General features: G+C 48.8%; 2 protein-coding genes, 1 long non-coding RNA gene and 2 other non-coding genes across 10 annotated transcripts in view; 4 read left to right on the top strand and 1 right to left on the bottom strand.

Annotated features, from left to right (window-relative positions):
* The window catches only part of LOC135819054 (uncharacterized), a 48128-nt gene extending 26755 nt beyond the window's left edge, over positions 1-21373 (top strand). For 5 of the 6 annotated variants that reach the window (XM_065332213.1, XM_065332219.1, XM_065332205.1 and 2 more), the window contains 3 exons: positions 6272-7430; positions 8168-19133; positions 20327-21373. In XM_065332213.1, coding sequence (XP_065188285.1) covers positions 6272-7430; positions 8168-19133; positions 20327-20369 — 12168 coding nt within the window. In that variant the 3' untranslated portion in view covers positions 20370-21373. The remainder of the gene's footprint in view (positions 1-6271; positions 7431-8167; positions 19134-20326) is intronic. The other variant, XM_065332230.1, reaches the window with a different exon arrangement.
* On the top strand, positions 3944-4083 carry LOC135807800 (U4 spliceosomal RNA). The gene has a single exon (XR_010552055.1). It is a non-coding gene; the product is annotated as a U4 spliceosomal RNA (small nuclear RNA).
* Positions 4984-5106, top strand: LOC135807228 (U5 spliceosomal RNA). The gene has a single exon (XR_010551519.1). It is a non-coding gene; the product is annotated as a U5 spliceosomal RNA (small nuclear RNA).
* A 3509-nt stretch (positions 21374-24882) lies between the features above and the next one.
* Positions 24883-31323, top strand: LOC135819046 (uncharacterized). The gene is made up of 3 exons (XR_010553861.1): positions 24883-25208; positions 29482-29556; positions 30372-31323. It is a non-coding gene; the product is annotated as an uncharacterized LOC135819046 (long non-coding RNA).
* Positions 31324-32007: 684 nt separating this feature from the next.
* LOC135819039 (cGMP-dependent 3',5'-cyclic phosphodiesterase-like) lies at positions 32008-69318 on the bottom strand. The gene is made up of 27 exons (XM_065332189.1): positions 68731-69318; positions 65987-66105; positions 64188-64294; positions 63487-63548; positions 62690-62885; positions 62185-62345; positions 61009-61211; positions 59972-60089; positions 59043-59082; positions 58808-58871; positions 57536-57620; positions 51337-51391; positions 50148-50229; positions 49296-49372; positions 48123-48196; positions 47136-47213; positions 46360-46482; positions 45612-45682; positions 44248-44370; positions 43879-43966; positions 42755-42802; positions 41793-41867; positions 41268-41367; positions 35435-35547; positions 35010-35048; positions 34147-34253; positions 32008-34038 (listed from the first exon to the last, which is right to left on the bottom strand). Exons 1-27 carry the CDS (start codon positions 68830-68832, stop codon positions 32820-32822), a joined length of 3729 nt encoding a protein of 1242 aa, XP_065188261.1. The 5' UTR covers positions 68833-69318; the 3' UTR covers positions 32008-32819.
* Positions 69319-72089: the final 2771 nt, after the last annotated feature.

Here is a 72089-nt window from a genome sequence, read left to right as displayed (position 1 = left end):
GAAGCAGATGTTGATGTACGCTACAGCGCGCAGAATGTTCGTGCGCGGGTCATCGTAGTACGTGAAGGCAGCCATCCGCTGCTGGGACGCGACTGGCTATCACAGTTGAGACTTGACTGGCAGAGTATGTTCAACCGGGTGAACGCCACTGCAGCGAGTGAGCCAGCAGCAGAGGATGCGTACCCTGAAGTATTTCGTGATGGTCTGGGCAAAGTGAGTGATCGTGAAGCTGAGATCTACCTGAACGACGGTGCCACTCCCAAGTGCTGCAACCCCAGACCCGTGCCATTTGCTTTGCGTCCTGCTGTCAATAAGGAACTTGACAGGCTGGAGCAAGAAGGCATTATCAAGCCCGTCAAGTCAGCAGAGTGGGCCTCACCTATTGTGATTGTCAGGAAGCAGAATCGGGACATTCGCATGTGCGCGGACTTCAAGGTCACGATCAACCCGCACATCAACTCCAAGCTTCACCCGATTCCAAATCCGAACGACCTGTTGTCGCAGATAGCTGGAGGATCAGTGTTTACGAAGCTGGATCTTAGCCAAGCTTATGCGCAACTACCGCTGTCGGAACGCAGTCAGAAGTATTGCGTCATCACAACACATCGAGGTCTCTACGCATTCCAGCGCCTTCCGTTTGGCGTGTCCAGTGCCCCAGCAATTTGGCAGAAGACAATGGATGAGATTCTGCACGACATTCCTGGTGTCGTCTGCTTCTATGATGATATTCTCATCACTGGGTGCGATGTCGAAGAGCACGACCGGCGACTCAAGTTGGTGCTAGCGCGGCTAGCAGAGCGTGGTGTGCGTCTTCGCAAGCAGAAGTGTGCTATCCGTGTGGATCGTGTACGCTACTTGGGCTACAGCATCAGCCGGAACGGTCTCGAGCCCAATCAGGACAAGGTCGAGGCTATCCTGAAGGCGTCAGCACCGAAGAATGTTCAAGCGTTGCAGTCATTCCTAGGCTGTGTCAACTTCTACAACCGCTTTCTACCCGACATGTCCAGTGTTCTGAAGCCGCTCAACAACTTGCTCCGCAAAGGTGTTCCGTGGAACTGGACAGATGAGTGTGAGAAGGTGTTCGCTCAGGTAAAGCGTATGCTCACCAGTGCCCCAGTGCTAGCTCATTTTGATGTGAATGAGAAAGTGGTCGTTGAGTGCGATGCTTCGCCTTACGGCATTGGCGCGTGTCTCATGCATGAGTATGCTGATGGCAGCCGTAGGCCTGTATGCTATGTTTCCCGTTCGCTTGCTAAGGCAGAGGCTCACTATTCGCAGATAGAGCGTGAAGCTTTAGCCATTGTGTTTGCAGTTAAGCGTTTACACATTTATTTGTTTGGTCGCTCTTTTGTTCTATGCTCTGATCATAAGCCATTGCTGCACATTTTTGGTGAGAAGTATGGTTTATCTGCCACTGCTGTTTCCCGTTTACAGCGTTGGGCTGTCATTCTTAGCGAGTATGATTATGTGTTTGAGCACATTTCTGGTAGTAGCAATGCTGTCGCAGATTGCTTGTCACGCCTGCCTATGGAGCTGACAGCCGCACAAGAGAGTGCAATTGTCAGTGCTGTCAACGAGCATGCCCATGATCCTACTGAGGATTTGCCAATTGATGCTAGTGATGTTGCAGATGCTAGCAAGCAGGACAGTGAGATTGCTCCAGTACTGCAGTACCTACAGTTCGGATGGCCAGCTGAGATCAGCGAGGCTACGCGACCATACTACAAGATTCGTCATGAGCTGACCATAGAGTCGGGCTGTGTAGTTCGTGGTGGCCGTACCGTTATCCCAGTAGTGTTTCGCCGTTTGCTGCTAAATGAGATGCATTCTGTCCATATTGGCATTGTCAGAATGAAGGCAGTAGCACGCAGCTTTGTTTGGTGGCCTGGCCTTGATCGCGATATTGAGCTTCTAGTGTCATCATGCAGTCACTGCCAAGCTCTAGCTAAAGCACCTAGCAAGGATGCCAGCCACCCATGGGTGTACCCCACAGAAGCTTTTGAGCGTGTTCATGTGGATTTTGCAGAATTCAACAACCAGCAGTATCTCGTCATCGTGGATGCATACTCTAAGTGGATCGACGCATACAAGCTTGGATCCACTGCCACTACTCAGCAGACGATTGACAGTTTGGTAACATTTATCGCAACGTTTGGTATACCCAAGACCCTCGTGAGTGACAATGGTCCTCAATTTACATCACACCAGTTCCAGCGTTTCTGCCGTGAGAGTGGTATTGTTCACAAGTGTACACCGCCGTACCACCCAGCTAGTAACGGACAAGTCGAACGCATTGTCCAGGAGTTGAAGCGTGCTCTGAAGTCCCGTCCTTCGGATGTGTCTGAGAAGACCCAGATGCACCGTTTCTTGTTTATGTATCGTAACACGCCCCATTCATCAACGAATGTGTCCCCAGCTAGTCTGCTCTTCAGGAAATTACCGAGCACCAAGTTGGCACGCTTAAAGCCCAACTTTGCAGCTGCACAGCGTGAACGTCAAGCACGGCCACAGCCAGGTCAAGGTCGTCATTTCGTGGTGGAGGACACTGTACTTGTATTGAACACTCGCAACGGCAGCGGGCCTAAGTGGCTACCTGGCGTTATTGTACAGAAGCTAGGTCCGGTCTCGTACATTGTTCGCATTGGTCAGCAGGAAAGACATGTCCATGTAGATCATCTCCGTCATCGTTCTACAGCGCCACCTGATGCTGTTCTTCCTCGCAGTGATGTTGACACACCGGTTTTGATTCAACCCGATAGTGCATTGCAGCCGTCAGTACCAGACGCTGCCAACGAGTCCGAACCGTCTGCACTTCCCAGTCCGTCTGCAGACCCTGTTGCACCGCGCCGATCAGCCCGTGCACCGAAGTCACCATCTAGGCTTATTAATGAGATGTGACTGCTTTACTGCTACCTTTACGCTATGGCTGTTATTTGAATATTGATCATAATTATCTCCGCTTTACTATTGCTTCTCTTAAGGGGGAGGATTGTTATGTTTGTATGTGCGCGTAAGCACGCTAGGCTCTGCGCATGTTTGCTTGCACGCTATGCTCTGCGCATGCGCACTCCAGTTCAGACTTCCTGTGTCTGAGTTTGTTCTTCTTTCTATCTTGTTACTTTGCACGTCCATTATTCTCTTTGTAAATAATCCTAATACATTCCACAACTGTGTGTTCTTGTGAGTGGGAATGTAACAAGAGTGCAAATCTACTATGGGTGCTGTCCAGACAGAATTTCAAGTTGACCCCACTTTTATGATGCAATGCGCTTTCTACACATTTGGTCAGATGTATCCTGAACCTGTGGTGGATAGATTTCCATGTGACCCTGTACAAACGATCGCAAGGAAACACATGCGTTGTGTTGACACCCCATACAAACGTCGTAAAGCACTTGTGGCGAGGAGCATTGCGTAATGAAAATGACGTCGACTTGAAATGCTGGCATGACAGCACTGTGGGCGTGAGTTGCATGCTATTGGGTGTTATCTACTGTTGTCACCATTACGTGGGTAGTTGAAAGACGAGATCAGAGCACCGTTATATCAGTCCACGCCATATGCTCAATCACGACTCGGATCAAGCACCGCCTTGATCAGAATCTTAACGTATCAAAAACCTGCCAGATGACAAATGCCTTGTCCATAACTACTTCAAAGTATTACAGTCCAGTTCTCACATGCAAGCCCTTGGTCAAGGCGGTGGGGGGATAAGAGAGGTCGATGAGACGGTTGCCACGGTAATATATTGCGGCAACTGACAATTGAGAAGTGGCACTTAGTTCCTTCAAACGGTAGCCTGTGATGGAGGAATCTCCAAGGGCTCAGGGGAAGGAGTATTGAAGAAGTTTTGGAAGCCATGCAGTAAGTAAGAAGACTTTTGCAATGACTGGCACTGGATACTGGTGAAGAATATGCGTTTGAAGGTGAGGGGTGGGAAATTAGCTTTGCGCAGTGGTAGTACCATAGCCAATGAGGTCCAACCGAGGCGTGGTTATTGCTAGTTGAAAACTTTTCCCAATATCCCGCATTGACGACTTGAAACATAGTCGGCTTTGCAATTTTTGAAGGCTCATCTGTGAGCCAACTGCTAAATGAACTCAAAGAAAGAATAGATAGATATGTCAGTTTTCCTTGATCTTACTGTATTCCAGACTTGCCATATTAATCCAGTGGATACGTGAAAATGCGGTGCTGAACCGATAATGCACTGCAGTGCGCAATCTAGTAGCAAGTCCGCCCTTGCACTGTGTGAATCATACTTTCTTTGACAAAATTGCTCTGAGTCCTGCCGCTTCTGTGAAACCAGCTGGGAAGCAACACAACATTGGCGGGTTGGGATCGGTGGTACCGTATTCTCCGGAGTATAGTGCGCACTTTAGATGTGCTATTTTAGGCCCTAAATCGCAGGTGCGCACTATGCTCCGAATGTGAAATGCATGTACTTCAATGAAGATTGAAGTGCGCACCCCCAATGAAGATTGGGGATGTGCGTTATACAAAGGTGCGCACTATACTCCGAAAAATACGGTACTTAACAGCAGCATAAAACACTTTTTTGGTTTGAAGAACACGTCACGACTGCAATGTATTATTGAAAGTGAAATTTCCGTTCAAGGATCCTATCTCAGGCAAAAACTGATCTTCGAGGACGTACATGTATATTTGAAAAGTCGTTTATGGTTAGGTTCCTTTCTCCTGTCATTTGGGTCAATAAGAATTGGACTTTCTTCAAGTCAAGACTGAACACGCACATGTCTTATCTTGACACGGTCATTGGCTGTTGCCATGGGAATAGGACTAGCCGCGAGTTAATGCTTTCTGATTATGTCAGAAAGATGGCTGTCACTGCAGCGAGATTAGTATGTGGTCGTTATGTTTGGGTTGGAAGTGGTGGGCTATGTGGTGTGACATGTATTCTGTGACTACTTCCCCTAAAGTGCAGGAAGTAAGAAGTGGCTTGGCTTGGGTGGTGGCTAGGTCATACTCTGGTTTACCTTCAGCCACGAATAAATCTTTCGCCTTTTACTAAAGATTTCCGTGGAGGTGGACATTGAAGGAGTCTTCGAATGAATTTTTCTTTAGCCCTTGCTCATTGAGCAGGGCTCAATAAACTTCAAAAGAAAGAAGGGAAATTGTGTTGAGTCCTTGTGAGCGGATAGCGTTGTCTTCACTGAAAGTGCTGAAGATACAGTGTAGATGGTAACGTTTCACTGTGTGCAACTTGACATGATTATCATCAAAGCTGACTGGATGAGAAGCCAGGAATGGAGTAGGAGGGAGGATCTGAAAAGTATTGGTACAGTGCCTGGTGGATTGTTTTGAAAGTGCTTTCAAACAGTAGACAAGAACACTGCCATGGCAAGTCTCCGAATGGTTTTGTGGTGTGCACATTGTTGTATGTTATGTGAGCAATACATACAGACTCCCATGATGACCTCCAATAAGTTTGTACTGGGCGTAGAAGACGCCGGTGAGGTGCTTGATGTCAAATCGCTCCACAGGGGGTTAACCCTCCAGGTCCATTGGCAATGAAGATGGCGCTGTTGATGCTTTCAGGATTTGAAGGACGTGCAGCGCTGCATGCACATGACATGCCCGGCATGTGTAGGAGTTGTATTGCCATGGAGATGCCGTAAGCTGAAATAATCCTATTCTGTTGAAGAAGAAGAAAGGATGGCGGGATATACGCGAATAGTACTGTTATTGCCAGCTAAGCATGACCTGAGTGTGGGTCACGGATAAGCAGAAAAGGAGAATGCGGCTGCGAGGAAGGTGTTGCGACGAGTGTCACTGTGACGCGAAACGTAGAAATTACTTGAAGTACTTGGTGTGGCCTTAAAAGCAAGTCTCAATGCAGCTGACTGAGTCAAATCCCTGACCTACAACCAACCGTGACAACCACTTGAACTACATGTACATGAATTTGATCAAGAGTACATGAAACATGTTGTCTTTATCAAGTTCATGCACATCGCGTGCATACCTTTTCGAATCATTGGCAAGAAACAAAAGTACCCAGACGATGGCTGATGTGGCTGTTGTGGCGAACATTCTCTAGCCAGTATGGCAGAGGTTATCAGCTTCTCGATAATTTTGTATTTCAGGTAATGCCTGGAATGGTGCGTAGAAAGTGTGAGCGATGAAATGTCTTTCCAAGCCGTGTGTGTGTGTGTGTGTGTGTGTGTGTGTGTGTGTGTGTGTGTGTGTGTGTGTGTGTGTGTGTGTTTGTCACGTGTGTGTGTGTGTGTGTGTGTGTGTGTGTGTACAGCAGGACAGCGATTCAGATGTAATTGCAATGTCCAACAATTCAGACTCAGTGGAAGGCACTAACTCCTTGACCAGCTCTGACCCTCGTGACATCCTATCACAAATGGCTCGGAAACGCGGGGTTCCCGGAAGGAAGCAGGCAGTCCGGTGTGGCTTGTTCTTGGAGTCTGTCACGCAGGATGATACGTATCCTCTCATGGACTCACAACTGATCGAATTGCCCGAAAGCGAGCGGAGCGCTGGTGTGACGGATGATGGAACTCAAGCAGCCCGTGGCAGCTGCCACCTGTTTTGCAAATGCACTAGCAACCGGCATGCTGAGTTTGATAAGCCCAGCAGCCTTCTGTCATTGCTAGAGTCACTGAATACGTCTAGTCCACTCTGTGACATTCTCAGGTCATGGGACAAGCCTCTACAGGTTATTGCTGTGATGGATGATACACAGCAGAACGAGAAAACCGTCGCAGACGAGGATGGACAGAACACCACCGAGGAAAGAGCAGACTCAAAACCGGGACTTTGCTCCCTGAATGTGTCGTTCTCGCTGGGAGAAGACAGCCTGCAGGTGGTTCTTACACTCAGTGGCTACACGTCAGACATGCTTGGGCACTTCACGTGTTTAGGGCTCATTGCTGCGACTGCTCTGTGTGATGGTTTTGTGCTGCGGACTGCAGTGGCCTTGCCAGAACTAATGATGAGGTTGCTGGGGTCCCTGAATTCGGCATGGAACTTGCTGGCAAGGGGAGAGCAGGAGCTGGTCAGTGCGGACCCATTGTTTTTCAAAGGTGTTCTGTGGATACAAGCTGACCAGTGTTCAGACGTTGCTCAAGCACTGCTGGATCCCACGGACAACACTGACCAGCTTGCGTACTTCTCGAACAGCCATGTGGACACTGGACGCGGCGAAACCGAGATCTGCACGTCACAATACTTTGGCAGTTATCACAATCAGAGGTACTTCCAGGAGAGCCTGCATCGTGTGCTGGCCTCATTGGTGTTTGAGACTGCCGAGCTCTTTCAATATCAGTACAGTGGGATGGCCGCTAAAGAGCATGCGAACAGATCCGACACCACATCCAACCCGATGACGAGAGAAAGCGGAGAATCTGGCTACAGCTCACTGGAACATGACGCCGAGCAGCTGGTTCCAGTTGGCATAGGTAAGTGACAGGGATAGCAATCTGACAACCACACGCACTGCTGCATGTACGCTGACAGGGATAGCAATCTGACAACCATGCTCACTGCTGCATGTACGCTGGCAATTATTGCATTGGGAAAGTTCATTCTGTTTGCTGTTCGATTGTAGAGAGGGCGGTGGGTACCATTTTGGCCTTCTCAATCAGCCAATACTGCATATGAGTCATTATTGTCTGACTAGTGGAGCGATATTAGCTGAAGAACAGCTAAATAAGACCGAACTCTTGGTAGGTAATGAACACGAACGATAAACAAAAAGAAGGATGCAAGACTTACATACCTGAAGTACTTTTGCGGAGATCCCAAGCTGAAAAGCAATACTGTGAACTGTGTACTCTGCATCCAGCTGCTTCACTTCAATGCAAACATGTTAAGTGGACAGCCATGGACCCTGTATTGTTTTCCCGCGTGGTGCCGTTCCCCAAACTGTCTCCTGTCTTGTGTGCATGTTTGACCTGAGCACGGGTGATTTGTGCTTGTAGTCTTCAGTCGCTCTTGCCTGAGTTTGATCTCGGAAAATTGATTGGCAAGTCCAAACTAGTCAACCTCCAAATAGCCGTAATTTGTATTGTATTGAGTATATACGTATATTACTCATATGTCGTGTTGAAAAGGTGGAATAATGGAGCCTGTAACAGTACTCGTAACTTGTGACTGTTGTCCTGTTTTCCTCTTCCCATTACCGTTGTTACCTCAGACTTGAAAGAATGGAGTGTCGTTGCACTACCCTCTGCTGGCATACTCATGGATCAACAAAGAGCAAGTGTGCAGTCAAATTCTCTCACGGAGCCGTACGCCGTTCTGGAAGACTATCTGAATGCGGCAAGTCGAATGTCATTAACCACGCGCAGTGTCGGAGAGGATGCCCGTGACGGGTGCAGTTTCCTACTGGAGGCCGCTGCATTTGTTGGTAGTCCTAGGATCACACTGGACTACTGGAAGCGCCATTTCCCTGGTGTCCTTGATGCACAGCAGCTCAGGATGATCTGGGAGACAAACAGCAGCAACCGGCGGGACTCCATAACGCCCGGCTCCGTTCATGCTGTTCTGCAGAAGGCCAGAGTGGGTCGAAAATGCCGCTGCTACGTGATTGCTCAACTCCCGGCTGACACGGACGATGATGCGGCGCAGCGTATCATGCGACGCGTCATTCAAGTGGCGCCCGTCGTTCATGTCCTGCAGTCTGCTTGTGCCACGGAAGCTCTGAAGAGGTTACAGCAGAATAGCTGTGCGTGTGGCGCGCTGACCGAAAGCAGTGCACCGGTGAAAGCTCACATTTGGCTTTCTACGCAGGGTAGGTCTTTGGAGAAACCTACTGACTCCCAAGTGTGGTGTGATGATGATGATGGCAACGGTGAGGATGGTGATGGTGATGATGGTAATATTGATGATGGCGGCAATGCTGATGATGGCGGCAATGCTGATGATGGTGACGGTGGTAGTGTTGGTAGCGGAGGCAGTGATGAGTGCATAGCTCTAGGCAAGCCGTCAGCTTCCCATCATCCTAAGGCGAATGATAGTCGGAGCACAGGTCGGAGCAGCACAGGTCGGACGCCGATTGTATTTACTGTGCACAGTGATGTTGTGGGGGGTATGCTGGCCACTCATCCCTCCAACCTTCTCCAACAAGTCAACAAAACACCAGAGGAGTTGCTCCATGATATGATACTGGCCGGTTCTTTGACAGAGCTGAGACTGATGACAAACAGCGTACCTGCAGCTCCAGTGATCGCTGACTGCCCTGGCATGAAGGGTCAGCACGCGAGTGACACCAGTCCTACCACTGAAGACAGCCAAGCCGAAGTGCTTCATGCTTGGCAATCCATGTGTGACTTGAGCCCATTGGAGAAGCTCCTTGCAGCATGGAACGGGCCAGTGCGTGTCGTACTGATCCAGCCTGCCCCTGGTGCTACTGAACAGAGTTTCACAAACCAATTGCTTTCGGGTGTGTTTTGTTCCCAGTGTGAGCAGCCGGAGCACCACCAACATACGCCTGCCAAGCCCACGGTACAGAGCCCGGTAGGTGATTGTGATAAGGATGATCCAGCTGCACAGTTCTTGGTTTCAACAGCAGTTTACAAAGGATTGCTGCACATTCTACTTGAGATGAGGCCACTGGAATGGGTACAGCTGGACAACTGCCGGCTTTCACCAGCATGCACAAGACTTCTGCTTGCTGCCATATCTCTTGGCAATGTGCTGCAACTTACAACCCCATCATCTGATATTGCACTGGCGCTCGACTCGTTTGGAAAATCTCTATTCTCTAGCTTGGAACACCTGCCCATCTTATCCAATGCCAAGCAGCTGTTCCAGGCAAGGCTGTTGGTGATGGCAGAGACGCAAGATGGTATGCAGACTGATTTAGATGAGACACTGAGTTCTCCGGCACGCGCAGCACTGAACACCCTCTTTTCTGAGGTGGTGGTGAGCTATTCAACCGACACATGCTGCGTGTGGCCCTCGCTCCTGGGCGCAACAGGTACAGATACCGCCGTCCTGTTTAGGCCTGATGCGGGCACAGCTGCGGGAAAGGATAGCTCTCCTTTCACTGCCAGAGCATTGCTGCAAACATCTGCCTCGGAGCATGGATGTTACTTGAATGGCCGCGCGTTTCTAGATCACCTGAACTTGGCTCTGGCGACGGACTTTTCTTCTATGCCAGTGATGTCTTGTGTAGATGGGTTGAGATTACTGAGTCAACACCAGCAGCTTGCACTGGCATTCCTACAACACTTCCTCATCAATGGCATGGAGAAGGAATATGATGGAGACTGGTCAGTGGCAAAAGTCGACTCTCACCAATGGAATCATGATCTACCCACAAAACTCTCCCTGAGCGTGGTCGAGTCAAACTCTCTCCTGAAATCAGTACGTGCCTGCATTGCCGAAGCATCCAGAAAAGAAGGCAAGACCGCCTCTGAACTGGAGCTGTTTAATGCGGCTCGGAAGATGCTGGATGAGATTGTAAATCGACGCTGCAGTGCTGCTCAGAGGCTGCTCACAATGCCGCAATCAGTAGCATACGCCAGCAGTGATGGCGACCGGCTCCTGTTTCAAACTGCAATTGACGACTTCCGTGCCAAGTGGGAATCCTGCGGTGAAGACTGTGCACAGTGCGCCCATCCTTGCCTGCAGTTACGTGAACACCATGGTCCCTGTGACTGCCTGAAAGGAGTCCATCGCTGCAAGGCTGAGTGTTCGCTAGTGCTATATCACGGCGATGGTGATGATGGAGCGGGATACAAACCATGCAGGCTTGCGTGCATCATGAAACATGATGCACAGGATGAGCAGTGCGAGCATCATGCTGGTGTGGCCCACGCATGCGAGGACACGGCGAGACCGCTGCGCCACCGCTGTCCAGAACGCTGTTCTGAATGGCCGGCACGCAACTGCCATGGCCATTGCGCACTGGTGTGCCGGCATGAGGGCAGTCATCAATGCGAGATCCCGGCTGCTAATCATCTGTGCAATAAGCGCTGTGAACTGTATCATGTTTCTGCTACAACTACCAGTGGAGACCATCATCCAGCCGAAGGCCCGGTAATGTGTGCCAAGCAGTTCAACCATGATGGCGGCCACCACTCTTGTGGTGAGGCACACAAATGCAGCCATATGTGCAGCCAGGATGGGGTATGCTTGGTTGCGGATAGTCCTGCAGAGATCCAGGATGCTGCTGTTCAGATACCAGCTAGAAAGGACGGTTACAGACTGTCTTGTAATCGGATGCTACCAGCTGGAACGACGAATCATGTTGGCAGTCATTCATGTGGTGGCATCCACCAATGCCCGGTTACTTGCCCGCTTTGCCAGCATTTCTGCTGCAGACCTGTTGGACATGCTGGTCTTCACGCTGTCAGCAAGCATGGTCGAGTCGTCCAGTCCGGATCGGTAGTGCTAAACGGCTCAGGGCAGATTTGTCTGCAAGCCGACGAGCAGCATCTCAATTGTAGTGAGCTCTGCCAGGTTGCTGGCCGCGGGCACGTGCACAGCCTCCCAGATCTTGCTGAGTTACATTTAGTCGATGCGGACGTGCCCACAATCAATCCCGTTTCTCACAGCGACTTCTGGAAACATCTCAGCTTTGAGGATCCATGCTCTGAAGCTGAGTGTCAGGACTTCGACTGCTGTCCTGCCATTTGCCCTGCATGCAAACAGGCCAATGGCAGGGACACGTTTTGCCAGCTGCAGCTGTTTCATGCACCCTTTGCTGGCCAGCTTGCCGCTGATCAATTTGGCTATGTCAGCCATGCCCGTGACTCACCAACTCCATCGAGCGCTGGGCATGTCTTCATGTGTTCGGAACACGAGTGTGCTACTAGGTGTGCCTTCTTGGACAACAACCATCCCTGCGAGAGAAAGTGCAGACAGCATCTGGGTCACGAGGAGAGCTGCTCCTGTGGCCAATACCACCAGTGCGGCTCGCAGTGCATGGCTGCTGGTTGCAGCCAACCATGTGCCGAGTCGAGTGAATCGCGGCACACGTGCCTCTGCTCTGAAGCCACCTGCCAGCACGCGTGCAGTGCGAGTATGTGTATGTCCGTGTGCAGTTTACCACATGGGCACTCTACTGGACAGCCACATCAGTGTGCAGAAGAGCACGCATGCGAGGCGATGTGCTCGCAGCAAGGACGGTGTGCAATGGGTGACAATGCCGGGTGGACTGGTAGCGGCACGCTGAAAGCAGAAAGGCAAGGGACTCGAAGTCAACCGCAGCCCCGCCAGAAGTGCAAGAAGCGCAGTCACACTGCAGATAGTTCTGCACATGATGAACACGACTGCGGCAGTCAGCATTTGTGCAACGAGTCGTGTCCACTTTGCGACTGCGTTTGTTCATTGCCCTCTGGGCACAGCTCATCGCACAGGACTGCTCACGGCGACATCACAGACTACAGAGCAATTCTCGGCATTGATGCGGATGGCAAGCGCTTCACCCTGAGCAGATCACTGCCCTGCCCTGAACTACACACCATCCTGAACCTAGTTCAGGTTTGCAGCATTCTGGTACACAATGAGAAGCCATCACTGTGGTGGCTGGGAAAGTATAACATCACGCCACTGTCCTATGCAAACATAATGGAGCTTGTCAGTGGCCACTCACACAAACTGCCGCCGATAGTTGATGATGGAGCACCTGGCAGCTGTAAAATGTTCTGTGGCATTGATGACGAGGAAGATGGTCGAGTGTCATGGCACCTTCGAGAAACTGGTAACACATTGTCAGACGACGATGGAGCAACACACTGTAGAATCTCTTACAGTGAAATTGCCGACTCAGTGCTGCAGCTACAAGAAGAGGACGATTTCCGTGGGTCGTGCACGAGTCCGCTGCTGCAGTTCTACTTTGAGCACTTTGACAAGTTGGGTCTGGTGAAGCAGCAGCCATTGCGCGTCCGCATGGACCAGCGCATGCGAGAGCGGTATCAGCACAGGCGCCTGGACATTGGCGAGCGCGACGGTCTGTACAACGAGGTAGCATGCAAGCAGCTCGAGGCCAGGGGCCTCATGGTGGATGTGTCTGACTATCAGCTTAAGAGCAGACACTGGTTGAGGAGAAACGCGAGATCTGTGCGTGCTGGCACCTACTATACATCGTCGGCCATTGTCAGCTCCATCACGGGTGGCCCTGTTGCCAGCACAAGTGCTCTCCTGGGATCGACTTACACAGGGCACAAGTGCTCTGGATTGCTGTCCGCAACGCACCAGCCCACCGCACCGGGTGTCGATCAACACAACGTCCCTGTCATTCCTACTGGCGAGAACAATTGCAATTGCTCTGATGCCAATCAACACAATTGCTCTGCCATTCTTTCCGAGGAGCACCATTGCTCAAACTCAGACGAGCGCCATCAAGAAGATGGTTCTGGGAAGAGCAATCGCCTCACCAAGCTGTCCCGCGCAATCTCTCAAGAATATCTATCTAAAACTCTCAAACCTAGCCTGGAAGATGCAACATGTTCTGGGCTGGACTTGAGTTGTCCACCATGGAATAGCTCACAGTCTCCAACAACCTATGCCAATGTGCAGGATGGCAGTCCGAGTGAGGAGCATTTGTGCCGGGCAAGTTGCCCACTTTGTCTCGAGAAATGTCATCTTGAATTCGGCCATGCCTCGTCACACCAGACCGTCCACGCGCATGCACAGCCCAGCGAGCTGGTATCAATAATGAGTGCTGAGGGGAAGCAGTTGGACTTTGACGACAGGCACTCGTCATCGTGTGACGAGATCTGTAATCGTGCCGGTCCTGGCCATGTTCACGTCTTCGGTCAGTGCCCTGGTGACGCACTGTGTACTGTGGACCAATGGCGAGTTAGACATGCCAAGCCTGGATGCACTGCTGTCAGCTCTGCCGTATCGCAGAGAGACCTGCATGTCATGTCGCACGAAACCTACTGGAGCATGGCGTGCTTCAAAGATCCCTACACACCCGAGCAAGTCCAGCGTTTCCAGTCATGTAGTGTTGTGTGCCCTGAAAAACATCATCATCAGGTGGACAGTGTGCCCAGGTGTGCTGGGGAAATGTGGCACGAGTCGTTCACAAAAGCAGCTGGTCTTGGCCATCTTGTGTGCAAGAAGGATAAGTGGGCCACGGGAAAGACAGACTTGGTGTTCCACTTCTTCAAGGACGACCATCACCCGTGTTCGAAAACGTGCACCGTGACGTCCGGATGCAACGGACCGTGCAGCAAGCAACTGGGCCACAGCTGTTCCCGGCAGTGTGCTGAGGACTGTGCTGGCGCGGGAGATAGCAACCATGTGCAGGGTGCAATCATCCACGATTGTGGGAGAAAACATAAATGTGAGATGCTGTGTCAGATGGCAGGCAAATGTTCAGTTGAAGAACCGACTGATCTATACCGGTCTGGATCTAAATGGGAACGGCAGCGTTGTGGCATAGTAATCCCGGTTGGTAAGCTGTGTCACTGTGAGCACCAACACCACTGTAGTTCAGAACATACATGCACGGCAACGTGTGGTCTGTGCAAACACGCCTGCCAGAAGCCCTACTCTCACGCAGGTCTCTGTCGAGTCAAGCATGGCCGCATCAAACAGAGCCAGAGCGCGACGGTCAGAACTTTGCGAGGCGCCTTGGTGTCGGCTGAGCACGCTCGGGACCTGACCTGTGACATGCTCTGTGATCACGCCGGCCCCTCTCATGTTCACCTTGTCCCCACTGAAGATGCAAAGCATGCGCAACGCCATCAGTGCCGGGAGCATGATTCGCAGAGATTCGAGCCAATGCAGGAGGTCTCTCACTCAGTGTTCTGGCAATCAATCATGAAGGTGGAAGATCCATACGATGGAACAGATGTCCAAGCCGAGTTCTCAAGGTGTCCAGTCCAGTGTAGCAGTGAGTGTCATGACGTGGACGATGATCCAGTTTACTGTGATGCTGGCCTTTTCCACGACTGTTTGCACCCAGAGGATTTCACTGGCCAGCGTGGATACGTGTCAACAGAGAGACATGGTAATGGTATTGCAGGACACCACTTCCCGTGTGTTCATCGCTGTGGCTTGAGTTGCCAAGCCAGGATTGACAAGGCAGAGTGCACCCGACCTTGCAGTTTGTCAGCTGGTCATGATACTGCCAAGCAGTGCGTGTGCGATGAAGGGAGACATCGCTGCGGCCAGCCTTGCGAGAACATCACCTGCGCATTGCCTTGTGAGCTGGACTCAACCACACCTCACCTGCGCCACTGGTGCAAGGAAGACATTTGTCCTGGGAGTTGCGGTGGATGTGCCAAGCCATGCTCTCTGGGGCACTTCCACCCTGGCCGCGATTGTGTGTGCAACGGCCAGGACCACTGCCTGCAGCAGCAGCTTCACTATGACCTTCACCGCCCAGAGTCTGAGAGTAGTAAATTGATGAGGAATGATGACCCTGTGCCGGCAAAGACCAGTCAGCTAACACCACTGATGCTGAGTGGCTTGTATGCAAGCGACAACGACTCCCATCATCCTGTTCGCTGTACATTCACATGCAGGCATTCTAGCCATGCAGGTAGTGGCACAGATCAGCAGTGTTGGCGTGACTGGCTACATCCCAAGGAGCTAGATTTCCCCGTGCCAGATGGCTACAGGCAGAGCAAACGAGGCTGCTTGTTCCGTTGCGAGCACCGCTGCGAGAGGCGATGCGCGTTTGAGAGTGCAAGCCGGGACTGCGCGCAGTACTGCGCATCGGCATACGACCATCGCGGACAATGCCAGTGCGAGACAGTGGAGCACCGTTGCAAGGAGACGTGTTCTGCGTGCACCTCACTCTGCGCGGTTCTGCTGGAATCGCGCATGCCACTGCACACGCACAGCTGCATGGAGAACAAGCAGTGCCAATGGCAGTGCGAGTTTACACACGATGCAGCTGACCAGTGCGTGACGTGCACCAAACGTTGTGCAAAAGAGCACCACCATGTGGCAGCTGCAGATGATGCTACACACAGCTGTGAACAGCATCAGTGTGAAAAAGGAGCAGCAGCCGTCTCATTAACCGCGTCAAGCCGAGAGAACGTCTTTGATGAATACTTCAATGGCGAAAAAGCTCATTCTAGAGAGGGCTTGGGAAGGCAACTGCGTCTGGTACTGGCAGAGCTGAAAGATGACCTCTGTCAAGCATTGGGCAAGGATGTGGATAATATTGTTGACCATCTTGTTGTGTATGGAGTCCTGGACTGCACGAGTGATTTCCATGCTCGCATTCGTCACAGCAGGCTGCCAAGCAAAGAACGTGTGAGCGAGCTACTGCGACAGTTAGCATACTTGTCAATGGACAATGACACCACAAAACTCAATGGATTTGTTCGTGCACTGAACAGCCTGGGCTTTCCGGAAGTTGCCAAGCAGATTAAAACCAGAATGAAGGAGCTTGAAATAGAAGATGATGTGCAGCTACGCGAGACCCTGGACTGGAGATCACCTTCAGCTGTGGAGAGAGTCACAAGCGATGTGAAGGAATGCTCTGTCATGAAATGTGTGGACAGGTACAAGCGTCACTTGTTGAGTCTGTGCAAGAAGGAGAGGTTGAAACCTGCCGTGCCATGGATCGACAGTTCTGACACAGAATGCACATCGACGTGCAATTTCCGTATCCGTGCACTGCCTCATGCACATCATATTGACAGAGGTCTAGACTGCACCGGAGTGAGTGACACAAGCTGCAAACCATTGGCAGCATTCCCGCTGATAGAACCCCTGCAGCTTCTTCTGAACGAGCCACAGTCGTACAATCCAAAACTTGAAGTAGCACCACTGCGCTCTGCGTTTGTGAGTAGCTGTATGGTGATGTCAGAGGCAGGCACTGGCATAACTACCCTATGCCAACATCTACTCGCCAGCTACACGACACAGCCACCGGGACACATAACAAAACACTTTCCGATGCCCGTTTACATTCCGTGTCGCAATGTGGACCGCTTCAACTCCAAGGACTGGTCAGAATTTCTTGGTGTCAACTCAATGACGTTGTCCGGTCCAGAACAGCAGTCAGTGGTAGACTACCTGTTGCATAACTCTGATCAGGTGCTGTTGATCATTGATGGCTTGGATGAAGCTGGGAGCATGCCATCAGAAGACAGTGCATTGAGCGCTGTGCTAAGGAAGACAGCATTGGAGGAGGCCGCTGTAGTGATAACAAGTCGCCCGTACCAAGCCGCATCAGACCTTGCAACCCAGTGCTCCAATCGGTATAGCTTGGCTGGATTCACGGGCAAGCAGCTTCAGCAGTTCGTCCTGAAACAGTTGGGATGTGAAATTGGTGCAAAGTGTGTTGGTGCACTTTCAGCTCGGCCGCTTGGTTACCTAAAAGAGGCAATCTGCAAAAACCCATTGTTTGCCGCGATGTTATGTGAGATGTACGAGTGGACGGATGACATTCCCAGCAGTGTGACAACTTTGTATACGCAGTATATACAGCATGCAGTGCAGACCTTCAAGCAAAAGGAAAGACTACAACATGGGTATGCTGGCAAAGGCCAAGACAAACGATGCAGTGAAGATGCACCGGAATCGCAGAAAACTGCCGACAAGGATTACCTGCTTTCGCCGCAGTCCGAATTCTCTACCACCAAGGACGAACCCCCAGCCAATTTGCTTGCAGAACTGGGAGCGCTTGCATTCGAGCTGTTATGCCATCGCAGGCCCGTGTTCCCCATTGACTTCTCAGCACAAACACTCAGGATTGCACAGCGTATGGGCATATTGGTTACCTGCGACATGGAAACATGCAACAGTGCACCTTTATGGTGGTTCAGTCATCTGACGGTACAGGAGTATCTAGCTGCACGCTTCGTCTGTAGTGCGGCAGCACCACCCAATGCAATGGAACAGTGTACAGACGTGATTGGCACCGATGAGAATACCTGGAGTTTCTGGACGTTTGTCTGTGCCATGGTGAACACCAACCAACTGCTAGAAGTCGTATCGCTACTCAGCACACGGGAAAAGTGTAAATTCAAATCAAATCGGTCTGCTGAGAAGACGTTTAGACGGTTTCTAGCAACATCCCTGCAGGAACATCAGTTTTATCATGCCATCCGAGACCCGGCTCAGCTCCAAAGAATCTTGACAAGGACCGAACGGATGCATACAATGCAAGTCTTTCACCGGGACACCGACATCGTGAAAGTGAGCCATCTGGCAAACTCTCCGGGACAGGTAGACTGTAGAGTTGGTGAACGACTGTGTCTGGCTGAATCTCCACAGTGCATAACAGTGCCATCACTCCTTCACACTAACAGGACAGGCAGCAGTTCACCTGTCCGAATTGACATGATGGGTGACGAATCACTCCTTCACATTAACATTGCTGGTGACAAGTCGATCCTTTACCTAAACATCACTGGTGACAAGTCCATCGTTCACATTAACACTGCTGGTGACAAGTCAATCGTTTACCTTAACATCACTGGTGACAAGTCAATCGTTCACATTAACGTTGCTGGTGACAAGTCACTCGCCCACGTTAACATTACTGGTGACAAGTCACTTCTTCATATTAACATAAAGGACAGCAAGTCACTCGCCCATGTCAACATGACGAGCAGCAAGTCACGTATGGATATCAATATGATGGGCAACAACCTCCATATGAGCCCAATAAGTCATCTTGCCATGCTACGTCAGCAGGCGATGGATGTGAAGCTACTCCAATGCAGCCGCTACTTGTCAATGTGTCAATGTGATGGATTAACGGCCGGGCTGGTCGGTGATGAAATCAATGCTGGTTTTGCTACCATCGGTTGTTATCGCACCAGCATGTCTGACAGGTATGCTGGATCTCTGTACCACGCACTTCAGAGTTGCTGTCATATCAAGGTCCTGGTATTGAATGATAACAAGATTTCATCTGATGGCATTGAACAGGTTTTACTTGAAGTACAAGCAGGCGCTTTGCCGCACACTTGGCTTTCAACACCTACGTGTCGCCAGGACTTTGTTAGATCCGCGCACAGCGGCGCACACAGATGCCAACCCTGCACGTACAGCTTGGACAACAGGAGCGCTCCGATGGCACAGAGTTCAAAGGACCACACGGCCATTTATCGGCAGGGCCAATCAAAGCTCGCTGCAGGGCTACGCATGGTGAACATGGATACGTTGCTCAGTGTCCGGTCTGCGCTGGGCTGCACGGATGACGGGCCGGCTGACAAGACAGGAGCAAACACAAGGTATGGTGTGCATAGTAAAGTAGATGAGGATGGGAAAGATGCCAGTCGGAGCTTCTCCCATCACATTCATGTGTGTATGTGCGACTGCATCGCTGAAAGGGTTAGCCCTGGAACTACAGTACTGATCAATAAAATCCGATCTAGTCACTCAAGTACGTGCCAGGCCGCAGTTGCGCAGCCCTAGACCTGCGAACTGTCGGCTGCAAAAATGGTGCGAGGCGCTGACTTGACTCATGAGATCGGATTTCACTGAGCAGCACTATACAAATGGTGCACACCAAGCAGTCATGTTTCTTGTTGCCGTGGCTTCAAGCTTGAACAGTATAGATATATTTTGCGCCTACTGTAAAATACTTCCGGAGCTCTCCATCTCGCGAGAGTACCTCGCCTTGATCCACGGCCAGGGAAATGAAAATCGTATGGCCGAGTGCAACTAAGTTTGTACGTTGTAAGAACCTGAGAGCACTAGGGTCGCACATGCATGGCCCTGAACCAACTCACTGTTTATGTGGACCTCACTGTCGCTCGAAAAGGGTGAGTTGAGTACGGGTTTAGTGTACGGTGAGTGCACAGCCTCGTGCAATGTGTGTACAGTGCATGTGCAGTATGACCTGCAGACAGGATTCATTCATCCCACCTCCAAAACACGGCCACGAAGGGATCCAGGGATCCAGGGTGGTGGGGCTCTCATGTGCTACTTTACAGTACTTCTCACTTTTTTCCCCGAGTGAATCCAAAAATGAAGTGAAAAGTTACAATTTAGCATCCCATTATATGATTGTGTGCAGCCAGTTAGCCCAATGAGGTGCACAGCAGTGCATGTGTCGGTTCAACACCGTATTTTGTCGTGTCCACTGAAGTCGCTTCACAGGTAGAATTTCGACAGAGGGTGGAAATTAGAGAGGGGTTGTCCGTGATGACAAAGGACCTCTGGAAAAGTTGATGTCACCAAGAAACCTGGCTGGGCCAAGCTGGGTAGAGTTGCACACTCTTGTTTTGACTGGTGATCAACGAAAAAACTGTGCCTGCGTGTGTGTGTGTGTGTGTGTGTGTGTGTGTGCATGTTTGTGTGCGTGTTTGTGTGTGTGTGTGTGTGTGTGTGTGTGTGTGTGTGTGTGTGTGTGTGTGTCTGTGTCTGTGTATGTGTATGTGTCTGTGTTTGTGTGTGCCTCCTCGCACGATCGTACATGTAGCTTACCTCATCCAGTAGAGAAACCCAGCAACATCCGCAGCTGAAGATACGCGATAACAGTTATCGGACAGTCAAGAACCTAGCAGCTCTGCAATCTAACACGAAGTTGTGATATTCGTTTCTAACCAGACACCATATCCCAGGGCACTAGTATACGCCAGGGTTAATGGTTTCACGCAATTAGCTTTGTGAGTGCATGCATACACCAGGGACTACTGATATTACATACATTCATGTATCATGTCGTTTTCATGTGATCCTCTCCAACAATGTCAACGCATTCATTTTGTTGATGTTGCATGATGCCTTTTCATTGGTCTAATAGCCCTCGTTCCATTCAACATGTGTAGTGCTCGCAGCACAGAGTAGGGGCTAGGGACAAAACTCGGGCATGTGTATTGCATACGTACGTGTAAGTATGCGTCGTATGCGTGCTTGTATCCATGCTTAGCGCATGTCCAATTTAAACGTACGCGTCCGTTGCAGAGACGACTTTCTTGTCTGCATGGCTCATGATGTATACATGTATTTGCAGCTTTTCGTGGTGTTACAATGTTCTGCCTTGTAAACTCCCAGCAGGAGTGCACTCCATCCCGCTCCACCCATGGCGGTCTAGTCCAGCCATGCTAAATTGCTTATTGGCTCCACAGCAACGACTGAGAAAAGGTAAAATCAAAAAGAATAGTTTGCATCTCCTACAATCATCTTGCTGCTTTTTGCTGTCTGCAGTGATTCCATGCCAGGGTTACGGCTGCTGGTTAGCTTTGCTTTGCTGCATGTGTAAACTTTAGTGTGTTTGTTCCGCATGACATTGTATTAAAAGTGTCAGAAAGTGCTGACCTTTCAATAGAATGGCATTGGGGTAGTTTGCGCACCGTGTGTTATGTGTCATGGTTTCAACTAACACTTCTCAATTTGCTGATCATCTATACCGCTCACCATTCTTATGAGGAGTGGTAAAATACCGGTATTTTACTACTCTCTGATTCTTATAACTCTTCTGTATCCATACTGCATCACACTGCTATGATGTTCGTGCACTTTGTAACCTTTGTGGTGCTGGCCAGCTGTGGTGGTCATCTCCAGGGACCAGACACACTCCGTGTGTATCGGTCAAAGACTGGGAGTGGAGTGCTGGAGCAGGGTTTTGGCAGGTGACGGCTTTGTTGACACGCCGAACAGCTCCTGTGTCATGCCGGGTCATCAGCGGGTTGTGAATGTTCTGTGCGACACTTTACTGAATACACTCATACATCGGTTATCCAGACCCCGATGTCATGGGTATTTCGGTCTACCGGGCACCCTTTGTGCGAGTTCCAGTGGAAAAATTACTACTATTTTGGCACTTTTTGTGAAATAGTGACGTCGTATGCCATATCTATGACCATTCCCAATCGAAAATGTACGTGTCTCAGAGTAACGGACATTTCAGAAGTACGGGCAGTGGTCGGCCCCGGACCGCCTGCATATGAGTGTAGTAACAGAAGTGTCCGTTCCCGTCCCAGACAGTGGTCTTGGGCGGTTAGGTTAGCTGAAAAACTCTCTCTATCCAGCAACGATTCTTTACAATACCTACATTCGTACAGCGTGCCCATGCACCAGCATTATACTGCCATGCGAGGTGTCGTCATAATCCATTGTCATGGTAACCAGGATTCTAGTCAGGTCAAAATAGTAGGGGGGGGGGCAGGGAAAACAGTTACCCCGTGACCCATTTTTCCATTTCAAAATAACTGTCTTGCAATGCGAAATGCAACTGACTCACCCCAGACAAATGTGCCTTTATGAACCCTCGACTAGCAAGAGTACATGAAAACCGGTTTTCATGTACTACAGTCCATTCATAAAAAGATGGGCTCTGGCTCTGGCGAGCTCCCGTATTTGGCGATTTTTCGTGATTTCATCGTACACAGTGCAGTGCTGCGAAATTTGAAATTTGAAAAGGGTCCAAAAAGGGTACCTGAACTGGGGTTCGAACCGCACAATGCACTGTTGCAGACAGGGTCAAACGGCCTGGATTTTTATGGTTTTTCCCAATTCAATGCTTTGGGGGCAAAACCTGGCCGAAATCCTATTCTTGTTATGGCTTGCTTTTTGGAGAAAAAAACTTCAGAAACATAATTGGAAGAGGATTCCATAGAGGATTGCAGAAAAAATTCTAAAAAAACTCAACGTTTGACCCATTTATGGCCAAAAGCTAGAAGTTCATTTTTTTCTGAATGGACTGTAGTACTGACTATCGACTGCATTTTCGTTGAATTGCATTAAAAACAGAAAATCGGAAAATGAGTAGGGGGTGCTACCCCCCCCCCCCCCCTTGGCTAGAACCCATGAGAGGAGCTGGTGTGTATTGTGCTCATGTGCTGCTGCCAAAAATGAGAAAGGATGGAATCCTGATGGAATGACGTGATGTGCATGTTCTACATCACGGTATGCGTAGATCGTTGTTGTGTGTGTATGTGTATGGTACATGGTGTGTGTGTGTGTGTGTGTGTGTGTGTGTGTGTGTGTATGTATGTGTATGGTACATGGTGTGTGTGTGTGTCAGCTTCCTTATGCGAACATACATGTACGAGTACTTTATTGATTCACGGGGTACCTGGGGCAAAAAGTGGTACGGTCAATACCATAATGACCGCACCATGTCCGACACCCCTGCCGGATACTCCTCTGCACCCCTCCCCCTGGAGAAGGCCCTGCTCCCTGAGACTGGTGCAGATAACCAGCACTATTATTCTTCTGAGTATACATGCATACCTACTCTAAGACTTACGCATTGCTGTCCGCAGCCTGGCCACAGCAAGGTGATGATGGATGGGCCATGTCACCTGGTCACTGCCCAACTCAGTACTGATTTACACATTCACTGCACGCCGGCCGGGGTGGGGGGGGGGGGGGGGGGGGCTGTACTCATCATCGGCCGTCATGGTAAACATTACTCAATGGCCTAGGGCCCGAGGCTACAAAAAAAAAGTACTGAAGAAGAGGTTTGTAGGAACCTGGGGAGGGGGGATGGTCCTGAACTCTGGCGTAAAACTACTAAAAAAAAGAGTGGCCCCAGTAATCTACATGCCATGGCCGCGCCATGGTCATGATGGTAGCAGCTGCTGTAAACATGGCCTCTGGCCAGGGAGTCCTGCCTCTGGCGTAAAACTACAATACTACAGTGTATTAGTTATTACTAAAAAAAAGAGTGGCCCCAGTATCTACAACGACTACATGCATGGTCATGATGGTAGCAGCTGCTGTAAACATGGCCATGCTGTAGATCTACATCCACACGACATGACAGTAAAAACCAGGGAGTGGTCTACTCCCTGGTAAAAACTAAAAATGGACCAGCAGTGCTCACGGCTGCATGGCCAGCGCCCCGTGGCCGCTTGACTTCGCAACGGATTTCAATGTCCACTCCACTGGCGCTGGCAACGGTCGCAACAGTAGTCAGTAGTCCCCAGCAGGACAATGTCAATGTTGCCTTTGGCTTTGGGCCAGTTTGGCTTTGGATCAGCTGGGATTTTAGTTTGTGCTGGCGAGGAATCCATGGCCCTGGGGGTACTTGTACTTGTAGTATGTGCTGCACGTTTGACAATGCACTCAGAAAAAGTGTGTCCTGTGCATCAGTGCCAGTGTGCCTTCAGGACTCCAATCCACGGGCGATGTATTCGTAGCGAGGGAGTTCTCCGGGTCTGTTTAATTCCGCGGCCTAGCCTGACCAGTACGCTGGCACGGGAAGTGCCCGGCAACTTCTCAGTCTAATTCGGCGGAAACTCGCTGGTCAAGAGCGCACTGACACCAGCTGGTAAGACGGAAAGTGATCTGAGTAGACCTACCATGTACCATGAATGTACCATGAGTACCATGAATGCACCATGAATGCCGACTGAGTCTGTATGCACTATCTATGTAGTCTGTGCAGTCTGTGTATGGATGGGGGGGGGGGGGGGGGATCCCCCCGTATCTCTGCAACAATAATACAATTATAAGGCCAAACTAAAGAAGGTGTGTGGTTCGACTCACCCGACCGACCGTACAATTTCAGCCCGACCGTAACTTTTTTTCGGCGGGCTGTCGTGTGACTGACGTACGTGGACTGAACACGTCCACGTCTACGTGCTGTGCGGCGTGAGTCTGCGGACGCAGGCGGCTCCTTTTGGACTTGACTTGTAGTTGTACTGCAGTGCAGTGCAGTGAGTGGTACGACTGCTGCCTTGTGCTGGTAGTAGAGTCTACTCGATACGCGTATACAGTGTATTTACATGTACTAAAAAATATATTTAAAAAAAAAAATCCGCCCGCCCGCCCGTAAAAAAAATGTCCATGTTAGTCGAACCACACACCTTCTTTAGTTTGGCCTAATTATTATTATACTAGTAGATGGTTATAGTAAGGTCACTGTTTCCGAACACAGTGGTCTCCACCTTGTTATATGCTGTCAACCAACAACATACAATTACTATACACAATCATGTAGTCATGTAGCCTTGACAGCAACCTCACGGTAGTAGAGTTCAATCCGGCCCGGGGGGGGGGGGGGGGGGGGGTGCACAAGCACATGGGTTTACTATAAAATCCTGTTGATCCGCTCCCTGTGGACGTTGTGCCTGTGAAGCGTCTCTGTGCACATGCATACGTCAAACTACGGTGTTGTGTGTCTGGCTTTGGAAACTGTATGTTTCATTGCTATCAGGTTCTGCCTCATTTTCTCTGTGCTGCGCTACTGAGTCCACAAAGGACGGAACAGTTCTGTCCGCAGATTGAGTGTTGTGCGTTTGTGTTGTTTCCGTAAGTGATTGGGTGTTCACGGCGTGGCAGGTGCCGGTTGTGGCGGTGTAGCATTCTGGTTGCCGACATACCCAGCTGATGTGGTGAAGAGTCGACACCAGGTGAGTGGTCTGGGTTTAGTTTTCATTAAAGCGTTTTGTTAGCGCACAGCTCGATTGACTTCTAGTCGTACTCAATGAGATTCGATCTCGTGAACATACTTCAGCTACAGACAGATCCTGCTCCGCACTCCAGGACCACAGTGTCATCATTGATGCCTATTTTTGCTGTATCTTACAAAGTCGACCTGGCTGCCTACCACGAGAAAAAAAATGGTCGTTGCATTTACAGTAGAAGCTGTCAGTGCCTGCACCAGTGCACAGCTCAGTGTTCACAGGTCTGGGATTGCATTGCCCGGGTAATTTGCCCCAGTGCTCACAGGTCCGGGGTTGCATGGCCCCAGTGTTCACAGGTCTGGGGTTGCATGGCCCAGTGTTCACCGGTCCGGGGTTGCATGACCCCAGTGTTCACAGATCCGGTGTTGCATAACCCAGAGTCCACAGGCCCGGGTGGCATGGCCCCAGTGTTCACAGGTGTGGGATTGCATGGCCCCAGTGTTCACAGGTCCGGGGTTCCACGGCCCAGTGTCCACAGGTAGTAGTAGTAGTAGAATTTATTATTTTGATAGGGAAGGACCTACAGACGTTGCCGTCTTGTTACAGGGAACCCTAAGTGCTCTTTACAGAGCGAAACAAAAACGGATAGATGCTCAACCTGACGACACGAGACAGGCAGAGAATTCCACCTATCAGCGCCAAGGAAAGAAATAGAGAACATGCCATATCTAGTGGTAGCAGCGGGCAAAGAAAGTGAAGAGAATGATTGCCCTCTAGTGCGCCTCTCGGTGCAAGTAGCAGCCGACTGGAGGGTGAACATTGAGGAAAGAAGAGGACTTGTAAGCTGATGAATACAGCGGAAAACAAAAATAAAAAGCCTGAAGTTGAGACGAGATTCGAGGGAGTATAACTTAGCGTGCCGCAAAACAAAGACAGTCGGGGTACGGCGAGGGAGACCAAAAACCTTTTTCATGCTGATATGACTTAAAGTAACAAGGCGAGAGTATAAAGATGGTGTAAGACAGTGAGCATACGAGTTGCTGGCGTATTCAAAAGTGGATTGGATGAGGGATAAATAAAATATTCGCTTAGTTGTGTAGTTCGGAGTTGCATGGCCCAGTGTCCACAGGTCCGGGTTGCATGGCCCCAGTGTTCACAGATCTGGGGTTGCATGGCCCAGTGTTGACCGGTCCGTGGTTGCATGGTCCCAATGTTCACAGGTCCGGGATTACATGGCCCCAGTGTTCACAGGTCCACGGCAGCCCGGTGTCCACAGGTCTGGGGTGGCATGGCCCATTGTTCACAGATCCAGGGTTGCATAGCCCCAGTGTTCACAGATCTGGGGTTGCATGGTCCCAGTGTTCACAGGTCCGGGGTGCACGACCCCAGGGTTCACAGTTTAGGGGTTGCATGACCCCAGTGGTCATAGGTCTGGGGTTGCATAGCCCCAGTGTCCACAGATCCAGGGTTGCATGGCTCCAGTGTCCAAAGGTCCGGGGTTGCATGTCCCATTGTCCACAGATCCAGGGTTGCATGGCTCCAGTGTCCAAAGGTCCGGGGTTGCATGTCCCATTGTCCACAGATCCAGGGTTGCATGTCCCATTGTCCACAGGTCTGGGGTGGCATGGCCCATTGTTCACAGATCCAGGGTTGCATAGCCCCAGTGTTCACAGATCTGGGGTTGCATGGTCCCAGTGTTCACAGGTCCGGGGTGCACGACCCCAGGGTTCACAGTTTAGGGGTTGCATGACCCCAGTGGTCATAGGTCTGGGGTTGCATAGCCCCAGTGTCCACAGATCCAGGGTTGCATGGCTCCAGTGTCCAAAGGTCCGGGGTTGCATGTCCCATTGTCCACAGATCCAGGGTTGCATGTCCCATTGTCCACAGGTCTGGGGTGGCATGGCCCATTGTTCACAGATCCAGGGTTGCATAGCCCCAGTGTTCACAGATCTGGGGTTGCATGGTCCCAGTGTTCACAGGTCCGGGGTGCACGACCCCAGGGTTCACAGTTTAGGGGTTGCATGACCCCAGTGGTCATAGGTCTGGGGTTGCATAGCCCCAGTGTCCACAGATCCAGGGTTGCATGGCTCCAGTGTCCAAAGGTCCGGGGTTGCATGTCCCATTGTTCACAGATCCAGGGTTGCATGTCCCATTGTCCACAGATCCAGGGTTGCATGTCCCATTGTCCACAGATCCAGGGTTGCATGTCCCATTGTCCACAGATCCAGGGTTGCATGTCCCATTGTCCACAGATCCAGGGTTGCATGTCCCATTGTCCACAGATCCAGGGTTGCATGTCCCATTGTCCACAGATCCAGGGTTGCATGTCCCATTGTCCACAGATCCAGGGTTGCATGTCCCATTGTCCACAGATCCAGGGTTGCATGTCCCATTGTCCACAGATCCAGGGTTGCATGTCCCATTGTCCACAGATCCAGGGTTGCATGTCCCATTGTCCACAGATCCAGGGTTGCATGTCCCATTGTCCACAGATCCAGGGTTGCATGTCCCATTGTCCACAGATCCAGGGTTGCATGTCCCATTGTCCACAGATCCAGGGTTGCATGTCCCATTGTCCACAGATCCAGGGTTGCATGTCCCATTGTCCACAGATCCAGGGTTGCATGTCCCATTGTCCACAGATCCAGGGTTGCATGTCCCATTGTCCACAGATCCAGGGTTGCATGTCCCATTGTCCACAGATCCAGGGTTGCATGTCCCATTGTCCACAGATCCAGGGTTGCATGTCCCATTGTCCACAGATCCAGGGTTGCATGTCCCATTGTCCACAGATCCAGGGTTGCATGTCCCATTGTCCACAGATCCAGGGTTGCATGTCCCATTGTCCACAGATCCAGGGTTGCATGTCCCATTGTCCACAGATCCAGGGTTGCATGTCCCATTGTCCACAGATCCAGGGTTGCATGTCCCATTGTCCACAGATCCAGGGTTGCATGTCCCATTGTCCACAGATCCAGGGTTGCATGTCCCATTGTCCACAGATCCAGGGTTGCATGTCCCATTGTCCACAGATCCAGGGTTGCATGTCCCATTGTCCACAGATCCAGGGTTGCATGTCCCATTGTCCACAGATCCAGGGTTGCATGTCCCATTGTCCACAGATCCAGGGTTGCATGTCCCATTGTCCACAGATCCAGGGTTGCATGTCCCATTGTCCACAGATCCAGGGTTGCATGTCCCATTGTCCACAGATCCAGGGTTGCATGTCCCATTGTCCACAGATCCAGGGTTGCATGTCCCATTGTCCACAGATCCAGGGTTGCATGTCCCATTGTCCACAGATCCAGGGTTGCATGTCCCATTGTCCACAGATCCAGGGTTGCATGTCCCATTGTCCACAGATCCAGGGTTGCATGTCCCATTGTCCACAGATCCAGGGTTGCATGTCCCATTGTCCACAGATCCAGGGTTGCATGTCCCATTGTCCACAGATCCAGGGTTGCATGTCCCATTGTCCACAGATCCAGGGTTGCATGTCCCATTGTCCACAGATCCAGGGTTGCATGTCCCATTGTCCACAGATCCAGGGTTGCATGTCCCATTGTCCACAGATCCAGGGTTGCATGTCCCATTGTCCACAGATCCAGGGTTGCATGTCCCATTGTCCACAGATCCAGGGTTGCATGTCCCATTGTCCACAGATCCAGGGTTGCATGTCCCATTGTCCACAGATCCAGGGTTGCATGTCCCATTGTCCACAGATCCAGGGTTGCATGTCCCATTGTCCACAGATCCAGGGTTGCATGTCCCATTGTCCACAGATCCAGGGTTGCATGTCCCATTGTCCACAGATCCAGGGTTGCATGTCCCATTGTCCACAGATCCAGGGTTGCATGTCCCATTGTCCACAGATCCAGGGTTGCATGTCCCATTGTCCACAGATCCAGGGTTGCATGTCCCATTGTCCACAGATCCAGGGTTGCATGTCCCATTGTCCACAGATCCAGGGTTGCATGTCCCATTGTCCACAGATCCAGGGTTGCATGTCCCATTGTCCACAGATCCAGGGTTGCATGTCCCATTGTCCACAGATCCAGGGTTGCATGTCCCATTGTCCACAGATCCAGGGTTGCATGTCCCATTGTCCACAGATCCAGGGTTGCATGTCCCATTGTTCACTTACAGTCTCCATGGCGGCGACAGTGACGATAATTTTTTATTCTTTATCTATCTCTCTCCTCTATCTATCTCGTTTCATCTATCTACATGACATGATTGTATCTCTTTCCATCTATCTTCATGTCATATGCATGTCCAGGTCAATGTTGCCGCCGGCAAGCCAAAGAATTTCTTCAGCGGGTTCATGAAAATAGGGCACATATGTACATGGAAGGTAGGCTGCTTGCTTGTTGGAGACAAAATGGTGATTGGCCATTGGTGGGAAGGGGATATCAACCCAACTACCCAACCTTAATCACCATTCTCGGCGACAAGCTCCACCTGAAGTTTCTGAGATCCAGAGTGCGCTTCCTGAAGCTGTTCCTTGATGCCGCCGATAACATCTTCGTGTCATGTTCAAGTGTTTGCTCTGGTCGGTCGGTTAGTTGTTTGAACAGGTTGCATGAATTGTTTTGTTAACTTACTTGAGCTGGCTTCAGTCATTGGTCTAAACAAGCTAGAAGGTGCCAGCGACACGATCATTCGGGTCACTTGTGCTCTCTTATTAAATGGAACAGAAAATGGAAAAGGCGGCATCCATAGTAGCACTGCCAGGCCCTCAGTGTGATCACTGACACCACTGATATCCCCACGTGACGGCCATCAATCATGGCAGCTTTAGTGACAGCTTTAGCGGCGGCTTTAGCGACGGCTTTAGCGGCACCTTTAGCGACGGTTTTAGCGGCGGCTTCAGCGACGACTTTAGCGGCACCTTTAGCGACGGTTTTAGCGGCGGCTTTAGCGACGACTTTAGCGGCGGCTGCATCCTGGTGTGTAACCTGGTTGATGCTCACTTGTCGCCTGGTATTTTGTACATATATAATATAAGGGGAACTATGGGTTACACATGAACCGCATAGCTCCAGCAGCTTGTGAATTGCTCCAGTCGTCAAGTTGTCGCTCCCTTTGGCTTTAACCATGTTATGGTGTGGATGGGCGCTTTGTTTTCTTTTCTGTGTTGCTCTGAACAGGCATGCGTGGTCTGAACAGGCATGCGTGGTGTGTATCGGGGGATAACGCCTTCCCAGCCAGCGGCGCTCTGTTCTACTCCGTTGAGCTAACCCGTAGGATCTCGGAATGAAGGAACTACATGTAGTGTGTGTGTGCGCGTGCGTGCGTGCGTGGTGCTGGTGTCCCCGCTAGACTCGTCCGCATTATTCAAGCTTTTCACGGCAACATGAAGGCATCACTGGTACTGGCGGGAGCTGACGTTGACGCTGTTGATGTGAACAATGGTTTGCGTCAAGGATGCTGCATGGCACCAGTCTTGTTTTTAACATATCTACATATGGGCTATGTTCCGGCAATGGTACAAGGCGATTGCAGACATTCCGGATATCGGGTTTCCTGTGGCGATGAATGCTGGTGGTCGGCTACTATTCCGCAGGTCACGTACGGACGTTGTGAAACGGCACGACGACTGCCAGTTTGCTGACGACTCTGCACTGGTTGCCACCTCCCATGAGTGTGCGCAACAGGCTCCGACTGCTTTTGTGCGTGTTGCTGGTGCATTTGGCCTGAAGGTGAATCTCGCAAAGACCAAGGTCATGCCGGTCGGCTACGGACTTACAGCACATGACCGCTTGCCTTTGATGGTAGTGGGTGATATTATTGAGAGCGGGGCTGACTTCAAGTATCTCGGCTCCAGTACATACGGATGGTCGATTGGCTCATAATATCAAGTCACACATTGCTGGAGCATCGAGGGCCTTTGGGGTTCCAGGCCATGCACAGCTATCTGATTTGATCTCCTTTCTTTCTAGGACCTACCAGATAGCAACGATTTAAAGGTTTTTCCTGTTCTAACACTTACTCATTTTTTTTCCTTTTACCAGTATTTATTTCTTCTAGACCCTGTCAATGCTTGGGATTGTCCCTGCAGCACAGTATTGTTTTTTTGTTTTGTTTTGTTTTGTGTGTAAGGCAGTCTTTTCTGCCTGTTTATATTTTGGAGGGCGGTCAGGTCGCATCCGAGGCCGAGGCGGGGATGGGGGTGGGGTACATTAAAACTTCTGGTGGTGCATGGTGGAGTTGAGACAGGGCAGGTCGTGTGCAGCTATGATAGGTGTGAATATGGCGCTGTGCAGGCTGCAGCTGATGGGAGAGGAAAGATCAAGGGGTGGTACATTTAGCACATGCGATACATGAGAGGCACAGATGATGCATCTACCATTATTGTGGTATTGAACGAGGTGATATAATTATTAGGGGGTGCAGTGGCAGGAGTATGCACTTTCATACTCTCTTGCTTGGCATTTTATCACATTGTATTGCATATCAAAAGTAACAGCTACCTACGTGACAAGAATATAACCCTGTCCTGTAGTTAGCCCTGTAGTGTATGCACTGTTGGTAGTGTATGCACTGTAGTGTATGCACTGTATGTAGTGTATGCACTCTTGGTGGTAACTTTGACGCTTGGTAGCGACAATTTTATCACCTATGTGATAACAAATCGCCAAATAATTGGGTATAAAGAACAGCTGCGTGAAATTTACCCCTTTTATACAGTGATAAACTCTTGCACTCTTGGTTGTAGTGGTGAGAAATGGGGTGCCAGCGGGCCCAACAGGTGATCGCTTCAACGCCTTGCAGCGATGGTTTTAGCACCACCAAAGACGAAGTGTGGAAAAACGAAAATTTAATATCATTCAAGGTATAGTTTGCATGCTTCAGCACCTAGTACTTTGCAGTACAAGGATTGCTGAAGGTGTGGCGAGGTGGTACTAACGTGCCTGGCGACCCACACAGGGGCCACAGGCTACACAGAGCACGACTGGCTGGCTCCAGGAAAATGTTGGTCATATTAAAATAAACATCAATGCTCCCAACAATTAACAGTGATCACAATAAAAGCAGAATCACCAAACAGCCGGCCGTGATTGCTGAGGTTAACCAGTTCCTAAAGGAGAATATAGGATATTTGAAAATCATGAAAATCACAGGCACGGCGGAAATAAAATCGGAGAGCCGAGAGCGCAAGCAAAAGTACTAGTGAGAACAAGAGGACAGTCACGTCAACAGGTTAATAGTCGGTTAAAAATATAAAATAATACCATGCTGAGTTCTTCCCGGTGAATGGCAGATGAAATACAGCTGGTACATGCAGTAACCACGGGAACATAGAGCTGGTACATGAACCACGTGAACATTTAGTACCTAACAGCACTAGGGCACTAACATAGGTATATCAGCTAACTAGAAACGAAGAGAAGGCGCCTAAAAAAATAAGTCGTGGGAGATCGACCAGGGGAAGAGGAGGTCTGCCTATATGTGCACACACGCAGGCAGGAAGTGACTGCTGTGTGTGTGGGTCCGTGTGTGTGTATATGTATGTACATGTGTGTATGTGTGTGTGTGTGTGTGTGTGTGTGTGTGTGTGTGTGTGTGTGTGTATGTGTGTGTATGCATGCGGGTGTGCACATGCTGGAGTCCACTCTAACGCATCAGAGTGAGCATGCCCTGGGAACGCCGCCGCTTGGCCACTAGCGTGTCACCGGGCGTGGGTGTGGGCCTGCCTACGCTAAATCTACGCCGTGACGCTACACCGGTACCCACAAACACGTCCGACGCAGAGTGGCGCACTTGCTCATCATGGCGGCTAAGGTAGCGGTAGCGATCGCCATCGCTGCTGCGATGCACTTTCTCTTTGATGCTAGAGACCAGCTCACTAGAGGCTCGAAGTGCATCGTCCGCACTGTGTCGCAACGGACGGATAGGTCCGGGACTGTCAATGCTCTCACGTTCAAACCTGGGCATGCTAACAATAGGCGTGGCAGACCGGCAGTCAGGAGATACCGGGTAGGGTGACATCTCACTGCCAAAATCAGTCATGACCGACGTGGGAATCGAGTCAAGTTCCGACAGCAAACCATCTGATCCCGCTGAGTCCAGAACAATGGTGGGCTGCAGTAGCGATCCGACAGCCACTGTGTTGATCTTATCCCTATCCGTGGTTCTCTCATCCGCTTTCTGCAGTCGATTCGCTTCCTCCTCGAGCTTGTCCCGCACTGGATCCGTCACGCGGTCAAGCACCAGCGGTGCCTCAAACTGTCCCATGCGTCGATGGTGCGGCTGCGGTCGCACATCCGGTGCTGCCTCGGCACCGGCCTGCAGTGAAGCGGCCTGTAGTGTATAGTCAGCACCGATCAGATGCGAGGCGCGCCGAGACAAATACGTCTCATACACGCGCAGGCGAGGGTGTTTTTTTACCGCCAGTTGGCCAGTGGAGGCACGTTTCTTCGGCGAGGTAGGTTCCTCAGGCACGCTGTCGGATGATGAGACGGACATGGGATCCTTCTTGCCAGTGCTCACACGGCCCATTGATCCTACGCTGGCACTTCGATGACATGCCGACACGGAGCTATCACAACTAGCGCTGGAGCTCGCCGAGCTGATGGAGGTGGTCGAGTCAAAGCGACCCATTTGCTGGCGCAGGGAGCGGGACTGCTCACCTTCGGAGCTGTTGCCCAGCATGCCCCGTGGTGACACGAGGCCGGAGCCAGAACCTTTGGCACTGGCTGAGCTGGACCTGCTGGACACACTACCCACGCTGGCCTGGTCCCAGTACATCTGCTTCACCTTGGTCCATGTGTCATAGTTAGCCTTGAGGCGAGCCAGGACGTTGCGCGTTTCCGGAAACACCTTGTTTAGAATCCTACACAATTTAAAGTACAGACAGAACCGCAGGAGAAGGGTTAGCATGCCACTAATCAGTAGTCTACTGACTAGAACTACTAACTGGACAGGTCACACAAGTCCTTACTTGAACACGGGCATGGCAATGAAGTCGGTGAAGCTGATCTGCTGCTCGGGAATGCAAGCGCTGTTCCTGTCCATCATCTCCTGGCTTTGAAGATCGAGAACTTTCTCCTGCACCACATCACGTTCAGAAAACACAAACACACCGGCCACGCGCCCCGTACACTTCCACACTAAAGCCACACTTTTCTTGAACAATCGTCGAGGAGACAGTAAGAGCAAAACAAAATGGCAATGAATAAAACAAACTGTGCAGTCATAACCATGTACTTTGAAGTAAAAGATATTATAAATGTACTAATTTCCAAAACGTTTTCGCTTGACACTCATCAGTGAAAAGTGCTGGGTTTTTTTACCGCATGAATTTTGCTACGATTGCCACTCTAACTCTCTAAGTGTAAACACTCCCTACATAGTTTGGCTCTATATGTATATTGATATGTATATTGATTGTTTTGGTTATTCTATATGTATATTGATTGTTTTGGTTATTCCTAATTTAGTGACGACTTTCCACTGATGAGTGGCACGCGGAAACGTTTTGGAAATTAGCACATTTATAATAATTATCTTTCACATTGTCATGACTGCACAATTTGATTTATTCATTGCCATTTTGCTTGAAAAAGCTGAAATTGACTCCACAACGTGCAATGCGTGCAACAGTTACAAACTATGCATTGTGTCACCTACAGACATTTTCACAATCTTTCCACAGAATGTTCTTCCTGAAATGAAAAAAAAATTGTTGACAGCACAGTTGGTTCTCTTGTCCTGGATTCAAAAACTACAGTCTCCAACATCGTTTAACCACCCGATCACTGAGCACGTCTTGGAAGCGCCTAGGGTAGCCGAGCAGTTACTCACCAAATCTCCCTGGGTAAAGAACTCCATATAAATCTTACGCTGCAGGGAGACACACACGCATGCACGCACATGCACATGCAAACACACAGGCACCATTATTAACAACACGCTGCAGATGACATCAAGACTGAAATTGCTGGAGCAGTGGCGATCGGTACAAAAAAACACTGGAAAATTACAGTATTCAGTTCTTTATTGCACATCCTTCTCGTGCCTTACAGCGCACTGAGGCAGAGTCCACAGCACATACCAGCATGCATGTATGTGTACACATGAGCATGCTACACTAACTAATGCATACCAGTATGCATGCGCTGTGCACGTGTACATTGTTCCAGTCATGCTCCACTAACTAATGCATACCGGCATGCATGTGCTGTGCACGTGTACATTATAACAGTCCTGCTACACTAGCTAATGCATACCGCTGCTTCCTGGGCATCCTGCCACGGCTTGGTGGACGAGTTGAGATCGCAGGATGTCATCAGCAAGGAGAGCAGCAAGTGTCGGTGCTTGGTGTTGTTCTTGTCCACACCGTCTTAGTACAACGCAAGTAAACAAGTACATAGTCAATACACACAAACTCAGGACTTGGACTTGTAGTCTTTTGGGCGCCGAGTCAAACAGTGCTAGGATGAGGAGAATGTTGTTCACTATAAAAGCCATTCTTTCGGTAATCCCGTTTCAAATAAGTCAGACTTCGCATGTCCACCGCACACTTGCCAAATGACAGCAGTTAACTTCACATAAAGTGTACGCAGCACACTCGGATATCTCATCAACTCTATCTAGCTGCCTTGCCCGACCCAATTTCTTTAGAACTGAACTGCAGTCTGGGGGAGGGGGTATTTATTTTTATTACCGTGTGTCGGCAAATAAAAGACCGTCCTCGTATACAACGCCTTCCTCGAATACAAGGCCGGGGCAGGGGGCGATTGAAAAAAATACAAGACCGTCTCCGATTAAAAGACCGGGCCTACTAAATGAGTCTTACGACTTGTGTTAAAAATAGAAGACGGTGCTCAAACTGTGGGAAAAAAATAGAAGACCGTGCTCAAACGGTGTAGAAGAAAATGGAAGAACGGGGGTAAAACTTTGTGGCGAAAAATAGAAGACCAGGGTCAAACTGGGTTGAAAGAATAAAAGACCGTCCTCGAATACAAGACCGTCCTCAATTATAAGGCCGGGTTAGGACGAGTTTGAAAAAATAGTAGACCGGCCTACTATTTGCGGAAATACGGTATTCGCATTTTCGCGTCGTCTTCGATCAGATGATCCAAGATTTCGCTAATGCTGGTAGTGGTGGTGGTGGTGGTGGTGGTGGTGGTGGTGGTGGTGGTGGTGGTGGTGGTGGTGGTGGTGGTGGTGGTGGTGGTGTTGGTGGTGGTGGTGGTGGTGGTGTCAAAGCTTGGAGAGAGCACGTTGACGGAAGCTCCACTTTCACCAAAGGCTGGAAATGGATTAATGAACTTGCAAACGCCCACAACCGCGCCAGCAAATTACACGACAAGGAGCTAACAAAACTAAAACCACAAACACCATGGACAACCGTTCCGTCCAAACCAAGTGTAATCAATCTCTCTTCGTATGTTCTAACAACGGAACACACAAACCTCTTGGAACTGGGCCTGGATTTCGCCATAACCTCAAGATCTGTCCCAAGAGAGGAACTCATCACACGCACGGAGATGCGGGCTGACACACTACCGGACGAACGCCGAGGCCTCACTATATCCACCTGTAGGATGGTGCACAAAACATTGGACTCCAATAGAGGAATTGCAGTCCTGGACGTCTGGGTGCAAATGTTACGAAATTCGATACGCTTATTATTTACATCCGTTGTTGTTTCTGGTCTCGCTGTCTTGTCTTGTCCGGTGTCAAATATGGTCTGCTGTCTGTACGGGAGTGATGCGTGGTGTGCAGTATATGGGTGTGATGCGTATGACGTGGTGTATGTGGTGTATGCGTTGTCAGAGAGTGTGGATCTGCTTCTGCCTGTGTGAGTGCGTTTGTCTACTAGTTGTTGCGCATGCGTGGATTATGTGGAGCATGCGCTGTGCGAGTCGAGTTCGGGTGCGAGGGAGTGGTGTGATTCGTCCACGATGTTGTTGTCTTGGTTCTGGTCACATGTATCGTACGTACTGGTCGCTCATTGGTCGTTTCGATGTGTTCGCCCTTTCTCTGTTTATAATTGTTGGTTGTTTATTATTTCGTTGTCTTTCTCCCCCGTTCTCTCGCCGACCAGTTGATTATTAGTTCAAAGAAGATATCGTTCAACTCCGAGTAATTGTGCTATTGTGCTATTGTGATGAGTCAGAGGATAGTTGTGTGGCGAGATCGGCCCCGCCACAATGTACTACAAGATTACTGGAAGCGAAGGAAAGAAGTACAAGGAGGACACCTACAAAGACAAACACAACACCGTAACACCGCTCATGGAGGTGATGGTGGAGGACGTCCTACAAATCCTATAATATCGTATATATTTCTCCTATTGCAGATCGGAAGCAAGTTTGTCAACACATGTTCTTCGAAGTATACAGGAAGCCGACGCATACCGGTAAATATATCAATTTCGATTCTCACCACCCACAATCCACGAAATGTGCCACACTATCGTGCCTGGCAGCACAGAGGATCAAACCGGCCACTATCACTACCTTATGTCCGTGGGCTATCCGAGAACATCAAACGAAAGACGAAGAACGCACCATTCCGCATGGTCCACCGGCGATCCACCGCGTTGAAGAACTTACTAACAAGGAAGAAACCCCCAGCTCCACCTACCGAAGACCAATACGGGGTAGTTTATTCCCTATACTGCATCACTTGCGGAGCAGAGTAAGTGGGAGAGACAGGAAGAAGAAGAATAAAAAAAAGACTGGAGGAGCACCAACGAGATGTCCACAATAAGAAAGTAGACAACGGTGTGGCAAAACACGTTTTGGACACTGGACACATTTATCGTACGTACTGGTCGCTCATTGGTCGTTTCGATGTGTTCGCCCTTTCTCTCTTTATAACTGTTCGTTGTTTATTATTTCCTTTTCTTTCTCCCCCGTTCTCTCCGCCACCGGTTTGCATATTGTATAACTGAGAAGTATCCTTGAACCGAATGAGTACCAGAACTGTTGTGTGGCGTGCGGACAAAGGCGTGGGGGGATCTACCACAACAGTGGCGCCCGACGTGACGAGTGGCTCAGCGATTTATTTCGAGCGGGCCGCGAGAGATACTGAACCCCTCTTGTCGTAAGTGTTTCTTGTTTGTCTCGTTCCTGTGTGCTTTTTTTTTGTCGCGTTGTTTCTTTGTTTTCGCTCGCTGGCGCGATTTGTTTGGGGTTTTCCTTTTTGCCAAGGCTTGTCCTTGGGGAGTCGCTTGCGTGTGCCGTCTCCCTTGCTTCTCCTTACTCCCGCTTAGATCGTCACCATGACGGAGCCTGGCCGATGGTTGCTTCCGCGACCGTTTCATGGCCGACCAGAGGAAAGCCTGGCGGCTTACCTGCGGGATTTATATTCCTGCCTGAAGACAAATGGCTACGTCGGCGTTCCGGACGAGGGAGCTGACCCTAATCGAGACAAACTCGAACAAATGAGGATCTTTCTACTCCAACGGGGACTCCAAGGACCTGCGGCTCTTGTCCTCGAGTCATTATCTGACGACGACCGCGACGACCCTGACAAGCTGCGAGCAGCCTTGGTGGCCCGCTTCGGCGATAAGGGCAAGGAGGCAGTACTCCAGGCGGAGCTGAAGGGCAATAGAGTGGCCGACTTTGAACCTGTAAATATTGACGCCGCTGTGCGTAAAGCCGTTGTGCTCGAAGCTAGGACTAATGCGTCTTCATTAGAGCTACACCAAGGGGTTTTGAACGTGGCTGTCCCCGATTCAACTCGGACTGACACACTCACTAACATTAAAAACTACATTTCTCCACATTCTATCCCCTTAATTCTTATCCTAAATTCCATAATGCGCTTTTGAGCATCCTTCTGCGCAGGTCTGGAGTAGAAATATTATGACTATATGCCCCTCACGGGTTCCAGCCCTCCTTGTGCACAACTTTTTCTTCTTCTTTTTCTGCACTGGTTTCGACAAGAATACCTTATATGATCGCCTGATAAAGTATGTTCTGGTGGCCACAGCATCAGAAAACATGGTAGGTACTTTCCAAGCAACCAAAAGAACAACCTTGCCAAATGTGAAGGAAATCCATAAAGCAGTTTCGATTTCCTTGATAGCAGTACAGTGTACTATGTGAATTTACACTCAAACGCCTCTTATCCGGACGCCTCAGATACGGGCACGTCTCTCTACCGGCACCTTCAGCTTGAGTTCCTATAGCACAAATGCGTCGAATTTGGGTTTTTTAAAACTTTTTTCCGTATGTGGAAGTGCTTATGTTTCACTGCCAACCTATGTAATCCCCACATTTTATCAATGGGTTCCTTTTGTATCCTCAACATGTGCAATACGTTCCAAATAAACTTCTTCAAAAAATGATATCATACATGGTAGATGAATTATTCTGAGATACGGGCAAATCCGAGATACGGGCAGTGCCCGGTCCCAAGGTGCCCGGATAAGAGACGTCCGAGTGTACCTCAAAGTCGACAAATTAAGAGCACTGGACAAAGTAGGTGTCAGGTTGCTGCAGAAGGTCATAACTTTGCAGACTCTTTCCATTCCTATCAAGCTACACCTTTGCTTCTTGCAGTGTCCTACATAACAGGATAACTAGGCATTGCACGCATGTACTGTCGTGGACATGGAAATCCGGTCGCACGTCTAGCGGCCCCAGGGCGCTGGCCATGCAGCCGTGGATACTAGTAAGCGGTACATACATGTACATGTACAATCATGCATTTATGCGCTGCAGCGCGCTGGTCGTATACGACCAGCGCGTATCGGATCAGCAAGTGCACTGCACGAAGCGTTCTGAACGCGCTGAGGGCGACGGCCCCGGTCAATCGACTGGATTTCCATGTCTGCTACAGTAGTACAGTAGAGTCGCGCGTCCAAGAACGTTGTTTCCAAGAGGTTAGCCTGGGGCATTCTTATTTTTCAGCAATCTGGCTGCGTTCTTATAGCACGTGCTTAGAGACTATTCGTGCTGGATCATATGTATCTCAAAAGCTGCCGGAAAACCAATGCTGTCGTTCTTAACTTTAGGCTGTGGCGCTCTTGGGCTCAACGTTCTTCGGCGCGCGACTCTGCTGTACGACAATAGAGAGGTTCTGCAAAACGAAAATTCGAACGAAGTTTCGCGACGGGCCTTGCGAAAATGTGTACGTAGTTTCGCACGAACTTTGTGTTCTGCACATTTTCGTAGTTTGCACGCGCCACGTAGACTACGCCATGACCCGATCACACGAAACTTCCCACGAAAGTTCATTTCGCATTCCCTGCAAGTTTCGCGTCCAAAGTTGCGAAAGTTGGTGCGAAGTTTCTCACTTCATGACGTATAGCGAAAGTTTGTACGCATTTTCGTTTTACAGAACTTCTCTAATACTCAATTTTCAATTATTTTTCAAGAGTGAACGTGTTATTGTGAAGTATTTTTCATGGTAACACATCAAATTTTTGGCTTTTCCTTATCACAGACACTATACATTAGAAGAATTGATTCGGCAAGTTTTGATAAAAAAATTTCGGGTCATTTCTTATTTTATGGTCAACTTTACATCATAAAAGAGTCAATTTGTGGGCCCATCTCTGAATACATGTTCTGCTGTTGACATTGATGGAAATCCTGCAAAACCTCGCACAGGACACTTGCTTATGTTACCCCCATGCAATGTACACAGTCAACATGCTTCTCTTCAACAAACTGACCACACAGCTTCACAATAATGTGTTGCCATCCAAATGCATAAATTCGCAAAAATGGGCATATTCGGAAGTCCCATAACTCCCTAATATTAACGGTAAGTGGCCAAGTTTTTGGGTTTTTCATCTATACACACCCTACAGAAGACACTGACGTCTCCGGATGAAGACAATTTTGGGCCATTTTCCAATTTATCACTTCCAGCTACCTTAATTAAGCACTCTTCAATCAAACGGGCTGCCTGTCGTAGCATCCATGCTACGACTTCCTGGACAACACCATCCGAAGCAGTGCCCACAAGACTACAAAGTGTAGTTACAGCTAATTCCTTCTACAAGACGACACATTCTCGACACATTCTCCTCAAATGTGTTCCTCGTCCCAGGACACGTGGAACGGCCGTCAATCCGATACGTGAATAGAGACTCACCCTCTGCCATCTTCTCCAAGTCCTTGACCTTCTTCAAGTGGATGGCAATATCCGTGTCCAGAATCACCTCGTACATGATGTCTAACACCTCTTGGTAATCCTGCACAGTCAAGTGTAGAACAATATTAGAACAGGCTTCAGGCCATGCGGTCAGGTTTAGGACATTCAAACAGATGTTCGGACATTCAAGCAGGTATACGGCATTCAAGTAGACGTATAGAAGTTATAGGCCAATCAAGAATATTTTCATATCTTAAAATTTCACGAATTGATTGACAAAGCAGGCGTCTGAAGGGTCTGACAATATCCCAGCCTCAGCGGAATTGTCCACGCTATAGTGGTGATGTGCAAGTGGAGTGGATCAGCAAAGAGAGCATTGTGGAGTGGTTAGGTGGGGAGTGACTGATTTTTAAACCAATAATCAGCCAGGCAACAGGGAAAGGGCTCTGCAATGGGCGACAGAGCTGCATGAAACAAACAGACGCCCAGGGTGAATCACAAACACAATATAGTGTGCACACACACCTTTCTGTCGAGGTTGACAAAGATGTTGCAGTTCTCTGTGTTGAGAATGCACATTGTCTGCGCAAAATGGTGATGCTGCAGCAACACGTAAAGAAGATGAAGGCAACAGCAACCAGAATCGAACAAACTGAAAAAGAGCAAATTTATTTTCTGTTCCCGAGGGAACTCACAGCGGCTGCTAGCAGCCGCAATAGGGAGGTTTAGTCCCATGTAACGGATACGGGAACGTGGGTGATACACGTAAAGTTCATGCAATGGACCCACGTTCGCAATGTTGTGTTTAGTCACACGGAACAAACAAAAGCATGAACCGAAAGGCCCAAACCTGGTCAAAGGTGAAGCTCATTGAATATTTTGATTTCGTACTTCGGAAACTTCTTCAGCTGAGCACCCTCACAGCTCGCACAACGCGCTCCATTCTGATTTTCACCCACGTTCTGGCGGAACGTGGGTGAGCCTCCATACACGGTATGTCGTGAATCAAAAAACATCTGTACGTGGGTCACTGAGTATCACGTGGTACACACACGTAAAGTACCCACGGATTACGTGGGACTAAACCTCCCTAATGACTGAAAGCAATCACTGAACCACTAAACCACGCTGTGTCTTACTGGTCCATGTGATAGTTCTCGTTTTCACACTTCAACTTGTATAAGAACTTCGATGGTGAGCCCAGGTCAGGAGGTATTTAGAGGAAAAGAGAGAGCACTGCTGTGCTCAAGCTCATGTACTACATGTATCATGTCATTGGAATGTCTCAGTACTCCTTCTCAGATTACTGCTAAATTGTGCACATTGACTGTTCAAGACCTGGTTTAGTTGGTAGATTCAAAATGCACGATACGCATTACTATTAGTCTTAGAGGTCTGATTTACAGTTCAATGATGTCCAACAGAAAACCCCAGACCCCCACAACACTTACAAATACATAGCATTCAAACAGGACATAAAGACATACCTCCATAACAGATCCCTCAGAGCTGTACAGCGCTGCCAGGACAGAGTGCTGATGCAGATGAACACAAAGGCATACATAAAGAATATCACTGCTTGCAAGTGCTTGCCATGTGTGTGCGCGTATGTGTGTATGTGTGTGTGTGTGTGTGTGTGTGTGTGTGTGTGTGTGTGTGTGTGTGTGTGTGTGTGTGTGTGTGTGTGTGACACGTCTTTCTTCTCTTTCTCAGACTCTTCCTGACTTTTCTTTCATTCTCCTGGGTGGTTACCAACAGCCAGTGCATGCCGGAGTATGTGGTGTGATGTGTGTGTGGGGAAAAAAAAAAAAAAAAAATGAAAAGACCAAAAATAGGGATTAACTGGCCAGAAAATGTCACTCCAAATAGCTGTATGGTGTAGACCAGGCTGAATAGTGACGGTCAATTCTTCAGCCTTGCAAGCTGTTGAATGGTGTAATCCCAGCACAAGTTGCTATGGCTTCTGCCGTAGCATTGCTATCATCGCCTCCGGCGATGGGCGTCAAAGGTCAGGTCAGGTCAGGTGTGTGTGTGTGTGTGTGTGTGTGTGTGTGTGTGTGTGTGTGTGTGTGTGTGTGTGTGTGTGTGTGTGCGTGTGCGTGTGTGTGCGTGTACGTGCCTGTGTGATAGTAAGTGGTTATGTAACAGTATGTTACAATAGCTAAGACAGACTGAACACATACAGTTGTGGCAAGTGAAATCCGACACTTGGCGTAAGGGACTGCACCATGCAGTCTGCAGCCCTGCGAACGTACAGTACATGTGTTACATACAACTTTATCTGTCTGATGACAAAACTCGTACTCATCACAGTCAAGGTTCAAAAGGTGCTGGCAAAAATGAATGGGGATTGGATGGGGCTGTGTTTACATACTCCTCATGTGTGCCATATTTGTGAACTGTGTGTATCTACGCTGTGACCTTTCGATCTGTTTGGGATGCATACGGCTCTATAGTACAAATTAGGTGCAGTGCATTACATCATTGATGTCCATTTGTGGCGCTGTCCCCAATGGCAAGTGTCGGGTTTCACTTGCCACAACTGTACATGCATGCACACATGCACACATGTGGGCATAAGCAATACTAGAAGTTGACAAGCACCACTCACCGCATTGACCTGGAAGGCATTGTTTGTTCCACGGTGATCAATGTCATGGCAAAGACTAGCTACAAATAGTCCAAGTACTTCCATATCACTGCAATTCCACACACACACACACACACATACACACACACATACACACACGCATAACACACACACACACACACACACACACACACACACACACACACACACACACACACACACACACATGCACGCAGACACACACATGCACGCAGACACACACAACACACACATAACACACACACACACACACACACACACACACACACACACATACACACACACACACAACATCAGTAAGAGACGGGCGGGAACGTAACTCCACGCAATCATCATTACCCTGGCACCTACCTTAGCGGTTGCAAGTGACCACAACGCCGCCAGAGACAGTAGCAGAAGTGAGCGACAGCGAAGGCATGGTCCCAGTTGTGATACGGCGGGTGCCGATAGCCTCGCTTCACAGTCAGCAAAAACCTAGCCAGATCCAGAGAGCAGACAAAAGACCGCACAGAAAACAGAATGTCATAGCTCTGCATAAGCATGGCAGATCTGACCAAGCCATGATTGACCACTAGTTGTCACAGAAAATCGCGATCAGCCGAACAAAACCTTCACATGCTGTGGCAATGTACAGTTGTGGCAAGTGAAATCCGACACTTGCCATAGGGGACAGCGCCACAAATGGACACCAATGATGTAATGCACTGCACCTAATTTGTACTATAGAGCCGTATGCATCCAGAACAGATCGAAAGGTCACAGCGTAGATACACACAGTTCACAAATATGGTACACATAAGGAGTATTGGTATCCAATCCCCATTCATTTTTGCCAGCACCTTTTGAACCTTGACTGTGATGAGTACGAGTTTTGTCATCAGACAGAAAAAGTTGTATGTAACACATGTACTGTACGTATGCAGGGCTGCAGGGGCTGCAGACTGCATGGTGCAGTCCCTTATGCCAAGTGTCGGATTTCACTTGCCACAACTGTATATTGGAACATGGCCGATGAGGAAAATTCCATCATGATTAGTAAGTAAAATTCCATCATGCTTAGTAAGCCAGCACAGTATAAGTATAGGTTCTACTACAGCAAAGCCGGTGTGTGGTTAATGATAGCTTGCATACCGTCCTACCGGTAGGACCGTGGTCCTACCGGTAGGACCCAAGAAATCAAGCTGCAAAAGTGCTTTTGGTTGAGAATTTTTTTGAAACAATTGTTGAGATGAGGTCTTTGTCAGGCAAAGTAATGGCGCAAAATGCAAGGCTATGTCCAGTGCATTGCGTATGCGCAATTTTATCGATTGTCAAAATGGCCGCACATAATCCTGTCGGTGCGCTAGCAACTCTGTCCAAAGTGAATTTTGACCATGGCACATCAATTGTGGTGAGGTCCTAATGTTTTTATTAGCTTGCCAAGGCCGTGGAATGCATAATATCATACTTCGTTTCCATGGTTACCATGGGTTGTTACCATGGAATTTCGTAGTATGCCTTGTGCGATCACGTCTAAAATTTGTGGACTCCTTCATTAGCCCCTTAGCAACAGTTTAGGGCCAAGTTTTAGGTCAATGTTAGAACAGAGGCTATGCAGCATGTCTGTGTATGATCCTACCGGTAGGTCCTACCGGTAGGACCGAGGTCTATGCAAGCTATCATTAAAAGACAATGGTGACATGGTGACCACTGGAATTCTACATGTACAAACATACCGGCACAAGATGACCTTGGGAATTCTCCAGCGATTGATCAACCCCATCTCATCGAACATACCAACAAGCAGCTGCACGAGCACAGCAATGCACACCCAAAAACAGATTAGCAACATGTCCAAGTACAGTCATGTACATGTACTTCAAGTGCAAGACACTATACGTGCACAAAGTGACTTTTACTTCCATGACAGCAGACGAGAAAGGACTAGAATTAGTTAAGTGCTCAATCTTCACTACTGCATATACAAAGAGTGTTGGAGATCCATATGTAGAATTTGCACTGGCTATATACTCCCGCATGTACTACAAGTTCTTGAATCGGCCACACGCACACACGCACACTTCCACATGCCCATCGCTTCAGCGATGATAGCAAACAAGCTATGTTAGACAAAGCACCCACACCGACACCCACATCTTTGACCTTTTGACGCCCATTGCCGGAGGCGATGATAGCGATGCTACAGCAGAAGCCAAACCAACTTGTGCTGGGCACCATTCAACAGCTTGCAAGGCTGAAGAATTGACGGCCACTATTTAGCCTGGTCTGCACCACACAGCCATGAAGTGGCTTTTTCTGGCCAGTGCACCTCCCCCCCCCCCCCCCAAACACACACACAAGCACACTGACACCCACACATACAAATTCACACTCACTCACACTCACTCACACCCCTCCCCTACCTTCCCCCCCCCCCCCCCCTACACACACACACATAACTGAGCGACACACATGAACGCCTACCTGCATGTTCTCAAGGTCGGGGTATCCTTTGTGAGAAAACTCAAAGCTGCCAATCGCGCGGCGAGCAGTTTCCGGGATTTGGGATGGCATTCGTGCCAGTGCGGCTACGTCATCTTCGTTCGTCTACAATCAAGAAGAATGAAATAGGAACATATCACTGGTGTGAATATTCAAATCTCTCTCTCTCTCTCTCTCTCTCTCTCTCTCTCACACACACACACACACACACACACACACACACACACACACACACACACACACACACACACACACACACACACACACACACACACACACACACACACACACACACACAAACCTTCTTCCATGGCCGAGGTACAAAGAGAACTCGACTCAATGTACCTATGGCATTTACACACACACACACACACACACAGGTAGGTCAAATGACTAGCTTTTCACTGACAGTGGTAGCTGTTGTACTCAGAGAGCACCAGCAAGGAAGGCAACACAAGACTGGGGAGCAGATACCAGCAGGCCTAGTAAGTACCGGCATCACCTACACACATGTGAGCAGCAAAGCAGCAAAGAATGCATGCAATGCTTTGCATTACAGTCCCATAGCTATACATTCAAATCAGTAACTGACTGTAGCCGTTGTTAACGTAGAGTACTGCTCAATGAAATCCAGTCGCACCACCCAAGTAGGCGCCGGGCGTAGCGCAGCCCTAGACCTGCAGACACTGGGCTGTGAAATGGTGCAAGGAGCAAACTTGAGTGACACCGCGACTGGATTTCATTGAATAGTACAGTACCTGCATGTGATAGATCATGAGCTCGGTGGCCAGCCGACTCCGGTTCTGTGCCTCCTTGGCTCGCGTGTACAGCAACGACTGCAGCACATGCCAGCAACAGCACAACACACACAGACAGACACATGCACACACAGATGCACCCATCCACCCACATGCACACACAGATGCACACCCACCCAGTGGCGCCCACACATATGTACACACGGACGCATACCCACCCACACAGGCACAACAACCCCACACACACATGTACACACTCATGCGCAGACACACCCACACCCACACAGATGCACGCATAGAGAAGTTAGTACGACATCGGTGGCAAGACACTCAATAGCAGACAAGGATCCAAAATCAGCCGAGGAAACATGCACAATAGTCACACATGCAAGTCCAGATTAGAGAAAATTCGTTTCTAGGCAAATTTCGTTATAAAGTGTGTGTGCGTGTGGCGGGGAAAGGCGACTGTGACAAGTACACTGTTACGGACTGACCCTTTGGTTTTGATATGATTAGTGCCTGGAAGCTTGGTTGTGGAGCTATGACATGCATGAAACTACATTGTAAGTGCTTGCATGGGCAAACTGGGCAACGGGCCCTTATCGGTAAGGCAGTGCCACCCGCAACGGCAGTACGGTGTGATCCGGTGTAACCTGGGTATACACATTGGTATCAGTATGAACTACAAGTATTTTGGTCATGCGTGGGGTCATGGTCATGGTCATGCCCACACTGTGCTATCATCACAGACTATTGTGATACTACGGGTTGCTCGTGTAGTAAGAATTACAACGGATAGTGCTGCCAGCGATAGTCATGCAGTGAACACTCGGATCACAGGCGAACACAGCTGGCTACTAGGGTCATTGGTAGTGAGAGTTACAACGGATAGTGCTCCTGGTCTGGTGGCGAGTAGAGTCTGTCTCCCTCATGCCCCCACGCCCACACCGACCACACAAACACATCGTTACACCATACAGGACTTACGTGGCAGATGCTGATGCCGCAGTATACAGCGAACGACTTTGCCAACTCCTCGTCGATGTAAGAGAAATTGCCGCCTGCACAACCACCGCACCAATGTCAGCATACACACATCACAGGAGCAGACTATGCACATGTTAGGAGATTAGAAGAAAAAACACTGCGCTCGCTGCAAACCACACAAAAATGATACAAATTGATACGAAATGACACCGCATACAAGTGACAGGAAACGACACATATGAAGGAAGAAGGCAGAAGGTGTCAGCGCCATGAGTGGTGTTACGGTGAAGGAAAGTGTCAGCAGTGTCATGGACGATACAAGGCAAGAGAGGTAAAGGCACCATCATACAACCCTGAAAAGCATCATCCCCTCCATGTTCTTGTTTGCGACTTGAACCCACGCACACAGTCTTGCACACGTTGTAACCGATGGTTTTGTGTGTACGCAACACAAGCCGAATGCACGCAAAAATGAGCTGTACTGATCCGATCGGGTAGTGAGTACGTGGTAGTTTTTAAAAGAGCATGCTGCTGAGTCTGAACATATGAAGAGACTCTAATCATAACCACACACATGCACACACACACACACACACACACACACACACACACACACACACCTTTGACCTTTGACGCCCATCGCCGGAGGCGATGATAGCAATGCTACGGCAGAAGCCATAGCAACTTGTGCTGGGATTACACCATTCAACAGCTTGCAAGGCTGAAGAATTGACCGTCACTAATCAGCCTGGTCTACACCATACAGCTATTTGGAGTGACATTTTCTGGCCAGTGAATCCCTATTTTTGGTCTTTTCATTTTTTTTTTCCCCGCACACACATCACACCACATACTCCAGCATGCACTGGCTGTTGGTAACCACCCAGGAGAATGAAAGAAAAGTCAGGAAGAGTCTGAGAAAGAGAAGAAAGACGTGTGTGACCATAATCGTCGGGAATCGAACCCGCAATCTATCGATTGGAAATCGCTGCACATACCACTGCACCATATATATGGGTGGCACACACACACACACACACACACACACACACACACGCACACACACGCACACACGTTCAGCACAGCACACACGCTCAGCACACACCGGAATAAAACAGAAGCGTTCACACTGCATTCAAACTGCCGCCAGCATCGGCCCAAGCCTGGACGCACCTCCAATTTTATTGACAAGCTGCGCCACGCCCAGCACACTGCCATTCTTGCCCTTGATTGGGAAACACAGTAGGTTCCTGTACCACAACAGAACAAGATGATGAACAGGAGGATGAACACCACGCTTCACACACCAAGGTAAAGCCGGGCATCGTCAAGAGCAGAAAGACACTCACACGAATGCTCTAAAACAATCACATGGGTGCTGCACAGAGACACCGAGACGTGTATGAAGGCTCTGCGCCCAACCTCCTTAAACAGTAAACACTGTTTTAGCAGCTGTTGCTATATGGCTGCACTGACATTAGACGCAGTGACAAAGAGCTGCACACATGACGGATGGGAGCATCATCACCCCACGTCCCAGTCATAAACAATCAAACTCCAGGGGGAACAACAATGGGCATCGACCAAAAATGCAAGATCACACACAGACAGAATGCAACCTTAGCTAACCGGTGTGCACATAAATCACATAAATCCATATCGATAAACAAAAAGTACGGAAAAGTATAACCATTGCCACACGTCTCCTCTGGATACCTGGGAAGGAGAAAGCCTTCAGGCACAACACCAGCCAACACAGGCACTCCAACACCAAGTATCGGTCAGTTAGTCTCAGGCGCGTGCTCGGCGATGGGCACGTGCACCCCCCAAAAATTTTCAATCTGGGTAATTGCAATTGTAATGTATGCAAATATGCTCTAAAATTCAAGAAAGGTTGCAAACAAATTGCAGAAAATTGCCGGGGGGGGGGGGGCTCCCCTCGGCTCCCGTGCACCCCCCTAGTTGGGGGGCCGAGCACGCCCCTGAGTCTCTCATGAAGACAGTCTACAACAAACTGCGACTCACCTCGTTTTGAAGCCGGTCGCCGCATCAACATCCTTGCAGAAATCGGACTCGTCATGGACGTCGGAGACGTTTTTTAGCTCCCCTGCACATCGATATCCAAACCAAAGCAGAGTGGCAACATTTGAGCAGCTTTCGTTTGCCAAGCAGCATAAGCAGTAAAAAGGAAGAAGACAGGAGGAAAGAAAAACTCTTCCCCAACCCTTCAGTTCAGGGATTTCCATCGAAAAAAGGAGAGTGACTTGGACTGTGTGGTATATATCCACATCAATAGATGAGAACAGCAGAGGATAATCACACACAAGGCGTTAGATTTCTCGCATGGAGAGATACGGTTGGCACTATCACTTCACAACAGAGCTCTGTCCCCAGGCCATCATCAACATCAGTATTGTTGTTGTTGTCACATAGTGTGATTTAAACAAGCGGCAAGGTTACACATTCTCATGTTGCGTAACAGCAGCACGCATACTGAAATAACGCCACCATGCAGGCATGCATGTCACCAGTGCTACTACACAATGTCACACAACACACGTAGAGACGCAAGTCATCAGTGCTAATACAAAACGTCACAACACATGCACAGATGAATGTCTCTATGCTAGTCAGTGGGAGCAATACCGTGACCATCGTCGTGAGTGCAGTGTCAATAATGTCACCTACGCAATGACCTATAAAGCCTGTGTCAATAATGTCACCTACGCAATGACCTACGAAACCTGACTGCCAGTGTTGAAATCATTGCCACTCAGATTAGTCAGCCCTATGAAATGGATACACTCCCACGTAGTTGAGAAAATTCACGCAACAGAAAAGAAAGGCCCATTGGTTAGCACTCACATGATACCAGCAAGAGGTGGTACCAGCACTCACATGATACCAGCAAGAGGTGGTACCAGCAAGAGTACATAAAGCAGAGTGTGACACTCCTCTGCATATGGGAAAGCGTAGTTCGGCGCTTACGCCATTGTCGACGGCAAGGCACGGTAACATACAGATGCCGTAGGTCATACTGATGTTGTCCACCTGTGTAGGCCCAATCATGGCCTCCAAGACCCACCTAGACTGACATAAGCAATGGATTCTGCTTTCCCAAACTACTATGCAGAGCTGCACGCTCCAGTTTGCATACTCTGGGCATTAGTGATAGCAATGCATCAAGCACTGTACACATAGCTCACCGACTTACCCGCCGACGCAACTTGGCCAGCAATGCTGTGTGACAGGGAGATGCGCCGTGGTCCCTAGATGCACACACACACACACACACACACACACACACACACACACACACACACACACACACACACACACACATGCGCACGCACACACACACACGCACGCACGCACACACACACACACACACACACACACACACACACACACATATACGCACGCACGCACGCACGCACGCACGCGCACACACACACACACACACACACACACACACACACAGATTAGATGCAATAACAGCTCAAGGGCACAAGCATATCAGGGAGGTATAACTCTAAAGCAAATTGAGTGCTCCACTGTTCTACCAGGGGTACTATGATAATTTGTTGTCACTACCAAATATTGACTTGTACAAATAATTCGTACCATTTGTACTACAGTGGTCCCTCTATAATCCGGCACCATTTGTGCCACGAAAATCTGCTGGATTAGGGAGGGTGCTGGATTAACAAATCTGATTTACTGCTGCAATGTGCATGAAGAGGACATTTTGGCTACTGAAAATTGTGCTGGTTTATCGAGGGTGCTGGATTATAAAGTGCCGGATTAGAGAGGGACGACTGTATTTAACTTGCATGCAACTAGCCAGACAAACATGATTATCCATTCTTGGCATAATACAACAAAATTATCCATTTTGGCATAATACAACGTTTTGCATGGCATGTACACAGTTGTAGATTTCTGAGAAATTCCAATTACACATACACATTTTCTACTAAGTCATAGTATAGGACCCCCCCACCCCCCCCCCCCCCCCCCCCCCCCGCACTTGGGGGCCCCTAGCTTTTTGGTGGCCCACTTGTACTATAGTTACATTTGCGGGTAACCGCCTTTCCAGTATAAATTGTGTTTCATTACTTTTTCATTACACTCCGATGATCTGTGATAAACAGTGAAACCGGTCAGTGAACCAATCAAAGAACTATGTGTTATGCTTGTGTCGGGGTTTTTCTAAACTCCCCCATTATGATTCAGTACTGAAGACTCCCTCAAGCCAACATGGAAACTCCTCGTCCTCGCTCGCTCGGCCCCCGTCATCAAGCAGTCAGCTCTGCTACCTCTTCCGCCACCGCTGCTTCCAAACGCCGCCGGGAAGACGATGACGCTGCATTCACCACCACATCGGAACCGCCTTTCCACACTTCGAACGTGTTGGCTGGCTCCAATCCGCTACCGGACCCCGAAGTAGAAGGGTATGTGGCATGGTGGCATGCCACTCGTGTTGTCACCACCGTAAGGTACACATATTCGGACAATGTTGTAGTCGGAGACAACGGTGTTCGGCTAACCCTTGTTCGCATAAAGACCACCAAACAGTCATGGCACACAGATGGACACTCCACCCTTACAACGCGGATAACTAGAAAGTACCATGTCCAGAACCCGGAACATGTCGACGATCTAGCACCTCCACAACAACAGTAACAGCTGTAGCTGAGTCGTACTCACACTAGTGAGAAGATCATTACTGAGCAGCGAGCAAAGATTGAAGCACTGAACAAGCAAGTCAACTCGAATGATTTTGATGACTTTATAGTAAAGAAATTCTGCAAACTGTCTAGAGCAGCCTGCCTCATCGAGTGCACAGAATACGTCAATTCAGCCATTGTTGCTTGCAATACGAAGCTCGAACGAGCGGAGAAATGCCTTAAAGAGACCCGTATAGATTTGTTCGACTTGGTCTCCCAGTGCTTGTGTCGGGGTTTTTCTAAACTCCCCCATTATGATTCAGTACTGAAGACTCCCTCAAGCCAACATGGAAACTCCTCGTCCTCGCTCGCTCGGCCCCCGTCATCAAGCAGTCAGCTCTGCTACCTCTTCCGCCACCGCTGCTTCCAAACGCCGCCGGGAAGACGATGACGCTGCATTCACCACCACATCGGAACCGCCTTTCCACACTTCGAACGTGTTGGCTGGCTCCAATCCGCTACCGGACCCCGAAGTAGAAGGGTATGTGGCATGGTGGCATGCCACTCGTGTTGTCACCACCGTAAGGTACACATATTCGGACAATGTTGTAGTCGGAGACAACGGTGTTCGGCTAACCCTTGTTCGCATAAAGACCACCAAACAGTCATGGCACACAGATGGACACTCCACCCTTACAACGCGGATAACTAGAAAGTACCATGTCCAGAACCCGGAACATGTCGACGATCTAGCACCTCCACAACAACAGTAACAGCTGTAGCTGAGTCGTACTCACACTAGTGAGAAGATCATTACTGAGCAGCGAGCAAAGATTGAAGCACTGAACAAGCAAGTCAACTCGAATGATTTTGATGACTTTATAGTAAAGAAATTCTGCAAACTGTCTAGAGCAGCCTGCCTCATCGAGTGCACAGAATACGTCAATTCAGCCATTGTTGCTTGCAATACGAAGCTCGAACGAGCGGAGAAATGCCTTAGAGACCCGTATAGATTTGTTCGACTTGGTCTCCCAGTGCTTGTGTCGGGGTTTTTCTAAACTCCCCCATTATGATTCAGTACTGAAGACTCCCTCAAGCCAACATGGAAACTCCTCGTCCTCGCTCGCTCGGCCCCCGTCATCAAGCAGTCAGCTCTGCTACCTCTTCCGCCACCGCTGCTTCCAAACGCCGCCGGGAAGACGATGACGCTGCATTCACCACCACATCGGAACCGCCTTTCCACACTTCGAACGTGTTGGCTGGCTCCAATCCGCTACCGGACCCCGAAGTAGAAGGGTATGTGGCATGGTGGCATGCCACTCGTGTTGTCACCACCGTAAGGTACACATATTCGGACAATGTTGTAGTCGGAGACAACGGTGTTCGGCTAACCCTTGTTCGCATAAAGACCACCAAACAGTCGTGGTACACAGATGGACACTCCACCCTTACAACGCGGATAACTAGAAAGTACCATGTCCAGAACCCGGAACATGTCGACGATCTAGCACCTCCACAACAACAGTAACAGCTGTAGCTGAGTCGTACTCACACTAGTGAGAAGATCATTACTGAGCAGCGAGCAAAGATTGAAGCACTGAACAAGCAAGTCAACTCGAATGATTTTGATGACTTTATAGTAAAGAAATTCTGCAAACTGTCTAGAGCAGCCTGCCTCATCGAGTGCACAGAATCGTCAATTCAGCCATTGTTGCTTGCAATACGAAGCTCGAACGAGCGGAGAAATGCCTTAAAGAGACCCGTATAGATTTGTTCGACTTGGTCTCCCAGTGCTCAAGTGAGAAACTTACAGCTGACTTTGAAACTCTATTGATGTCAAGATACGATTATCTAGCAGGTATGCGAAAAACTGTTGCCTTCGCAAAGACTTTAAAAGCCAAGCATCAGGCAGAACGTTCAGATAACAAGCCCACTGCTATGCAAGATGATGTTGTAACACTTCCACCAACTGCAGAAGAGATTGGCTGCTTAATCAAAAGAGAAGTCGCTTCAGCACTAAAAAAGACTGAAAAGAAGACTGAAAAGAAGCCAACTCCTAAGAAAGCCAAACAGTCAAAACTTGTCAATCGTCAAGAACAAGTCAGGCAGACGAGAGGTTGCTGTCCAACGAAAAACCAGAAAACGCTACAGTAGACTCGTACGCCCAAGAACGCTGTTTCAGAGGGCCAGCCTAGCAAAGTTCTTATTTTTCAGCGCCCCAGACTACGTTCTTATTTCGCGTTCTTACGCGTCCAACATGACCCGTGACGCTCATGTACAATGCACTTTGCGCTACATGTACCGGCAAGAGTACATAAACCGGTTTATGTACTCTTGGTACCGGTTGTACACTTTACATGCACGTGTAGTATGTAGCGCTGCACTGAGTGATGTTTTCAATACCAAAAAATGTCGCGTTCTTAAAAATCTTGGAGTTCGTTCTTAAATCCAGGCTGGGGCGTTCTTAGATTTCCAGCCTGGACGTTCTTGGGCGTACGAGTCTACTGTAAGTGACTTAGGATATCAATATATTTGGAATCTTAGCCTACATACGTAACATAAGCATTCTAGATGCGTTATCGATTCTGGCTTTCATAACCTCTCGCACTTTCTTTCACACCCATTGAAAAACAAGTTTTAGGATATGGCGATAGTTTTCGCCTAACCACACGCTTTCCTCCTTCTGATAAATTGAACTCTGATTTTGAAAAGCTAGAAAAACAAATTAGATGGAAAGATCATTTTTGTAGATCAGCTCCTACAGTGTCTGCTTCTGCATACTGTAAATATACAAAATTTCGGCGCTGCAAAATTTCGGCACTTCACGATTTTTGACATTTCGGCGGCGATCTATTTTCGGCGTGGGGTAGAGGGCATGGTATAGTGCGACAGATGCTGTGAAAAATTTCATCGGCGTTTTAATTTAGGCGTTTTGGTTCGGTGCCGAATATAGCCGAAATTAAATAGCTGCCGAAAATTTGTATATTTACAGTATATTCCAAAATTCCATTTAAGATCTGATAAAGTTCCTCCACCTGCTTTTCCTCACATTGAACTAGGTCTGCTAGAATTTCGCCATAAGTTAGTTTCTAGTTTTTCAATGTTCTCCAAACATCGTAATTGTAATTTAACGCCTGGTGAACTAGAAGCTTATAATACCTTGCGAATTCGTTCTGACATTAAAATTTGTCAAGCAGATAAGAACCTAGGTACAGTCGTTCTTAACCCTTTGAAGCCCAAGGACGAGTATACTCGTCCCTAGCGATTTCCCAAGGACGAGTATACTCGTCCAAAACGCGCACTGTGTACGCATTGCGCATAGATCACTGTACAAAGCTTCGTATCTCCGTTGTCCTTTCTTTGATTTTCACAAACGATAGCTTGTTGGAAAGGTAAGGAAAAGACCTTTCCAGCGGTGTGTCACTTGTGGCAGCGCGATGCGAAATACCCGAGCGGCAAAGACCGGAACGCGATTGAATACTTCTAAACTTTAGAATTTTTAAATTGAGTAGAGCTCGCGTGCGCATGGGGTTTCCCCATGACTCATACCAGTGCAGCCCATGCGCGATGGGTACCAAGATGACCGCTTGAGCTTCAGCAGCACGGAGAACTTTGAATCGTTGTTTTGTGTTGAGTAAAAGTCATGAACCGAAGGAAATTGTCACTGTGGGTGGTGTATCTCGTTCAGGCGCGATAGAGCTGCACTCAAGGGACTTGGAGGCGCTTCTATTGCTTCTGCTTAGTGTCTAGTCTTTATCTTTGGATGGAGGAGATCACAAGCTTTTCAGGGAGCTCCACATCATGAAATTCCATTGCTGGTGAGTGAATTATGAAATTTTGAAGTCGACCATCCGTGGTTGCGTGCAGCGCGGTGCGAGTGCCTGGGAAATCAGAAAACCCAGCTGGGCTTCAAAGGGTTAATATAGAAGACTATCAAGCTGAGTGCTATAGACAACTTTCTGATGACAAGTTTTACAAATTGATTTATTCCTCTACGGATGAATCTGTAGCCTCAACTAATGTTCAATTATTAGACAATCGTTTACAGAACGGATGGAATGACATTTGCAAAGTACATTCTGCCATACTTAGCAAACGAGATGTGAAAGCTTTATTCAATAACTTTCCTTTCAAAGCAGCTAAATTTTACATATTACCCAAGATACATAAACCTCTAGTTAATGACTTGGTCCCAGGTAGACCAATTGTTTCCTGTATCGGGTATTGTACATCACCTGCTTCACGTTTTGTAGACTTCCACTTAAAATCTCTTATTGGCAAACATGCTTTCACGGTGCTTGCTGACACAAATAGTTTAACTTCCCAATTGTCACAAACACAATTTCCACACAACTGTAAAATAGTTACAGCTGATGTTGTTAGCATGTATACCAATATGAATTGGGACGATACTATTGCTGCAGTTAATCATTTTCTTATCGAAGATGATCACCCGTTCAAAACTCTACTGATAGGTTTAATAGAGTTTATTCTCAAAAATAACTTTTTAAGTAGTTATGTCATGCAAAGTCAGGAATGTGTTGCATCTCATGGCATCGAGTCTAGCATTGCCCATCCAGAGTTCTGACCCCACAGCTGCAATCAAAACTCACTGATTTCCCGGAATGGGGTAGCTACATCTGCCCTATGGCATGCGTGTAGTGACTGGCTGTGGTTGGGCGAAACAAACCTAACACAATCATGATAGTAAGAACACAATAGTTCTTAAGAATACCAGCATACCTCTCCAACAATTTCATTGTCGAAGATGACAGCAACGAGCTCCTCGACGTTCTTCTCGTTTTTCTCCAACAAGAACAGCGAACACCTGATGCAGCACACAACGCAAAGATACATCACTTTAGAACGTGTGTAGCCGAGACGTTATAATGTCAAACTGATTCAGATTGGGAGAGCATAATTATGTCGGCTACAAGAACACTGTTATCATACTGTTGACTGCTGTGATTGCTGGTTGCGGACAAACCAAACTATGTGGCGACCACCATGAGGTCTAAAGGAAAGAATGGTGAAAAGTGGCTGTATACCACAGCTAAACCAAAGCGTGCGCGCAGGCAGTAATGTGTATGCGCCGGCGGTAATGTGTATGCGCAGCAATACACCAAATACACAAACGACCAAAGCATGCGCGCGGGCTGAAATGTGTGCGCGCAGCAATACAACAAATAGAATACACCAAAAGGGGGTAAAGGGGCTACAAACTACGTTTCTGTATTCGAAGTGTAGGCGTGAAGTGTGCAGAGCAGCGTGCACGGAAGTCAATGCTGAAGGTAACGTAACTAGCTTCCGTGGCAATGTAACTGTTCTTAGTACAATGACAAGTCTCCGCACAGGGAGTGCGTATGAAGACCGCGCATGGAAGAGACACCATAAACAAGTGCATAGTACAGGCTGAATAGTTACGGAATGCTCGAATGTGGGGTTTATCTATGTTTAGATTTAGAGCACTATAATAAGTGAGGCATGTACGTATGTACAAACATACGTACGAGCGTGCATAGGTCCGATAATGGAACCTAGACATAACGGACACAGATCCATACAGGGCGTGGATCCATAAGGGGCACGGATCCTACTTTGAAGTATATGGGAGTTAGATAGACATAAACGGCTGAATATATTACAACTATAGTACTGTACAAGAAAAATTCGCGAATGGTGGTGCCATTCGCGACAACGTGCAAGTTTGTTGAGTGGATCGGTGGAGAGTGCATTGTGGAGTGGTGGAGTGACTAATAAATCTATCTTAGGTTCATACATGTTGACGACCTTTAAGATCTGTTTGGTGTGATGGAAAGAATGACATGAATCGTGTTTGGCTGGACTTTCGTGGATACAATGACAGAAGCAGTCCAGAGGCCCCAGCAGTGACCTACGCATCAACACAATGTTACATGTATTCGGAGCTTCGGCAGCACTGAAAACAAGCTGGAGATACGAAAGACTGAAGAGCGTTTTCACACCCCCTGGTTGTTGTAGTGAGACCAAGCCTACCTTTCCGCATTTATCAGATGCCGCGCATGGGAGAGAATTTCCTTCAGCAACCGTGACATGTCATCTTCATGGAAAAACAAGCAAACAGGAATTCGAGAATGAAGAGATTTACAACTAGAGCAGTGGAGGTCACAAGACATTGCTCAATCAGCAGTAGTACTACCAACAGCAGCAGTAGCAGAAATAGTAGCAGCAACAGCAGCAGTAGCAGCAGCAGTAGGAACACACAGCTTACCAAGGTGCGCAAACAAGTGGCCAGCAACTTGTAGTAACGACTGGAGAGTTTCGACACAAGCAAAGGCAACAAACACAAACACACACACACACACACACACACACACACACACACACACACATACACACATATGCACACACGCACATATACAACCAGTATAAATGCAACGCCACCCATCGATGGCTTAATCAGGTACTACAGTAAAACCTGCAACGGCGACCACTCGACCATGGCGACCACTTTTCCTTGTCACGGACGCATTCACATTCAAAACAGCTCGGATAAGGCGACCACTCGCTCAACGCGACCGACGACCACCCACCCGCGACCGCGTTACACAGTGCTAGTACATGTAAATGTATGCATTGCATGGTGCACCATGCATGGTAGATCTACACATCAGTGCAGGAAGTGTAGATGTGCATGGTGCATGCACGGCACTTGACAGGTCTGAGGACCCCAGGCACATGAGTCGCGCTAGAGTAGCATAGGTGTGTGCACTGTGATACACTGATCAAAATGATGTATCGCATGTGGATATGGTCACGTGACCCACTGAACCTGGATAAGAAGACCACCTGGCCACGGCGACCACTTTTCTCGTCCCTTGAGTGGTCGCCTTACAATTGTAGACAGGCTTCACTGTATCTGCATAGGCAAATGCCACATCTCGACTGAGGCGGGTCAGTCAAACCGCCTTGCCATATCTTAAATTTTATGAAGGTTGAAATTCACAGACCATGAGGAATTCAGCAGGAATTCAAATGACTAATTGCATACAGCATAAGACACACCACCATGTACGTGTACGTGTTGACCTAGCAAGGAGCAGCTTGATGGTTAATTCCAACTGTACATCCATGCTACGATGATCTGCACAAGGCAGCAATACAGTTCAGCTGGTTATATGCAAAACATGGCACACGTACGTCGTTCTGGAGTTTGGTCAGGGTTACGGAATCGTTGAGCAAAACGCCCAAGTACAGGGGCGTGGCATGGTTAACAAGCCACATAAATATCTTCAAGTCCTTCTCGGAGAAACAGTGCCTGCACAACCACAATCGCAAGCACAACCACCGCAACAGTGGGGAAACATCACACCAAGGCATGCAGATACAAGTTGATTACAGGTCAGGAACAAAAAGCAAATCAACCGTGCAAGCCATGTACACTGCCAAAATAGTAGCATATCACTGTGCTATTCAAGGCCTCAGCATAACTCTGTGCTGAGCACTGTGTTGAACAAAGCCAGTACATTCATCTATCTCCAACACCATGGCAAACACATCGCACCAGACAATCTGCTCCCTTTCTACTGAGTTACAGTGCGTTTTTAACAGACCATTGGGATTTAGGGGAAATCGGTTATTTCCACTCGAAAATTCCCTAAAAATGTTTTTCGCGGAATCTGCGTCGACTCGGGTTTGAATCAGTCCAACAAGAAATTGTGGAGTTACATCAAGAGTGCATGCACATGAAAACCAGAGTGTGCAGCTTGGATGGGTGTCTGTCACGGCGGAATTCCGTGATTGCATCATATTTGGTGCAGATCTGAGGCGGGAAGTGGCGTAGTGCGTACAACTGAGCTGCAGTTGTGCAGAATGAGACCTGCTTGAATCCTGCTTGAACGCACTACATCCCTAAAATGATGTAATCACGGAATTTCGCCGTGACAGCTACCCATCAGAGCTGCACACTCTGGTGTTCATGTACACGTACTCTTGGTTACATGTATAGCTGCATGATGGTCAAGCTAAGTACCGGTATTCAGCCAGGTTTGGGCAAGGTTCTGGCAAGGTCCTGGGAAAGTAATACATTTGAAGTATAATTAAAGGAAAGTGATCCTTCTGCCATGCTCTAAATGACGAAAGTGTTCAATATTTATAATAGTAATTTAAAAAAAATACTGTGGTATTCGTTGGCGCCTGGACAGTTCCTGCAGGAGAGACAGCGCCAACCGACTTACGTATCATAGGACGCGATGGCCATTACTGCCACCTTCTCCCCGTGGCCATCCTCATACTTGGCACTGATGGCCGCGCACATCATCGAAGTGGGCCGCTTGCCGTCCTCACTCAGCAGCAGCACTTCCTGCGGATAGCGGTCCAGATTCTCAACGATGCACGTTGAGTCGGCCTCGACGACATCTCCGTACGGCGATGATTCAATCTGATCACGTGGAAAGAAAAGTGAGAAAACATTCCGCAGGATCTCGTGAAAAAACAAGTTCCACCCATGTGTGTAATTACGTCCTGGTGTACAAGAAAGCCCGAGTAGTGTGGGCACGACAGTGCACAGCATCGTAAAGAAGATTTAGCAGACAGCCGCGCCAACGCCACACTGTTCGGCTTGACTGACCGTTTCAACACTGATTGCCAGCTGGTGAACTGCTTGACAATGCTCCATCCATCATCATGGGTGCCCCCAACAGTACATAACCCCCAGGGTGTACGAATGTGCAACTGTGCAATGAGTAGCATTGCAGCAAAACCCAAACATCACACCGTGCAAGAGGGATCAGGCAAAAAGTTGCAGGCTGAGCAGTCTCACACACACACCTATGATTGCTGTTTTGCACACAGTGTGCCTGTTGCACCCAACTGTGTGTACTGTCATGTTACGACTGACCTGAGAAGTTTGGATACCGCTGCCACAAACCCCAATGCAGACAATGTACAGTTGCATACCTTGGGGGATATGTACTTTGGCACATGTACCAGAAACAATGTAGAAAGGCCAATTGTCGTAAAAAAAATACGTGCAGCTATTTTCATGATGGTCTCTGGTAGCCATGCCAAGTTTGAGTGTCTAGGAGACAACTGCTCCAATGTACATCATATGCAGCCCACACATGCATGTACACACATGTGAACGCAAGCGCGCAAACATACGCGTGCATGCACACGCACACACACACAAGCACACACACACACACACACACACACACGCACACACACACACACACACACGCACACACACACACACACACAAACACACAAGCGTGCATGCCATAGCAGATTGAACAAGGCAGGCAAGACAACAAGACAACCACACGACAGGAGTCATGAGAAGAGCAGACCAGAGTTCGGGTTCACCTTACTGGAAGACACAAGCCAAAAGTCAACAACACAGAATCTCTTACAGGCAAAATGATGTCTTCTCTGGGCACTTTCAGGTTGCGCAGCTGACAGAAGAGAGTGCCGCCATTTTCATTGACAAGAAAGATGGATGAGGCGCCGCGTGTGAGATTTTCCGCCATACGACACAGCTCTTGCGTTAGCACCATGGAGTCGTGACGATAGGCTAGCAGCAGTGAACAAGCAGAAGAAGATTCGGCATTTTCCTAGCAATGAACACTAGACTGACAGACCGCACAATCAAGGAAACCAATTGTTTGCGGGGGGAGGTGCACCATTGAATGAGGTGGAAGTGGACGGTAAGAAAGAAGACTAATTGTTGCATTTATGTGTTAAAAGTAATTCATAGCTAGCATTATAATCTGGAGAAAAAAGTTGTCTTTTTGTCAGATTCGCCGGTTACGAACATGTCATAGATCATGTGCAGCTCCGTTTAATAAACATGCCCCATATACTACTACATGTACTGTTGAGAGTCTCCGGAGATTTCCTGACAGACTCGACACTTACAGAATAGGTGGTAGAAGTCGTTCCAGAGCGCCACCTCGGTTTCCGAATTCTCCCTGACCACGGCCAGGTCTTTACGGTGGCGTGACAAGGCTTCCGTTCTCTCCACGGCCACGGCCAGCAAGCCTTTCAGAGTGGATAGTGGAGCCAATGCGGTTTCGGGACCACCACTGCCCTCTGGAGGGTGGTGACAGAGCATCTATGGGGAGAAGACAGGCAGAGTGCAAACAGAGGCTCACCGGGAGTTTCAGCGCACGTGTGTACGTGCGTGTGTGTGTGTGTGGTGTGTGTGGTGTGGTGGTGGTGGTGGTGGTGGTGGTGGTGTGTGTGTGTGTGTGTGTGTGTGTGTGTGTGTGTATCTGGTGTGGAGTACATTAGGTGTCCTGCGACGGCAGTAATAAGGGTGCTTCCTCTTCTTCTGTGAGTATGCAGTAACTACAGTGTGAATATTGACTGATGATATCAACGGCGGCAGCAGTCTCCTATGGAATTAAAGCATGGCACCAAATCGGGGAAACATCTGTGAAGAGGATCTTCAGACAGAAAGACCCGCCACATTTTTTGAAACAAACAACAACCCAGAGGCTGAAGGTAAAGTGTGCTTTCGAAAAAAAGTGAATAGAAGGACTATTGACAAGTATTAAAGTAAGTAAAGTTTGCACATCCACGATACAACCGGCTATACAATTGCGTTGAGAACACACAACCAGCTTAGGAAGTTTCGCTCGTGCCAGGCCACCACCATGCCTGTAATACCAGGGTGGCAGATGCAGCAAGTATAACTTTTTTTTAAACCTCACCACAAATAATGCCACGACACGACCCTTCTGCTTTCGACCGCGCACTGGGCAGCACTTGAGCACTGTCGCACATAAGATTAAAGGAGTCAGACATCACAGCAAGAGGTTGAAAGGGTTGACACGCCAAACATCTCAAAACAGGGAGGGACGGAAGAGTAAAATTAATTACCACAGTGGTGAGTTCCGCGCTCTAAGAAAGCATCAAGTAGCTCACTGGACAGAGTCAGAGGTGTAGGCAGGGGTTCCATTGAAGTGGTTTCCGCCTTTCAAGCTATCTGGTCCTCACACGCTTGGAAAGCTTGGAAACGCTGCGGTCACACTCACTGATGCATCCAGATCACAACACAAGCACTGCTCCGTGCTACTTCATTGAAGTGTTAACGCGCATCCCTGCATGCGTGCACATGCGCGTACATGTGTGTGTGTGTGTGTGTGTGTGTGTGTGTGTGTGTGTGTGCATTTGTAAGGATGCTTGTACTGTCGTGGACATGGAAATCCGGTCGCACGTCTAGCGGCCCCAGGGCGCTGGCCATGCAGCCGTACACACATGCATTTATGCGCCGCAGCACGCTGGTCGCATCGGATCAACATGACTGTGCACTGCACGGATGTACGCAGCGTTCTGTACGCGCTGAGGGCGCTGGCACCGGTCAATCGACTGGATTTCCATGTCCGCTACAGTAGTACATTGGTCATCTTACCAGATAGTGGCTCAGCGTTGTCAAGATCAAGCAGCTGCCGAAAGGGGCTCTCCGCTGCAATCTCCTCAACATAAACATGCCGATCCTCACCGGTCTCCACGGACTCACTACAACAGCAGCAGCAGCACATCACAGCACATCACACCACGCACAAGTAGCACAGCAGCAGCACAGCACAGCACAAGCAAACAGTCATGGGGAAAGCGTTACTTCCTGAAATCAGCGTCACCCTGTGATGAGCCCCAGGTGCAGTACCATACACGCCAACCATGAGTACTTGTACATGTGGTTCTTTTCTGTTTGAGAATACGAACGGCTCAGATAGGCCAGCATAGCCGGATGGTGTAGATAAGGAAATTCGATGAAATGATCCCCAGCGGGGTTGTACACTCTGGAAGGGGTTTAGCCTTTAGGGTCACTTAACACTAGGTACAAATCAAACTATATTTAAAAAGTCACATTTATATAGAAGTCTCCAAAACGACTAAGAGAATGTGGTGCGAAGCCTGAAAAGTTGCCTTCTCCTTTCAGGCAGAGTGTTGATCCGTGTACAGTACATGTACAAGGAAACATTCCTGCATTTCCCAGTACGTTAGCCAGGCAGTCGTACAAATTTTGTACGACTCCCTGCTTTCACAAAGCTACGCAAGGTCAAAAGTTGCATGTACTGTAAAAGCCAATATTCTAACAAGGCGCATATATAACGACTTCCCACATTTGACTGGTTTACGTGTACCAAAGGTAACGATTCTCACGCATTCTCAACGCTCAATAGAACATGTATCGATTTCTGTACAACGATTTCTATTTTAACAGCAGATTTCTCCTCGTTAACTCGTTAGAATTAGCACTTCGTTATATAATTAACGCAATAAATAGAGTAAGCTGCGCACTCAAGTACAAACACCATTAGCAAAATTTGTTTTCATGTCTAGAAGCTTGTTCCTTAAACGTTCGTTATATACATGGCTTTTACAGTATGCTGCATGTAAATGTTAAAATCTTGTACCGGATGTTTCCCACCCAAGCTCAGACACCACCCGGAATTGTCTGAAAACAAACTCTTCCTCTTACACACATACACATGTACAGAAGTACACACACACACACCCACGTGCACGCGCGCGCGCGCGCGCGCACGCACACACACACACACACACACGCACACGTGTACTCACACACACGCGCACCACACACGCACACACACACACACACACACACGCACACGCACACGCACACGCACACACCATGTATACGCCCGTCGCAAAAGAAGCATGCAAATCTGCAAATGCACTGGATGTGCACCCACAGATTTTCTCTTTATAGCAATGACAGCGGATCTGATTCTGATTGAAACAGATCAAGACAAGCGCCAGATAACTGTCTAATCCACACAACTGGTGAAGCCATGTGAATCGACCCCCCAATGCACACCTGGTCTACACCACACGGAGTACATCGGAATAGGACGGCCAAGACAGCTACCTATGCACACCCTACACTTGCTGGGGTAACCAGTATAGACAGCACGCTGCTTTGATAAAAGCAGACACTGGACGCACACACACACACACACACACACACACACACACACACACACACACACACGCATGTCCTCAACATTGCCGTAAGACGGTCACATGTACACACACACACACACACACACACACACACACACACACACACACACACCTTGAATCTTGAACGCCCATTGCCGTAGCAATGATGGCACACACACACATACACACACACACGCACACATGCTTCTTTGCGACAATTCGCAGGGGCACACTACTTACAGTGCGGTGCTGTCTAACTGCTGCGCTGAATCCCGCGGCGAAATGCTCGCATCCTTGCTGGATGCGTACAGTTGAAGCTCGCCAGTCTCACGATCAAGCACATAGACCAGAGACTGCGCCTATGCAAGAGCAAACAAGATGAACATGCACGATCTATTGCACCGGAAACCAGTAGAACTACACTGGGTGTGACTCGTCTCCCGATGACAGGTTACGGAAACTGTCAGTACGAGAATCTTTAGGCAGTCGGAACAAGCAAGCAACTACAAGGTTAATTTCCGTAGCTATGCAGTAGACGTTACTTCAGTAACGTCTGGCGCTAGCCAGGGTCCACACAGCTTTAATTTGGTATTTGTTTGTTTGTTTGTGTCACGCCTGGCGCTATTCCATATCTGTCCCGTACCGTACCGTACCATCAAACACAGCTGGCCACAAACAGCTGGCCACAATATTCAAATAGGGCTTTCAAATGCACGATCATAACGTGAAGCAACTTGGAAGAATGAGTATGAATGCGAAGTGTATCGGGTAATGCATGTAGGGCGATTGTGCGGGTTCGAATCCCAGGTTATGCCTGAAAAAATAGGAGAATTGAAAAATTTATAATATCCCTATGCTTTTTTGCCTGGGTCATCAAGGTGGTAGACGGTGTCGTGTTACCCTCGACCGTACCTGTCCCGTACCGTACCGTACCATCAAAGACGGCTGGCCACAATATTCAAATACCGATTATAGGCCCCGGGCGTATAGAATAGCAGCCTCGATTTCCTAGGCGTATACAAGAGCACGGGCGCAATTTCGGAACCGGGCGTATACTTGGAATAGGGATAGCAGTAAGTATTGGGTATCAGTACCTGTACATGTACTGGTGTTTCTGGCATACCTGGGCCTATACATGGGCATGGGCGCTATTTTGAAACAAACGTGTTGACTTTCCCTGACTGGGCGTGTACACGGAGGGTGGGCGTAATTTCGAGTGGGCGTATAGGGCTTGAAAGTGACGACGTCAAAAACGGCCAGGGAGTAGTAAATTGACATCAGATTTCTATTTTGGATCCACTAAGGTGTGACTTTGCTATTGCCTCCGTATGTGGGTGCATAGCAACCCACTTATGTCGTATGCAGGGGTGACTTTTACTTTGCCACCAGTTGTAACCCCGCCCCCAGTAGCCAAATCAGTCAGTTTCACTGGTTACATCACCTTGCTGTGAGTAAGACGGCTTGAAATGTGCTTGGATCCATGCAAAAACTGGATCCAAGTGGATCCAATTTATGAATTTTTGAAATTGTTGCTATGCTGTGACGTAGCACTTTCAAGCCCTATACAGGGGCTTTTACGGTAGGGCTTTCAAATGCAAGATCATAACGTGAAGCAACTTGGAAGAATTAGTGTGTATGCGAAGTGTATCGGGGGATGCATGCAGGGCGATAATGCGGGTTCGAATCCCAGGTTATGTCTTGAAAAAAAATAGGAGAAATGAAAAATTTACTATGTTTTTTTTGCCTAGGTCATCAAGGCAAAAAAGCATAGCATAGGGGCCTGAGCTTCCAAGCTCTCTCGTTTGGAAGTGCATTTTCCATAATAGGAAAGTGTGCCCATAAAAGTGAAACGGGGCAGAATAGAGTCAAAAGACAGACTTCGGCCTAGGCCTTCTCAGTTCAGGCTGCTATGAGGCAATAATTTCAGTTTTCCCAAGCAGCGGCCTTCCGGTCAGAGACGCAACGTTTACGCAAGCTGCCTACTGTGCACTGTACAAGCAGAAATATTAGATTAGAATTCATTTTCATCTTCTTCGTCCAAGGAGTTTTCGGATATAAATAAAACTGTGAACGGTACCATTCGGCTGTTGAATAATACAACAAACACTCATTCTCCATGCGTAGGAATTTTCAGACTAAATTAAATGCCGGACTAACATCGATTCGTCCAGCTGTTAAATGTGATTAAATTTTATGGTTCATGGACTAAATCTTCAACCGGATAAACTCCCTTACTTTGGAGTTAGACGAAATTATTCACCGCCTAAATGTTCTGCCCGTTTTTTTTGCTTTTTTACTAAGGCCACAGCTTCCAATCATGACATGCAAAGCAGCGGTGCAGCATCGCAGGCATGAATCGTGGACGTGGTCTGATGTGCTCCACCGACCTACAACTATAGGGTCTCGGCTTCACTGCACAGCAAACGCGTCGAAAGAAAACGGGGGGCTATTAATTATCGCCTGTACAGTATACAGCCTCCATCACGCCCTACGCACACACTCTTGCAGCAGCACGGCGCCTGCACATGTGCCGTCTCACTGTCTTCAACAGCACAAGTAATACATTCCGATTCGCCAAGCAGTGCTGCAACTAGTACCGCTCTGCCAGCACACCACATTGGTCTGGAGCTGTTGTGAACAGTATTGGCCAATGAAAGTCAAACTCATGAGCCGGACTGAGCATACCGCAGCCTTGCATAAGTTCAGCAAAGCAGCAAAAAAAAACTCTGCGTATTTCCTTGGCCGGCACTGTGCAGTCGACAGCGGTGTTTAAGTCACATGATAGGTCAGAGATATGCCTAATGCACATAACACATTGTAGTTGTGCCCTTGACTGGCTAGTACCTTTTCTGGCAGAGTGCATTCAAAATACTAGTACATGTACATGCAATAGGGCATGAAAAGGTCCACTACATGTACTACGGTATAGAAACAAATACACGTACTGTAAATGGCACAGACAGTACAGCCGTGCAGTCTCTTACCACAGAGCAATCTGCTTTCAAACATTCGAGGAAAGCAACAGCAGCCTGCCCAGGAGTCTCTGCTTCCGACAACTCAATAAGTGGTTCTCCGCTACTCGTCATATTCGCCAAATATTCCACCCAATGAATGTGCCACGCGAATTTTCAAATAGCACGGATCAAGTTTACATTACAATTCAAATCTCTGGCTCACAAGAGTCACATGTCCACCATGTTTCAGAACACCGCGGGGGTGACCTGGTGACAAGGGTAACACGTCTCCTACTTTACCCAACACTTGCGTGGCACGGCAGGGTATCTGAGAGGGCCACTCTGAGCATATCAGTGGTAACAACAGCAGTGTCTTGGAGAAAAATTCAAGGATTGTCACAATTGTCTACCCGTACGTGTACCTTGTACCTCGAGATGCGTATTTCTACACTTGTAGACACTCACTTCAACAGCATTGGAACTTCTCCATCCAATAAATTTTCTTCTTTGATAATAATTAATAAACCCTTTTGGACACGACCTGACTGTTTATGACAAAGAAACAAATGCGAATCAGCCCAAACTTGAGTAGTCATGTCATAAACGAAACAGGTTACCTTTGACGGTACGCGGTACGTACATGTGCATTTTGTGCGATCGCGATGATGAAGCTCATGCATTCCATGATCCATGATCCAGGGTCCAGGGACCAGGGCCAGGGCCGATGCTGCAGCCAGTGCACTTATACTTTTTACCAAGAGTAGATAAACAAGAGTGTGCAACTCAGGATCTCTCCTGCACAATCTGCAGATACCCCGCGCCCACGGCGGAATTTTTTGTTTACGTCACCTTTTTTCAGAGAAACGCGGCTTTGCCGCAGAACAGTGTGAGAGCACGTGCTGGGCACCGACCTTGTAGTGTAAAGCCCAGCCAAGTGCACGAGGGAAAACTCTCCAAAAGGCTCGCAGCGCGTGCGTCGTCGAAAAGATTACGTCAACAAAAAATTCCGCCGTGGGCCAATCCATTCGGAGTTGCACACTCTTGTTTATCTACTCTTGTTTTTACTTATAGTGCAGGACGACTGGTACGCGTATACGGTCGGGTTGCATTACATCAGCTAGCTGCAGCTAGCTAGCTCAGCTCAGACCGTATATTAATAATATCGAGGTTTAGTCCCACGTAATCCATGGGTACTTTACGTGTGTGTACCACGTGATACTCAGTGACCCACGTACAGACCACGGGTGTCGACGTTTTCTGATTCACGACATACCGTACCGTGTATGGAGGCTCAGTAGAGAGGTTCTGCTATGTGAAACGTAGAGAAATCACGTAGAGAGCAGGTGTCTGGGTACCCGGGTTAGACTTTAGTCTACGGCTTCGCGTGTTTTGGCTCCAGATTTCTACGCGGAGATGAGGTTCTCTACGTTGTGGCACACGCAGAGAAAATGCGTACGGATTTGCTGGGTATCGATCAACTGCATGCAGAAAACTGCCAAATATGGAAGGGAAAATTCCCAGTACACATTCCACGTGACTTCTCTAGGTGAAACCAAGAGTAGATAAACAAGAGTGTGCAACTCCGGATCTCTCCTGCACAATCTGCACATACCCCGCGCCCACGGCGGAATTTTTTGTTTACGTCACCTTTTTTCAGAGAAACGCGGCTTTGCCGCAGAGCAGTGTGAGAGCACGTGCTGGGCACCGACCTTGTAGTGTAAAGCCCAGCCAAGTGCACGAGGGAAAACTCTCCAAAAGGCTCGCAGCGCGTGCGTCGTCGAAAAGATTACGTCAACAAAAAATTCCGCCGTGGGCCAATCCATCCGGAGTTGCACACTCTTGTTTATCTACTCTTGGTGAAACGTAGAGCAGAACAGCATTTCTTTACGTTACGGGAACGCGAAGAAAGTTCGCGTGATTCTTTGCGTCGCGTTCCCAACACGTAGAGCAGAACCTCCCTAGTGGCTCACCCACGTTCCGCCAGAACGTGGGTGAAAATCAGAATGGAGCGCATTTTGCGAGCTGTGAGGGTGCTCAGCTGAAGAAGTTTCCGAAGCACGAAATCGAAGTATTCGATGAGCTTCTTACTCTTAGGCCCGGGTAGCTTCGTCTTTGACCAGGTTTGGGCCTTTTATTTTCACTTCATGCTTTTGTTTGTTCCGTGTGACTAAACATAACATAATCATTGCATGCAACGTGGATGCCCTTCATCCACTTTACGTGGATCACCCACGTACGCGTTTCCGTTACGTGGGAACTAAACCTCCCTATTATCAGATTATTAGTACCAGGCGGCATGGGTTCAGCTTGTCAAAATGTGAATTTCGCGATGGTCTGGCATTGCGGTATGGCTGGCACCCTGCACGGCTCCCTTCTACTTGTGTCTGTGGTGCCACCTTCTCTGTTGAGCATGCTCTCTCTTGCCCCACTGGTGGTTTCCCGACGCTTCGCCACAATGAGGTACGGGACATCATCGCTGGCCAACTGAAGAAGGTGGCACACAGCGTAGAAGTAGAGCCTCATCTCCAACCCCTCACCGGCGAGCTTTTCCGCTACCGGACGGCGTCCACCGAGGATCAAGCCCGTCTGGATGTGGCGGCGAGTGGCGTGTGGGGAGGACGGTTTGAACGCGTTTATCTTGATGTACGGGTGTTTAACCCTTTCGCTCCTTCAAACCGTTCCTCTTCTCTCGCTGCTCGCTACCAGAGCCATGAGCGAGAGAAGCGTCGCAGGTATGGTCAGAGGGTGCAAGAAGTTGAGCGAGCCTCCTTCGTACCTGTCGTATTCTCAGCCACAGGTGGAGCCGGTCGAGCTGCTTCCGCTCTTCTCAAGCGAATTGCTGCTCTGTCTGCTGAGAAATCCGGAGAGCCATACGCAATGGTGATGGCGTTGCTGCGTTGTCGTCTTGGTTTTGGTCTCCTGCGTGCCAGTGTTGCCTGCCTTCGTGGTGCCCGGCGGATGCGCCGCGTCAATGATCAGTCTGCTGTCCTCGCAAACGCGGAGGCTGCATTGATTTAACTTTCTTTGCAACTCCTGCAGTCTAGGTACCGAGTATCATTGTTATCTTGTGTGTGTGTGTGTATGTGTGTATGCGTGAGTCAACAGCGTTGATAAAGTTATTGTGTTTACCCCTCTTGTTTTCTCATCATTGTGTTGCTTTTTTAATTAAAATGTTTAATCTTGCCCGTAAAAGAGGCTGTTTTTGATGTAAAAAAAAAAAAAAAAATTATTAGGCCTAAACAAAAAATAGGCTTGTTTCCGGTCGGCAACTCCTCAAAAAGGAGACTCGGTCGGCCGGAATGAAACTTTTTTTGGATACTTTTTTTTGGTTCCTCAATCGTTGTGGTATTGATGGACAAGAGCACCTACACATGTACATTGTACATAAT

The sequence above is a fragment of the Sycon ciliatum genome, chromosome 1, assembly GCF_964019385.1.
Source record: "Sycon ciliatum chromosome 1, ocSycCili1.1, whole genome shotgun sequence".
In the NCBI taxonomy this organism is placed as follows: Eukaryota; Metazoa; Porifera; class Calcarea; order Leucosolenida; family Sycettidae; genus Sycon; species Sycon ciliatum.
This window is presented reverse-complemented; position numbering and strand designations above follow the sequence as displayed.

Bases quoted from the DNA above. Each gene is read 5' to 3' on its own strand.
- LOC135819039 (XM_065332189.1), bottom strand. From the start codon at position 68,832: ATGACGAGTAGCGGAGAACCACTTATTGAGTTGTCGGAAGCAGAGACT. The intron at 63,549-64,187 runs GTAAGATGACCA...TATGTGCGACAG, and splicing joins CAACGCTGAGCCACTATCTG to TGCTCAAGTGCTGCCCAGTG. The intron at 44,371-45,611 runs GTATGTTTGTAC...GGATCTGGCTAG, and splicing joins CCCAAGGTCATCTTGTGCCG to GTTTTTGCTGACTGTGAAGC.